General features: G+C 44.1%; 2 protein-coding genes across 3 annotated transcripts; one reads left to right on the forward strand and one right to left on the reverse strand.

The window, feature by feature from the left end:
- Positions 1-545: 545 nt before the first annotated feature.
- On the reverse strand, positions 546-7,381 carry LOC121075357 (2-epi-5-epi-valiolone synthase-like). The gene is made up of 5 exons (XM_040568495.1): positions 6,550-7,381; positions 4,531-5,164; positions 3,101-3,334; positions 2,169-2,421; positions 546-1,502 (listed from the first exon to the last, which is right to left on the reverse strand). The coding sequence occupies exons 1-5, from the start codon at positions 6,756-6,758 to the stop codon at positions 1,402-1,404; spliced, it is 1,431 nt and encodes a 476-aa protein (XP_040424429.1). The 5' UTR covers positions 6,759-7,381; the 3' UTR covers positions 546-1,401.
- Positions 7,382-7,507: 126 nt separating this feature from the next.
- Positions 7,508-42,735, forward strand: LOC121075355. Of its 2 annotated transcripts, XM_040568480.1 has the most exons (12): positions 7,508-7,613; positions 8,904-9,167; positions 13,645-13,804; positions 15,519-15,610; positions 16,625-16,857; positions 23,527-23,763; positions 25,132-25,209; positions 26,456-26,672; positions 31,261-31,469; positions 31,991-32,063; positions 36,145-36,262; positions 42,067-42,735. In XM_040568480.1, exons 2-12 carry the CDS (start codon positions 9,152-9,154, stop codon positions 42,260-42,262), a joined length of 1,629 nt encoding a protein of 542 aa, XP_040424414.1. In that variant the 5' UTR covers positions 7,508-7,613; positions 8,904-9,151; the 3' UTR covers positions 42,263-42,735. The 2 variants fall into 2 exon arrangements, with proteins under 2 accessions (XP_040424414.1, XP_040424415.1); XM_040568481.1 differs by lacking the exons at positions 7,508-7,613; positions 8,904-9,167 and adding an exon at positions 11,138-11,283.
- The last annotated feature ends 28,361 nt before the right edge of the window (positions 42,736-71,096 follow it).

Raw genomic sequence — 71,096 nt, forward strand, 5'->3', positions numbered from 1 at the left:
CAACGTCACTGGGAGCCTTTGGAGAAGGGTGGGAAGGCTTTCCACAAACTTCTAGGCCCACGTTCTCCAGGCTCAAGAGGAAAAGAGATTCATCGTACGTCTATTCCTCACTCCAGTGTCTTGAGCACATGTACATACAAAGACACGCGTGCTGTGGTTAGCAATGGAATAATTATTTTTAAAGTTTCCCAGTTTTAATAGCTTTTATTACTTCAGCAAAACAGAACCCAGCACATCAGCACAAACCGGTATGATACAAGAAAACAAAAAAAAATAATGCTGTAAATAATTCAAAGGCAGTTTGTTGACTGTGATTCCTTTGATTCAGCCTCCAGGGAGAAGGACGACATTGCCTTTACGTTTTTTCAGTCACCATCTGATATCTAACCTGTCCTGTGCCTGTCAGGATCCCAAGAGGTGTCACTGAGGCAGCAGGAGGTGACGAAATGGCTGTGAGCCCCCTGGTTTCTCCATTTCCCAGCTGACCTCACCGACCTGGAAGCCCTGAGGTGGGGAGGGAGCAGCCCAGCAACGGGAGACTCCTGGAAGCCCGCCCTGAAGGGGAGCCCAGGGCTTTCTGCTGCTCCAGCCTGAAGCTCAACCTGGTTCACAGGCAACGCTTGGTGCAAATGGTACCATTTTTGTCACACCAGCGGTTTGTAGGGGATGTGCAGTAAAGCCACTGCTGTAGATTTCAGCAGCACGATGAGGCCTGACAGCACATCAGGGCGATTGTAAGGGCTGCCAAGGGACAGAGCCAGTCCTGTGTCACAGCAGGGCCATCTGCTGGTCTGGGACGGCCTGAGGTGGCCTGCTGCTGCCGTTCCCCTGTGCTGAGAGCAAAGGCCGATAGCTGTTTATTTTTCTTGCTAATTTGAATGAACTGAGAATGCGAGAAGTACTCAGGGTGCCAAAACCAACGAGGGAGATATCCCTCTGAAATATTTTATATAGCGTGGAGATTTTATGAGGTGATATCAAGATGCTTCTTCCCTGTGGTCTGTAGGCTGTACGCCTGTCGACCTGAGGGGTCCAACGAGCAACGATGGGAAAATGCTGTGCAGGACCGTGGAGACGGATGAACCAGGTGAGTGAACAAACACCGCCCACCTCCCACCTAAGGAGACGTGAGCTCGCTAACACCTACAGCGGATGGTTTCGCTGCTGAGTGGTCCCTGTGTGAGCACAGTGCTGCTCTAACGAATTCACTTCCAGCTAGAGCAACCAAAAGAGGTAAATTGGGTCAGACACCAGTGTTGTTCTTGCTCCCTGCAGCTCTGGAGTTTTCATGGGTGCGCAGGTGCTGCTGTGTTTATTCTGTTTAAATTCAGTCCTGCCCGCTCATTTATGATGTCGAGCAGCTCCACACACGGGCAGGACCTCGGCCAGGCCTCACGGCTCTCAGAGGGCAGCCAGCCCTTCCTCCAGTGCCGTCCTGCAGTCCCTGACCCACAGCTCGTACGCTCTTTCCAGGGTCTCCTCGCTGGTGTCATTGAAAATGTCTGTAAAATAAGACCCGCAGTTAGCTGGGCATCCAGGGAAGTTTTTCACAGCTGATTCACTAGGGGGAGAGCAGCTCCTCCAAACAGTTTGCAAGAGCCTGACTTCTTGTGAGTGCTTAGAGACTGAAGCTTAATGGAAAGAGTCTGGATATTGATGTAAGAGAGGGCAACCTCGTCCCGTGTATTGCTTCTGGTTTAGTGGTTTTGTTATTTTGTTGTTTTTAATGTCTTATAGGTAAGAATATTTCACCCAAGACACTGGACAGTTATTATTTAGTTTTCCAGTATCAGTTCTAGGCACACTAAATCCCTTTTCCAAAGGACTATTTAAGAACTATTCTTAAGTATAATGAAGGAATTATTTTTCTCTTCCGACCCTGTTGCTATGTCTGCCCCAGCACTGCATTTAGACCGTCAGTTTGTGAACATGTCTGCCATGTGCACCGGGCAGTCACACAATGCACGGGGTCTCGGTCCTTAACCGAGCTCAGGTGGCTGCATGCTGGCGGAGGGCCCTGCCTCTCTGCAGGCTTGTTGAGAAGTTAAGAGAGGCGTAATGAGCAGCAGAGCCTCAGGACACGCTCTCCAGCATGTCACCGTGCCGGGATGCCTGCTACCCCATGTGTCGCCACCCCGGGGTGTCCCTGGTGCTCCTCGCCGCCGTACCTGCCATGCCGAGGCCGGTGGGCAGCGGCATGCGAGGCAGCCCCCCGCTGTGCTTCAGGCGCTCCTTCAGGGCCTTCTTGATGAGGGCCCAGCTGCAGCCGCTGTGCCAGATGGGCAGCTCCAGGCCCCGCATGCACTGGATGATCTGCTCCTTCTCGCCGGCGCTGAGGAGCCCCCGCGCATGGGCCACGTATGTCATGAAGGCCATGTCTATGTTCACGGCTTCGCCGTGCATCAGCGACGGCAAAACCCTCTGAAACAGAGCAAGGGTGGGTGGGGGAAAAGGATTGGGTTGCCAAATAGGAAACTGGTTGTTATTTTTCTAAAAGTACTTGTGACAATTAACATTCAGCTCCGTGGTAGAAGTACACGTATGCTGGATCTTAGCATCTTGTGATTTATGGGTCGCAGGGGGTGGTCTCTTTCACAAATGATTAATGGCATACAAAATGGCCCATAGGGATCTAGGTTCTAATTCTACTCCCATTCAAATCGCTGATGAAGAGCAAAATAGGATGGAGAGGAGAGCTCTGAATTTTGCCTAAGATCTGGTCCTCCCCCTTCAGTCCTCAGCAGCAATTTTCCCCCAGTGATACAGGCTGTGGTCTCCATGCCTTTACATTGTTACAGTTTGAGCTGGTGACTTCCAGTGGCTCCACTGAAATCTGGTCACCTCTGTGCTTTGGTAATTGCCCAGCAAGAAGCTGCAACAATTTTCTGAATAGGAAACACGGATGAGGGTGTGGGGGAAATGGGGCAGGGGAAGGCATCTCTTTAGCCACCGGGACCAGGTTGAGTGCATTGGGTGCTCTGGGGTAGCTTGCATTCACTTCAGCTCAACTCTTTTTGCACAAAGTTTTCATGTTGCTATTTGAGCACCTCTTTTATTTATTTATTAAACAAGGCATTGCAGTCTAAAGTCTGTCACTCACCATTTCCAGTTCTGGGCTTATAAGGTGACCAAAATCCACCAGTCTGTCCAGGTCGTCCTCCCAGAGGTTGGGAGCCAGCTCTTCCAGCATGGTTTCGATGGCAATCCTGGTGGTCTGCAGTGCAGCATCGCCGTGGTCAGCAGGGCCACTGCAAGACTGGAACTTGGTGTCCAGCAGGTATTTCCCGTGGCTCTTGAGCAGGTCAAAGAGCCCTTTGTGTTTCATGAGTGCCATCTAGGATAAAGAACCGAAGAGGTAATTAAAGATAGCTATGTGATTCCTGTATTTGCTGCTGAAAATTGAACATTTTGATAGAGTGGACTATAGTGCTGTGTTGCGTGCTAGCAGGAGTACCTGCATGTTTGAAACAAGGGCAAATTCTACCTGTACAACCTGAAACAGTATTTCTATAGCCACAGTTCCTGCCAGCATGCATATGGGACTGTGGGAACAGGGAGGATATGCTGGTTTGGTGAATATTCAGCAGGTCTCTATGAATGTGTCACAGTGGTGTCATGTGCGTTTTTGGCTATGGTAAGTGGAGATGTTTGCAAAAAGGGTGTGGAAATGGTAAAATGTCAGAGTTGTGTGGCAGCACTGCTGGGCAAGTTCGCTTGCTCCTGCACAACCTCGAGGTGGTTCCAGCTGGCTGGTGGACATCCCCGGGTCAACTCTTATCTAATTCTTGCAATTGCTCTTTGGGGAAGAGAAATTGGGAAAGTACTGCAATACAGAGAATATGAGGGTTCAGAAGGGGTTTCATGGTTACAAGTATGTGATCTTTCACCCTCTGACTCTGGCATTAGACCCATCCTGCAGTGGGAAGCAGCGGCTAGTGGGTTTCTCGGTGCCTGCCAGAAACTTCCAGATATCCTGGGGACTTCCCACTGTGCAAGCACTGAAAAAACTACTGATGAACTCATATTTAATACACTTGAATAGCTTGAACTCTACTTTATCAGAAGTTTTCAAAGCTCTTCAAGCACAGAACCATTTACCATGCACTTCCCAGGTAATTTTAGAAGTAGATTTTGTCTCGCAGGAGATTGATTGACCACACTTGACATACCCCCCGAGGTAGGTGCAAATGATCTTGCAGATTATTAATCCCCAGTATAATGAGCCTGGAATTGTCTGCCAGCAGCTCTTGTAAGTGTGCTACAGATCTTTCTCTTCCTTCCGTGGTTGTGCATCTGTGTCTGGCCTTGAGTTGCGGTGTTTACTCTGCAGAGTTAGCACGAGGCACTGTGTGTGTGTAAGGGATATTCTAACAAATTTGGCAGCTGTAAAAACTTACGTGTAGGCTCAATGACAGTTACAAGTCCCCATGCAGCCTCAGTGACCCACCCTTGTGTCCATAGTGCTGTGGATGCTGATGGACACCTTACCAATACTTCAGGTTTAAAAACTGCAGTTGCAAAAGCTCTTACCTTTAAAATTTCGCCAAGGCCGTTGGAGATGTGTCGCCGAGGGATGCTCTGAATGAAGGACCTGTCCAGGAAACTAGCTACGGGGGGAGTGTAGCCCCCGAGCTTGTTCTTGCACTGGAGGAAATTCACCCCGTTCTTTGCTCCCACGCTGGCATCAACGTAGGAGAGGAGGGTGGTTGGGACGCGAATGTAAGGCGTGCGTCTCCTGTAGAGGGACGCAGCCAGTCCCACGATGTCCAGGCAGACGCCGCCTCCGATGGCAATGATGGGCTCTGTTCGCCTGTCGATGCTGAAGTTCTGCACTTCTTGCAGGATGTTCAAGACCAGGTCCATGGATTTCGTTTCTTCGGTGGTCGGCAGGGCGAGGATTTTGTGCTGAACCTCATTCTCTTCAAAGTACTGCCTGACTTTGGAGCCATAAAGTTCATCAACGACTTCATCTATGACAATGAAGCGCCTCAGCCTCTTTTTGCCGCTAGTGGCTAGCTCGAGCTGCTGGGGGTCAGTGATGTGACCCCAGAGGAGAGTGGTGTTAGAGGGATCCAGAATATCGTACGTTTCTACCACTTTGTAGCAAAAATAGATGGGAGCTTCGATTGTCCAGGAAATCCCACTTTTGGAGACACATTCACCTCTGGAGGGGATCGGAAAACATTGGTTTGAAATCATTATCCTCCTCTTTTGTACTCTGCACATCTGGACCAGTTTAAGGAGGTGGCCGGGGTGGGGAACATGTGGTGTCTGTGCCTGTGTGCTGCAAAGGTGTGGGGCTGCCAACTTCTAGCCCTTAGAAGGGCTAAAGAAATAAACCATTTCCCCTCCAGTTTACATACTTGTCAAAGCAACAGAAAACCCCAGACCAATAATTTCAGTTTCCCAGAAGGTAGTGGTTAGCAATTCTCAAATTTTTCAAAGAGTTCATGAAGGAATCATCCTCTCCCTTGTAGATTTGCTGATAAGAGTTGATTTATTCCTGCCTATCTCCCCCCATACACGTGCAGAACTCCAAACAAAATATTATCTCCTATATATCTGTAAGAGTGGGTCAACGTATCTCAGAATAAATATGATAGAAATAGGAAACACACCCTGGTAGGGACAGAAAGGGACTTAAGAGTTGGGAAAGATTTCCATACTGGAGTTTTAATGGAAAAAAAAGGCCATGAAATTAACACGTAGTATCTATCGATACCAGTGAAGAACATAGCCCTGCAACCTAGTTATTACTTCTGCTGCTGGGAAGAGGGAGCCAGGGAAAAAACAAGAGGGTTTTTAGTTTGTTGTGAATCCAGAAAGGACGTGGAAAGGAAAAGGAGGAAAAAAAAAAGGACAGAATGAAACCGCAAAGTGTATTTTATATGAGACCTCATCTTAAGCTGCAGTTGGATAAAAATTGAAAGTTTCTGTGAATATTTGGTTTGTTTTTTGAATGAGTTGATGGCTCATTGGATAATCATGTTTCTCTACATGCCCAATTTCTTTCCACATGCCTGACCTTCTCCTTAGAGGTCTAACAGGTGTGTGTCTGCTTTCTTTGACACTAAATTGCCTCTAAATCTGGCCCTAACTTGAAGTGTTAAAGAAAAATAGTGAAGATTTTTACCTTCCAAAAAGTTTCTTCTGGGCTTTTAAAATGCAGTGTTACTAAAAGCATCATCATGCACATTTTAATGCAGCAAACATATACATAAATGCTGTAATTTCACAGCATGTGCAACCATCTCCAGTACATGACCCTTAAGAGACAGCCTTCAGGACCACGTAAGTTGTTCAGTAGATTTAAGAACCTTTCCATCTACAGAAGTTTAGGCTTCAGATAAAACGGCCTCAGTAACTGAGCCAGTTCATGCCAAGAATGGCACTTGTTTTGAAGCCCTTTCCATACTGGCATGCGCTTAGTGATGGATTTCAGCTGCGGTGGCTCACAGAGGGTTTGTCTGTCTGAAACGCGTCCCACAAGGGTGACAGCGCTCTTTGGCTAGCCGGAGCCAAACGAGCAACACGGGCTCCTATACTTACATTTTGGCTTCAGAGAGAGTTATCTTGTCCTCACAGTCGGAAAGGGCTTCTCCTTTCTTGATCCTGCACCACGTGCTCTTGACTCGCACCAGCTGGAAGTCCGTGTGCCGGGGCTCCTCGGACACGGCGGCCGGGGGCACGGGAGCAAAGCGCTCTTCTGACACCGGCATGTTTCCAGAAAGGAAAATCTCCTCGTGAAGAGAGCTCATGGAGCTGGGTGCCTTTGAGGCGCTTTTTAAAGTCTCCAGGTGACCAGGTGTTGGAAGGGGAGGTGGCGAGGAGACCAGTTACAAAACTGAGGTTATCTAATGGGGATGCAGGCTAGGGGTGGTAGGAGCGTTTGAAGACATGTGCGGGCACCGGGCTGGGCTTGTATAATCAGCTAGTTTTATAATGCCTAAGAAGTACAATAGGAGTGCATGAATTAACACCCAACATGATGCCCTACAGCAAATTTAAAGTTATGAAAACAATTTCTGTGGTTCTCAGTGCTGTTCAGGAACTTCCTTTGTTGCACAGACCTCAGGCTGGGGCTCTGACCTGCTTTTATGGCAGCGCAATGGGAGCAGGAGCACGGGGACAGGTTCAGCACTGGCCGATCTGGGCTCACATTCCCAGTATTGCATTGAGAAATGGAATGATTCTTTTTGTTGCTTTCAGATTTTATCATAGGTTTAAAAAAATAATCAGCAAGTGTTTGTCCCCCGAAGGGCTGTTTGGCTGGGGGGTGAGCTGAGTCTTGATTAGTTTGCCCAGCTTTCCGTGGGTCTATAAATGCCAAAGTTTCCCTACAAAGGAGCCATTTCAAAATCAGCAATGTGGACTAGGTACCAGGATCTGTTCTCTTCCTTGTGATCTCACGGGTGGGCTCAGCCCACCACACCAAATTCTCCCTTGACGTGGCTCTCTGCGCCACGCATGGGGGAAGATCTTCCTTTGGTTTCACCAGCAGGGCCTGAAGGTACAAACCCATCCCTGCCTTCTCCTTCGCCATTTCTCTGAAAGCTGCCCTTGTTCAGAACAAAGATCAAGATAACTGAAAACAGGCATAAAAGCAGAGATTGGTAAAAGTTGCTCCACAAGAGACAAGTGCTAGCATTCAAGGCTTAGTTGTAGCCAAACCCATCTAGGAACCTAGATTTATCTCAGATTTCATTTTGGGAAAAAGCTACAGGAATAAACTCCTCTAAAGCCACGCAGTGCTGCCCTGGGAGGGCAGTAATGCCTAACATCCAGCTCTCGCTGCTGGCTCCGTCTCCAGATGGCAAAGTGCTTTCCGCAGGACAGGCTGTTATCCCCATTGTACAGAGGAGGAGATGGAGTCACCAAAAGAGGAGCAACTTGCCCAAAGTCACCTCCAAAGCTAGTGGAGAGAGGCTTAGGTGGCATATTAAAGCTCTTAGCCTGTTCACCAAATACTCATCTGAAATTTTAACTCCCAATCCAAACACAGTTTGCATTGTTTTCCACGGGGGCCACAGGTCTAATACAGCTGGCTGTTTACTAACTTACAAACTGGAATAATCTTAGGTATGCAGTGAGTTCGGTCGTCAGCTTGTTTGTTTTGATTAATAGCAATCTACTGAGTGTTGGGACTTTGTTTGCTTTTCTTTTACTCTTTTGTGCTGGCGTTTACTTATTTTCCATTTATACTTTCCCATTCTATTTTGGGGGCAGCAAAATGTCTCGTATTGCACAAATATGGATGAACTGACTTTCCAATGCCCATCTGTTTGTCACGGCCAAAGACTGCCACATCCTCGAGCAGCAGCTTGCCAGCAGGACGGACTTGGACACGGGTTGTGGTTCTCCAGGCAGGACATGCACGGCCACAGACGTGGGCTGTGCTGCCCTCGCTTGGTGCTCTTCTGGAAAGCATTCCTGATCCCACAGTGCTACAGCCACCCAGAGAGATGGCACCAGAGCTGTCATCATCTACCCATCGGGGGCTACCGGAGCTGTCAGATACCTTGGAGGTTCCCACCAGGTTCTCCTGATGCCTCCTCCAGCCTCCCCCCACCAGCACTTCTCTGGGAGATTTCTGGGGGTCCCTCAGCCCATGCAGGGACCTGGCCTTGGAGCTTGGCCCAGGAGCACTGTGTGCTGTGTGGGGCAACCTCATGTCCGTGGGCCACTTTTAAATAAGCTGGGCTTCAAAGTCCTGGGGCTCCACACCTGATGGCTCAGCCGGGACGTGTCTTCTGTGCTATGTAACCAGGAGGTTACGAAATTGCGGAGTAGCTCCTTGAGAGCCAGCAGCTTCCCAAGGTCCGGATGTGAATATTGCTCTTACATAAAGTGCAGGCACCGAAAGTTTTTTTTTTTTTTTTCCCTCCCCCCATTTCTCATGTCAGACACTGTTGGATCTCACCGCTGCCCGCACCCTGGGCGGGGGCCAGCAGCAGCAGCTGGCACGAGCACAGCCCCAGCCCGGGGCCACCCTCCCCGCGCAGCCTCTCCCTGGGCTGGGGCTGTGCCTGGCCCTCGTGTGCCACACTGCATCGTGCTGAGAAGCGGGACCCCTCGCCAGACGCCCGAGCACCGCAGTGCTACAGCCAGCAACCCCGCGGCAGCATCCTCTGGGTCGGGGACGAGAGGCATCATGCATTATCCTGCAGGTAACCTCCCCTGAGTGAGTAATTTCGGATGCTTGTTTTACACAAGTTTTTTCTGCAGCCTTAGCCTCTGAGCTTGCTGTGATAGCTGTGTATGCCTGGCGTGGCACACACAGCGAGAGGCTTGCTGTCTCTTTTGGCTGTTTTCTAAAATCAACAACCGCGCGTGGGAATCTGGGCTGCTCTGAACGCAGAGACTTTGTTCTCTTTGTTCCCGGATCTGAAGCCCATTGAAGCTGTCAGAAGGCTCCCCTCAGTGCCTCGGGCTTTGGAGCCGACTGTCAGCGTGTACCACTGCCCACACAGCACCCTTCGTTGTATATGAAAATAAAGGGATGCTTTGCGTGTCCTCTGCTGGTGGCACCAGAGCCTCCCTGCTGCGAGGTGCTCAGCTTGTCCACCTCTTTTCTAGTGCTGGAGCCCGTAGAAAATGTGTCAGCTGGTGTGGGTTTCCTTGCCTTCCCCTCGAGTTCAGCCAGAGTTTAGCACCTTGGCTCCTGCTCCTGCAGCCTCCCTGCACCGGCTGCTTCCTCTCCCTCCTCCTCCTCCTGCTCCACCCCAAAGCCGCCACCTCGCCCCGTGCCATCACTGCAGGTTTTGTGCTGAGACCAAGCTGATAAATCCAGCTGATGCTGGATGGCTCCGCTCAGGACCGTCAATTAAATGGGCAGACATTTGGGTCCGGTCCATGCTGCCTGCCCTGCCTGGGCTACAGCATCTCTGAGGTGTGTTCACACACTAAGACAAAGTGGTGAGCATCGTGCTAAGCTATTGCTGATGCCTGAGGGGCTTTGGTAAATATGACAGCTGGAGCTGGTTGGGAAGATTTGATTAGACTTCTGATTCCAAGGTTTCATGAGATTTCCTAGTGTTTAGTGCTAAGCGTCTCCTGCCAAAGTGCTCGGCTCCCGAGGTGGTCGGTGGAGCAGCTTCGGTGCTCTGCCCTGGGGGGGAGCTTTGGAAGCCAATGCTGGGGCTCCAGAATTGATCTAGAGACTGGAAGGTGACGTGAGGATGGCCCCAAATGGGAAATAAAGGCTCAGTCCCACATCTGTGGATGTGGCATCTTTGCTTTGTTTTTGCCAAATCCATTCTGACTTTTTGTTTGTTTCTCTCCGTGCCTTCTTCTGGACAGCCCCCTGCAAACAGCACCACGTCCTCCCCTTTCCTGGCTGAGCTCCCCCCGCCCAAAAAAATGACATCTAAACCCATGTTCAATGCCACTTGTGAAGTAGCAGGATTTTCTTTTCTTTCCCATATGCGTGAAAAAGATGATGCTCAATTAGATGGGAAGGGGAAAGCCACGTCTGTTCATAGACAGAGCCGTGGGGAGGCAACCAGGCAACACGATTTAGTGCTTAGGGTGGTTCAGCTGCTTTCCTAGGGTTGTGCAAAACCATGCACTGAAGACGAAGGGCTTTTCCCAGAGTTACACAGGGGAAAAAAAAAAAAAAAGTAGTTGCATAAATTTTCCTTCAGCTTAGTGCTCAGAGCCCTGAGTGCAGCCTGGCCGAAACTGGCAGGCAGCCCCGGCCTCTGCTCTGACTTGTCGGACCCTTGCATAAAGGAAGGCAATTCTGACCTCTGCCGTTGGCCCAAAGCATCATCTGGGCTGTAAAAAAAAAAAAAAGCAAAAAACCCAACCACAGCCATCGCTTCTTGAAACGATTGTATAATCCCCGATGTGGAGTTGATTTTGGCATGCACCGCGTGTTCCCTCTCTCTGCTAGCATGTCCTGGCACTCGCCGGGGGTGTTATAACACAGGTTACAAAACAGCCGGAGGTATCTCTTCCTCCCCTCGCCGAGTGGCAGGGCATCCTTGTCTGTTACTCAACCAGGAGTAGAACATGTTTATTACTAAAATCCAACATGGATTATAAACATGCTTTTTTTTTTTTTTTTTTTTTTGCCGCCCCCCCGCTACATTAGCAAAAAGCCTGGGAGTGCTTGGCAGGGCGGATGATGGAGAAGGCAGCTTCCGGCATCTGGCATCCCGCAGGCACACGGTGCGAGCCCCAGAGGCTGGGGAAGTGGTGGAAACGTTACCAAAAGGCGCGGCGCTGTCGGACGACACGTAGCTGGGCTGAGGGCTCTGCTGAAGTCAACGAGCTAGCAAGGTCTGGGAAGGGCTGGTTATTTCTGTGCTCATGGTTATAAAAATGCTGAAAGAGGTGTGAGCTGCCCCTGATGGTGAGATACCAGCGTGAGCTGTAAGGCAGGGGCTGCAGTATCTATCCTAAATCTGCCTTCTCTCTGCGTCAGGCTGGGCTACCAGCAGGGGCGCGGTGCCGTCTATATGACCTCCAAGTCTGCTCCGTTCTGGCAATTCCCATGTAAAAGGAGCATGTATTTTGTGTTCTTTGTCTCCTTTCATGTTGCTTCTGATTTGGGTAATGAAAATGGGTGCAATTGTCCCAGAAGGCAACAGCGTTGTCACCTTAGTAGCTACAGAAAGCTGAGATAGCTCTGAGAAACAGACCTTTGGGGAGGTTTAGACCTTTCCCTGTTCCCAAAGACTTGATTTTATTCACATGGTGCATCTTAATACCAGGGGAAGAAGCAGTTCCCAGCGGCTGGAAGCCCTGGTGCTCATTTGGTGTGGGGCTGTCTGCTGACCTTACCTTCAGCTTGGTGTACAGAGGGCCTGTAGAAGAAGGCACCCAAAGTGCTCACCTCCATAACGAGAGGATATGGAGCTGCCCCATATATCCGTCTCGGACTTACTCCCCAAAACACTCTGCCAGAGGAGACAGTAAAAAAAGAATAAAAGGCACCCTTCTGTTATGCTGCCTCTTGGCTAGAAGCTAACACCAGATCATCAGCAAGGCTGGGTTAGGCCACCAGTCAGCAGCAGTGTTGATGAGTGGCATTTTGAGCAGATAGGAAAGAAATGGAAAAGAGAGAAGTCAGAGGCATATATCTATCTCCATTTTGGAGTCTGATCCTTTAATGATCTGATTAAAAGCAGTTCCTAAAATCTGCAGTTGCATTTGCCTTTGTGCAGCGTTTCACAACAGTGGGCTGTGGGGGTTACGGACGTGAGGGGATGCTCTGATGTCCCCTGTGGCTTCACACTGGGGCTCTGCCAGGAGGTCGTGGGGTGGCTGTGTGCCTTGTGCCATGTCCCACCAAAACCCATCCAGGGACAGGGACACGGTGCCTGCAGCAGCAGCCCCGCATGGTCAGAGCTTTGCTCCACAGCTGCTGGGCTAGCCCGGGCCAGTCCTCCAGAGGAAACATGTCCTTGGTTGTGACTCTTCGGCACTTAGTTTTCAAGCAGCTTTTTTTTTTTTTTTTTTTTTTTTTTTTTTTTTTTTAATCATGGGGAATAAAATCGCGCCTGGGGCTGCCTGCTCCACCCCGGTGTGCTCACCGCCTGCTAGCCTTGTGTCTCCGATCTGCCCTAGCTGGTGCTTTCATAACCAGCATGTGCTCTTGCAGTTGAGGGCTGGGAGAGGTTTTCTGACCCACATCTCGCTCTGTGTGGCTGCAGCTCACCAGGACCCGTCGTTGCCTTGCTGCCACATGCTGCCATGGGTTTTCTGGGGTCTCAGGGCCACGGGCAGCATTGCATTTGTCCCTACATCAGGCTGGTCTTGATCCTGGAGATGTTTCCCCAGGCTTTGAAATGCTGATATGTTGTTGTGTGGTACGTAATTGTTCCTCTCTATCTGAATAATTAACTTTTGGCAGGGTGTGAAAAGATGCTGTTGGGTTCAAGCATCGTTAGCTGTCTGTGCCATGAGAAACGAAGGTTCAGGGTGTGGTGTGCCCGCCACGAGCTGCTGTGGAAGGTTGAAGGCAAGAGGGTTAAGAGGTTGCTTTCCTGCCAGGGTGTTTCCTACATCACCTACATAAAATAATTTGTTGTAGAGTATCTTGATTTCACGCCATTATGGATTGGGCACTAGAAACTTTTGTTTGGGTATTTGTCAGTTCGTCTGCCATAGGACAGGTGTAATTTTATTTTGGGCATGAGCACCACAGGTTGTTCTTCAGATCCCGTGCACAGCAGGCGCGGGCACCCCCTTGGCACGCGGGAGCGGCGCTCCCTCCTTCCTGCCAAGCTGGAGGTGCCCTGGCCTGGCAGGTGCTGGTGCTTCTGCAAGGGCAGTCTGAGAAGTGCCACGAGTTCTCCAAGAAAAACATAACCTGGAGGAGCTGGTTTCATGTGCAGCTGTTCCCTGTTCGACGTTTGTCTCAGTGCCTCAGAAATGAAAAACTTGTGTTTTTGAAATACTTGTTTCCTCTCAGAAGAGGATCAGCAGTGGGGACAAAGGGGAGAATGCAGAAGAGAGAAATGAATTAGAAGTATTTATGTTTTCTCAGTTTGAAAAAATCCCATGATTGTTTTCATATTCCCTCAAAAACCTGTATTTGCATGAAAAAAAAAAAAAAGCATTGGGGGGGGATGTCTAAATTTCTGCTTATTTGAAAAGTTATGAAATCATTGCTCTATTTTTCTTTTCCCATTTCAGAAACACCAGCTGGGCTCATTGCTGAGAACCTTCTCAAAGCCCAAGAAATAGCCCTCAATGACTCTCGTGTTCCCGCACGGCTCAAGAATTACTTACAGAAAGCTCTTGATGTTGCCGTTGGGCTAGACACTTACCCGGATGCGATGGCAGCTTCAAAGAGGTACGGATCCCTTCTGAAACCTCGTGCTTTTCTCCTGTGATCGCACGGACGCGTTCCTAGCCCGCCTGCTCAGGATGTGCCACATTGTGGGGGACGGAGGAAGGCAGAGGAGTGAGAGCTGCCGGCACCTAAATATATATATATATATACTGGTGCACACACGGGCGTGTGTGTCTGAGGGCACCCAAGGCCTGGAGGAGAGGAGGTGTGAACAAAAAGTCTAGCTCTACATTTTGTGAGGTGTTTCACCAGACGAGTGCTAACTGTGGCGACGTCTGTGTTGCACCGAATTCTTGGGAAAATAAGCAAGCCAGCCTCCACACGGGGCTGGCTGGAAATCTCGGAGATTGAACCCCTGGGTCGAACCGGTGCTGGGATAAAAGGATGAAGGAAACCTGCATCAGGACCTCTGGATCCACCCTATAAAAACGGCCTTTAAATGCAGCTTTTATCTCCAAGTGCTCAACAAACATTAATTAATCTGCTAACTAAATTACTCTGGTAACTAAGCTAATTAATTAAACTAATTTAAGGTATCATTAATTCAGAAGTCCAACTGATACCCTCATTATTCTTTTTTTTTTTTTTTTGTTACAGTATATTACCCAGCCTTGTGGGGTCTGCTAAACAATCCCCATTTATCAGTGTACATTTTGATATGTGGAAAAAGCCAGTTCTGTCTCAAATTGACAATGTGTAAACTGTTCCAGGCTGTGGAGTACGGGGAGGCTGAGCATTCGTTCTGTTGCTGAAATAATAGCTGATAGTTGTTTGACTTACGCTTGCTGTATGATAATAGCTATACATTATCTTATTAAAGTTGTTAAAGCATTTGTGAGGGGCAGAAAAGAGGTTATATGAAATGTTCTACTCTTTAAGTCTTGGATTATCTGAATGTGGCTGACACGGGTTATGAATTCTTTCTCATTTTACTGGTGAGTGGTGGGGGGAGAAGAGGGAGAGCAAAAAAAAAGCTCAAACGACTCTAAATTCCGGCCTGCAGAACTATCACCAGCCATTTCTGGTGGTTACTTTCTTCGGATACGGTGATCTAATCTGTCTGGAGGCTATGGACTTCTTCCAGTCATCTATTTATTTCCCCCTGTAATAAGCAACATCTCACTTCAGCCAGACTTGTCTCAGGCTTGGGTGCTGTGAAATAGCATCTGGAGGTACCATGCTTTTCTTGGCAGTTTGGGAGGAAAGAGGTTTTTTTTTTTTATTTTTGTCTTGCAGAAAATTCAAGATTTTCATCTCTAGCCCCATTCTGCAATGAACACTTCTTTGTCGTTGTTGGAAAAAAAACACAAAACCAAACAAAAAACAGCCAGGGAAGCTGGAGCTGTTTACTCTGAAACAGCAAATGGACTCCTGCTTTGGACCAACTGGAAATGGAAAGATTTGTGTGTGAACAGTGGGGAACACTCGTCCTTGGCCCCACAGCCTCTTCTTGCCAAGCCCCTGTGGCTGGTGCATCTGCCAGCACCAAGATGGGCCCAGGAGCTGGGGGCCATGGCCAGGCTGCTTTTGCTTATTGCTAATCCAGGGGCTCCTAGGATTGTAATTCAGTGATATTTATGATGCCTCTGGGCTGATTTTTATGTTCATGCACAGGGATACTTTTTCCAGGACTTTCCTCTTTGTTGCTGTTTTTTCTGTGAGATATTCAGATTTTGGTTGTCCCCATAATGTTGAAATTTCTTCCTTTTTCCAGAAAAATGTCACCTGGCCATGACTCAGGGGATGCCGGAGGAACCAAAACTGGAGCTGGGCTGCAGCAAGAGCACACTTCTAGCTGTTTGAATGGCAAGTTGGTCAAACAAAATGATAAAATTGCGCTGGATTGTTGTAAATGAGGTTCATCATACGCTAGTCCGTCTTAGTGGGGATAGGATGAATGCTGTGGAAATACTCAGAAGATGTGCAAAATTATTTTAAAAGAGAGATGGGATCTTCTTGCATGAATTCTCATTTTGCATGAATTTTGTACTTCCCCATCCCATGCCTTTGTGCCTGTGCACACATGCTCACGCACACGGTTGTGTGTACTTTGTGTTCTTTGTCCCTCTAATTCATGGTACTGGCCCCATCCCTTACAGAGCAGCAACGAAATCCTTCTCTTCACTGCAGGAAGGGGGAAACTGTGTGGGTTATGTTTTGGTGCTGCCTGGTAGGGGTTACGTGCTTTAGCAATGGAGGTGGTCTGCGGCCAAGCACTGTACCTTTTTAAGTAGCAATACTTAGCCCTGGATTCCAATATAAAGCTTATTATACTAAATCTATTCCTAGATTCATTCTTCCCAGATGTTCCCATCTTTTGAGTAATATATCATCGCAGTGAAGTACTCTTATAATGTATTACACTAATACATTGTTCGAAGGACACCACTGATGATAAATTTCTTAAATGATGGTGCTGTCTAGGGATAATGACTCTAAGAGCAAATGCAAGGTAATGTAGTGATTTTTTTAAACCAGGTTCCAGAAAGAATATGGAGACATCTTAAAGCCATTTTCATATGGGGGGAATGTTAAAATATGCAATATTTCAAGCACTATTTAACAAGCACTTGAACAATAGCAGCATTGATGATAAAGGTTCTACATTTCAAACCAGTCCCTCTATTCTGTTGTCTTTTAGCTGGATTTTAGATGAAATTTTGTCAGATTCTGTTGTTAAACCCTTATTTGAAAGTGTTTTAAGGTGTGATTTTTTTTTTTTTAATGATCACTTAAAAGGTACATCTAATTTTCATTGTGAACAAAGTACAGTCTTTCTTATGGATTTATTTTTAAATTTTTGTTCTTGTCTTTTAACAGGCCAAATTTTTGAGATGTTTATTCATATGATCAGAGCCAGGAAGATTTTATTAATTGGCAAGCTTAAAGGTTACAGTATCCTTGCTGTCGCAGAAGAATTGCCAGATGATGGCAAAATCTTTGCATGTGCAGAAGTGCCGTATCTCGGAGTGAACAGCCAAGAAGCATTTGATTATTCCTCAGATGGCAAAAAGATAAGCATGCGAGTAGGACCGATAGCTGACACTTTGGAGGTAAAGTCACTTGGAAGGGGAGTCTGGGAGCTCTTGTTCAGAGCAGATTAAAGAGTTTTGGGCAGATAGAGTCTGTCCTATTTCCTGCCCACAAAATGCTGGATGGTGACCCTAGTTTGCTCGCAAATATGTGAACACACTCTTGTACAGTAGTTAATTCTTATTCATGATAATTTGTGATGGGACAGCTCTGTCACACAAAATAGCTATTTTCCTTCTTAACTAAAATACTGAAGCTTTTTTATCAGAGGAATCATGAGCTCTAAATTTAGGTCAGTACGCTACAAAGGCAGAGTTTTACTGGACTTGGGGAGTTTTTGGATGAGGGTCTCTAATTCCAAACATAGCAAGCTGCCTGGATGTATCTGTGCCATGCAGGACCTGCCTTGGGAAGGACAGATTTCTCCCGATGTCCACAAGAATTGGAAAAGCTCTGCAGAAGTCTGCAGTTCACCCACAGCCTGGCACTGTTTTGCCCCATTGGCAATACTGCAGGGAATTAGACTCTGGGCTTTTCACTTCCAGAGCAATGTGATCAGCTTCAGATGTGCAAACACATCAGCTAAATTTGTTTCATTCTGACCAGCAATTTTGTCCCAAGAACAAGAGAAGCTTATGGTTGCCAGCAGCTAGAGGAGTTTCATGTTTAATTCCGGTTTATGGATGTCCATGATACTGCTGCAGGTCCAGCATGCTAAGAGGAGATGCCCATGCCAGGTTCATTAAACGCGTAGTCTTTCTATTATTAATGCAAACCAATTTGATCCAATTCCATCTTCAATCTGGAAGTGTCAGTGTGAGCTCGATTGTAATTTTGTTTGCATTAACAGGTACCATATTTGTTTCTAAAATGAAATGGCCAGGAGCTTTCTAAACTCTGGCTTCCATGACCTCCAAGTTTGGTAAGAAAGAAACAAAGAGCTGTGCCAAGTATATGAATAAACGAAACGTTACAGATCACCTGCAATGTGCAGCATTTAAAATCCCAGCTCCCTGCAGTGGGTGTGAAATTAATTGAATTGCTGTTGCTCTCTAGTGCCCATTCTGTGCAACTGACTTACTGTGACTGAATTAAAATATCTAGAGGCAGACAGAGTACATGCTGTGTAGAGATTAAAGAAGGGAGCAAAGACGTGAAAATTAAATCCTTAACACAGAATGTCGCAATTGATTTTATATCCTCGGATTGCAAAGCGAAGGCACATCCTGACCCCAGTTCTGCAGGTACTCGGGGCTTGGAATAGCTCTTGGAGCTGAAGGGAATGGAGATGCTCGTGTTCAGTGGGTGAGACACCTGCACTGGGGGCAGGTCTCTGTGGCAGGATTTCTGCACTGGCCTCTGAGCTGTGTTGCTCGACCTGACAGGTATTTTGCTTGGGACACTCAGGACTGTCATACTGGGCCTCTGGCTCTCTGGCCACAATGACTGTAAATGATGAAGGGACACATTTGGTGGCCTCTCTGGTGCCCTGGCATGCTTGGGTCACTGGGGTTTGCCCAGCTGGAGCAGGGCCAGCCTTATGGGAGCGCATGGAAGAAGCTCAGGCTGTGAACAAGTGCACTGCCTTTTCTCTCCTAGAGAAGACCAGCTCAGGCTGGAGACCCAGTAGGCTTCCTGCATTTCCATGTGGGCATGCTGAAATGCAGGGGGATGAGTCTGTCAGGTGGGAGATGGGCTGGGGCTAGCACAGCTGAGCTCTTCCAGCTCAGCTTCATGGAGGAGGTGGAAAATAACCATATATCTGTCCCTCGTTGTCTGCAAGCAGGCTGGTGTAGAGCAGAGATGGGTAAGGGTTGCTGAAGAGCACGGTGAGATTTTCTGCTTTTCCTCAAATCTTTGCAACAGCGCAGGCTCCTGGGAGCAGAGTATTTGCCTTGTCACACCGGTGATTTTAAGGCACAAAAATGTGCCTCAGGCAGTGGGGTCATTGTGGCACCCCTGTGGCTCTGGCTCCTCCACCCACCACTGTGGATCTTCAGGGCTGTGAGTTAGGGGAGAGCAGTGCGAGCAGGCCACAGGTGCACCCTGACCAGGGTTTCTGAAGCCTCTCACAGCTCCTCTGCATTAATGTGCAGGGCTGGCCAATTTCCCTGTCTCTTGTCCCAGATCAGAGCCAGCTGCAAAACATCTGGGATTTTGGGCAGCCAAAGGAAGCCAAATACCAGAGAGGAGCTGCAGAGCTCAGATACAGAATGGGGTTCGTTTGGTACCTAAGGACATGATGGAAAAAAAAAAAACCTTTCCTGAGTGTGGGGGAGGCATTGCACAAGCTAAGAGAGGTCCCTGCCAAAGGATGTAGCTCACGCACTCCATGGCACATGTCTCTGTGCCCAAAGACCACAGTAATCTTGACATCATCTTTTGAAATATGGAGTTGAGGGGAGCCTCTCCTTGGGTCCAGACTCTGATACAGGTGCTTTCAGGGGGCATTAGCTACCTTTTGAACGTGTGCTGGGCCACAGCGTTTAAAATCCTTTCCAAACAAGCTCCTTAAATCTGAAGTCTGTTGTGCTGTGCCTGAGTAACACGCCTTGCCCTGCATCAGCTGTTAGCAACAGGCCTGATCCTGCACCAAGTGCTTCCTCTAATTCCCAGAGGACTTTGAACAATGGATGCAGGCCTGAGACCACAGGGAATGTAAACTACCAGGAAATTATTCCCATCCGTGATTTCGATCCTTCCATTTTAAAATAAAAAACACAACGCAAAAAATAACACTGTGTTTGCAGCGGATTCTGCTGATTGCGGGTCATTGTGTAAGCATGCTGGGGGTTTCTTTTTTCTTTTTTCCCTCCTTTCACCAGACAGAATAGGTGAAGAGGTTGAGCTGCAGATCTCATTTCTCCTGTTTTGCTGCTTGTGAAGTCTGCCAACAGAATCCACCTTGACAAAGTCAAGGACTCTGCGTTTAATGTTGAACTGAGTGAATAAATTATGCATGAAATTGTGTCGGAGTCTCTAGTGTGCAGAATTGCTCCTTTTGATATGAAAGGTTAATTCAGAAAGGAGTCCAAAATAGCTGGAAATTGTGGGGATAAGTGGATAGTATTCACTGTTGTGAGCTGTTATTACTAGAAATTGCATTCCCTCTCTAGCTTCCCTAGAGATTTAGCTTTGCCGGTGAATATAAACTGTACTCAATAGAATAGCGTTTAGGAGTAACAAGAGTGTATGTCCACATACAGTAAAATATTCTAATGGTGTTTTAAAAGGAAGCTGTACTTTTTCATGTATTCTGTGTACCCTAAGGATGGATTGCTATTACATTTAGGTCAAGAACAAGGCATAGGGAAGGTAATAAGTTTTGAGTACATCTTTATTACAAATACGCTGACTGTATGATCCATTTCAAAGAAACTGGACAGTCTTTTTTTTTTTTTTCTGATTGAGTTTGTATATGCCTTATGAGAGAGTGTTGCCTCTGATCAGGACTGCAATCAGGTTTTCTTTGAGCTCTGGCAGAAGATTCATTCATGTTTTTATTCAGGATGTCCTCTCCCTGGTCTTTTGCTGTAACTATCAGCAGTGTTGCTGTGTCCTCCTTGCTTTTGGGACATCTCTGCCATGCAATGCAGTGCTACAAGGTTGTTTTGTTGTTGATGTTGTTTTTTTTCCAACCAAAAAGGATGTTAATGACTCACTGCAAGCAAAAGCATCAATTTTAGCCAAGTTTGCTCTGCGTTAAGAACTTCTCATTGCCATCTGTTACTGCCTATGATGCCTCTGTAGCAAGGAGCAGGGATTGCACTGTAAACATTCAGGAAATTAGTTTCAGCAGGATATTTTGCAAGCAGATTATTTCCTTCTGGATCTCAGCTTTCCTCACAGTTGGAGACCTTTGGGCTCTGCCTCTCTCCTAGCAAAGGACAGGCATCTCTAACGTGCTGTGAGGTCCCAGGTAGGGCCAGGCCCAGTCTGCTCAGTCACACGGGGAAGAAGAGGGTGGGCAGTCCCTCGTAAACCCCCTCATCCATTTTTCAGAGGGATGGCAGTGAGCTCTCCTGCTCTCTGGTCATCTCTGCTGGTATTTCCAGCAGTGAGCTCTGCAGCCAGAGCTGTCGGTAGGGTGGCTTCTTCCCTTTTTTCACTCTTTTCCTTGGTGCAGCAGAGGGTGCAGGCAATGAGGCATGCCTCCTGTGGAAACATGAAGCTCGAATGATGGCAGTATGGACTCCAAGGGAGTGATTCAGGCATTCCTTATAGGTGCCTAGTACTGCTTCAGCTACCCCTAAGACATCTGACTTTTCTATACGCAGTTGGGGAATATGAAGTAGGATCTGTGGGGAGCTAAAATAGACCTATTTGCCTACATTTAGACACCTAAATCCCACCGCCAGACTATCACAGCTCCTAGCAATGTCTTGTGAAGCTCTGCAAAGCACAAGGGAAGTAAGCAGGGTAGGAGCCTTCAAAGGGCTTGACAGAGCAATGAAAGGTGCCCAAGTGACCCTCGTGGCTGGCCATTCCTTACTTGATGGACTGGCCAAAGAGAAACACCTTCCAGACGGTGCCCTTGCACACACGGGCAGTGCAAGGACAGCACAGGCTCGTGCTGGGTGCACGCAGAGCACAGGCACCCTCCTGGGCTGAAAGCCGGGAAGCTGAAAGGTGGTTCTCTGTATTAGATTAGATTAGATTAGATTAGAAGTTAGATAAGAAGGAGATAAGCTGTCAGCAGGTAGATGGTACGGAAAGAGGGCTGAAACGAGAAGTCCAACTAATAATATCCAAAGAGCTGCACAACTCCATATGGACCTAATGAAGTTGATGCATAAAAGCGAGATTCTTTTTCATTAGGGAGCCATACCACAGAGCAGCAGTAACATATGTTCGGAGATGGCCACATCTGCTTCTGAATATCTGCCCCCTATCTCCTCCGCCCAGGAAGGTTACAAGTCAGAAAGTAGTGATAAGTCATGGTAATTGCTTGGCTTTGGCTTTGGCTCTTCTCTCTGGAGAACGAGACCTCTAATCTCTCTTCCTGACGGACTCCTCCTCCTCGCATCCATCTTCTGACCCTTCCTGAAGTAGCTACATGGGGCCGACTGGGTGAATTGCAGCAACTTGGTATAAGATGCTCTTCCCCAGCAGCAAAAATGTTCCTGCTGCTTTCTGCCAGCACAGCCCAAGAGGGAACAAGGGCAAAATATTCTTACCAGTCATGAGATGAAAAGATGAATCCTAGGAAATCAGGTGTCCCGGCTTTTGCTACATTTATTATAAACCAGCGTATATATGGCCTTAAGGCATTCTTTCAACATACTGTTGTAGCAAAAAATGTCCTAAATATGGACTCATGAATGCTTTTGGCAGAGCTTCTGTGCTATCAAGCATCTGCAGTTAAGCGTGTCTATCCAGGATCTCAGGCAGGCTTAATTTCTTAACCACCAGCAAGCCCACAATGACACCAGTTTGCACAATAGAATAACTCACAGCTTGACTGATCCAATTCCTGCTATTTCCTCGTCTGAATGATGTGCTCTCTGCTTCAGAAAGGCTCCTGAAATCTCTGTTTGGGAGCCATCAGCCTCACTCCTGAAAGCAAATTAGTTTTTCATATATTCCGTTGCCATTTGTTATTGATGCTTTCTCTCATACATCTCAGGGGATCGCTCATCACTCATTGTGCACAATGTCTCCAAACACAAAAGGGAAATCTGGACGCAAGAAGTGCTGTTAAAAGTTGTGGTAGAAACAGTGAGTTCTGGAAAACATAATTGTTTCTCTTTTCACTTGAAATGCCAAGACTTGAAAGCATTTATGCTTGCCTGAGATAGGTGGATGAGCCGTTGTTTCATTGCAACGCACACAGATGCAGTTAAATAGTCCCAGATGGAATCTGAAATATTCCATAGCAGCCTCTTGGGCAGCGAGTGCATTAACTGCCACAGGAGAAGGCTGTAAAGGCTCCCATCTGGTCATCCATCAACACTTTTATACATTATCATCAGCAGCCTGCTTGGAGGGAAGGTGTGCCACATTTCTGAAAATCCAATTAGATGATAGCAGCCAGTTCTCTTTTATCCACTGTTGCTGAGCCATCCAAAGCATTTTTTTAGATTAAAGAAACATAATTTTCCTTCACAGGAGCTGTGCTGCTTTATCTCTATCGTGACCCATTCTTTTATGTGCTTTATAATTCTGTTATTAATTGGGATTTCAACCATTCGCCTGCTACTGAAGTGGGACTTGCCAGTCTGCAATTCCCAGGATCAGCCTTCTGCCTCTTTTCCCCAAAGGCTGTTACAATTGCCACTCTTTGGTTTGTTGATAGTTACTCGTGTGAGAAGAGAGAGCTCATTGCAGCAGTTCGGCTGCCGCAGGGTTTGATGCGAGTCCTCTCCCTTGCCTTGATGGTTCGATCCCCTTTGACTCTGGATGTGCAGGTGTTTCTGCTGTGCCTCCCAGCACCACAGGCTGTGATGAGCAGTCCTCTTTTGTATCCCGATTGTCTTTGAGAGGTTCAGAGGTTTGGGCACCAGGGTTGCTGAAGAATTGTTTGCGAAGCATGGAAAACTCTCAACATCTCCAGAAGTAATTCTAGCTATGTTATTTTAAAAGAGCAGGGTTCGTCTGATTTGAGTTCTTATATAAAGGACATTTTAATGGCAGGGCTTTCAAACTGCAGGTAAATAATTAGTGTTTTCTCCAATATCATTTTTTCCCAGGCATTACATGCTGAGGATGAGCACTTTGATATGGTCTTTATTGATGCTGATCAAAGGAGTGCTGTTAACTACTACAGCTTTGTCATGGATAACCACTTGCTGAGAATGGATGGAGTGATCTGTGTAGAGAATACACTCATGAAAGGACAAGTCTACCTGGAGAACATATCTGAGGAAAATGTACTAGCTGTCAGAAAATTAAATACAGTGATTAATTCAGATCCTCGTGTTGAGCAGGTTAGTGCAATGCAATTGGTTAAGGTACCTGTGTTACCGTATCTGTGGGTTTTGCAACGTGCTCTTCAAAATGTTTCTTTTGTTGGTGCTATTATCCAAGGGACCTAAAAAGAACTCAAGTTTTATTATAATTCACCTTACTTGATCTCTCTATGTGAGCTTCTATGTTCAGCAAAGGTCCCTACTCTCTGTCTACATCATCAACGGTGTTAAAGGCGAGATAAAAGTGGAGCACTTAGGTGTGAATAATCAGCTCTACGGCACAACCAAGGAACCGCCACTGCTGTAAAGCCTTTGGGGGCTGTAGGGCACCACCAGCACAACAAGAGTCAACAAAGTCCTACTCCAGCAGGAGACAGAGTTCTTGTAGTAGGATGCATAAACAATATGCTGTGGTTTTCAAGATGAAACCAGACAACTAGACAAGGCTTTGCCTGCAAAGCTTGCTCTCGTGTCTCAGCTGTGTTGGGCTGCCAGAGGGCCTGCTGTGGCTGGGAGGGAGCCAGCGAGGATGGCCGGATCTCTGCCTGCCTGTGCCACTGGATCAGTCCCACACTGGGACAGTTGAGGTCTGCCACTGCCCTCTTAGGATGTGGCACAGGGGCTTGGGGCTTGTGCCCAGGGGATTTTGCTATGTGCCTCATAGGCTCGAGGTCCTTGTCCATCTGCAGGTCAGACAGCCTCTAGAGGCACCTCCTGTGCTCCTCCATTTACTCTATCCTCAACACAGCTGTCAGTACCAAGAGCAACAACTTTTTTTTTTTTTTTTTTTGGAAGAGGGAAAGACTGACAATGACTTTCCATGCCCTGAATATTACCGTCAGCTATTTAATGCATGTAAATAGCCCATTGTTTCCGTATCTAATATTTTAATGGTTTGACATTGGCATTGAACCTCCAGCACTGAGTGAATCTTTCACTGAAGTGTGATGATGGTATCAAGAGGCAGGTGACAAAACTCACTGAAATTCACCTAGAGGTGCAGGAAAGATGTTCCAGAGAGTGCTAAGGAACACCAAAGTGTAGCTGTTATGGTTTGCTGAGCTCCAAGAATGAGACTAGAATATCTGCCTGACAGCATTAGCTAGGCAGTGGAAACCCAGAAACCTCAGCAGCTGGCACTGATTTAGAAAATGGAGAGACAAAATTGCATTTTTTTCCTGGCATTTGTGGAAGCCAGGAATTTGGAAGAAGAATGTGAGCAAATATGGATGCCTGACATATTTGGGTTGGAAGGAATTTCAGCTAAAGAATAGAGCAGGAGAAAAACTACCGTGGCCTGAGGAAGGAAGGTCTCTCCTTAACAGCAGTGGAATTTGGGTGAAGTACAAAGCAGTTGAGAACTGTGTGTATGCATTATGTTTGCAGATAATTTTACCTGTGCAAAATGGACTGAGCATCATTCGAAGGAGCCCTGCACCTCCAGATGCAGTGATTGAAACAAAGGTGTGTATTTTCTTTCTGTGAATATCTCTGGGAAAAAAATTTGGCTCTGCAGATGACAATGAAGTAGAAAACCATGTTCAGGTTTTGGTGGTGAGGGCCCAAACTCATGCTCTGCATGCCTTTGGTGCCATGCAGCATGGAGTTACCAGCTTAGGGCGTGACAGGGGTGAGCTGCACTAGTGCAGGGCTACACTAAAGCTATGAAACACCTATTCCTAGCAAAGTCTGTTGGGGCAGCCACACTGATGCTGTGCTAACCACGTGTGCTGCTTGCCTGGTGTCTGTGCCTGCTGCTCTCCAGTCCTTCCTATTGCAGGAGAGTGTGGGCAGATGCAGCTGGGGCCACCACAAGGCAACGTGGTGTTTTTGAAGTAGCTTTTTTGTCCAAAGGCAGCACATGATGCCCTCCCATGCTCTATTTTCATGGCCTTAGATTTAGCCTCTCCTGTGGAAAAGATGGTGATTTTATCTTTTCTGTAGGAACTCCATTTTATGTAGTGGGCATCATCCAGCTATAACGAAATTCCCACCTGGAATTGTAACGGCCCAGTTCTGCAAAGCCAGACTCAAACGTCTTGATTATTTTGCAGTTTGAGTGCTCCCAAATCTACATCCACTGGTAATTCCTGGCATTTCAAATCCAATATTTTAAACATCTTGTATTTTCCATTTTAATTCCAGTCAGGGGGAAATGATGTATGGCAGCTGATCAGATGACAGCTTGGTTTAAGTTATTGGCTGATATCTTTATTTGCGCACCAGCCTTGTGAGGATATTTTGACTGCACTCCACTTGAGCCAAATCCTGCCTTTGGAAACTTGTCTTAGCCTCCTTCATCCTAGAGGCAGCTGAATCTGAGGGCAGGATTTGGCTCTGGGGGTGAAATAGCTGGAAGACTTAACCGGTTATCTTCTGAGAGGTCGTACCTCACCCACCTCCCATGGGAAGCCAGGTCAGGAAGTACTGTGCCCTACTCTCGTGTACATGGAGTGGTTGGTGCATCTCCCCAGACCCTAGCCCTCCTGCTCCATTGCCTAGCACCTTAGTGCTCCTGTTCAGACTAATATCAGTGGGGATAAGGACGTGTTTTGGCTTGAATTAGTTAGGTTTTTGCATTAAATAATGGGTCAAGAAGACATGGATCCCTGTGCATGCTCCCACCTCATCCTCGCAGGCAGAGCCTGTCACAGCTGTTCTGCTACTGAGCTTTGCACCTTGCTGTGAAATGTGTGTGTCTTTGTTTTAGAAAGAAGTGTTGAGGGACGACATCTTCTGGGGTTATAACAAGCGCCGCATCCTTGACCGGCTGCGTCTGGATGACAAGGTGGCCTACGTCACTGGTGGAGGGCAGGGAATTGGGAGAGCCTTTGCTCACGCGCTGGGCGAAGCTGGTGCCAAAGTAGCTGTTGTGGACCTGGTCCTTGAGAAGGCAGAAGCAGTGGCACATGAGCTCAGCCTCAAAGGTAAGCACGAGCCTAACCACCGTGGAAGAACAGGATAAAGTTACTGTCAGCATAAGCCTCTTAGTGTGCCCTCAAATTGAGGCAGTCCTTTTTGAAAACCTCCGTCCACGGTTCTTTCAAACATGCATATGGGGTCAGATATAGGAACAAAATACTAGTAGACATAATAACTAAAATCCCAAATAAGAGGTAAAATCCTCTGCAAGCCACTTCTATTTTAGCAGTAAAGACACAAAAAGTAACATAAAATTGAATTTCCCCCTAGAGTCATGCTAAACTGCAATTGTAAAGAGGAGAAAGAAAACTGGAAGTATAATTTTAATGAGAAAAGAAAGGAAGTGTTACTCATTTTATAATTCCTTTTGTGATATTACAGCCAACCCTTCTTCAAAGTTCAGTACTTCATTGCCTCTAAGGATGGAGCTGTACCGAGGAAATGTTCATAGTCCCATATGGATGCAGACACCAGAATTTGTGTCCACTCTGGTTTCAGGAAGGGATTGATCACCACCGGATGATCTGCCCGCTGAAACCTGCAGTCTCCACTCTGCTTTAGCCAATGTAAAACTTCTTTCATAAATGGAAACACTCATAAATGGAAACATATTTGTGCAAAGTGTGTTTGCACCATCGGAAACCATATTTTCCAGCAGAACCAGCCCCTGCAAGTGTATTTCATCTGTATTTCCATCGTTCTGCCTCTAACAGCTTCCTGGGGAAGGGGCAAGGAATGGTTCATTCCTGGTTTTGTACCATCCTGAGCCTCTCAGAGAACCTTTTAAACAAAAAGTCCCAGTCTGTACACTGCCAGCTCTGGTAAGCAAAAGACACGTTACACTGAGTATCAGTGCAGTGGTTAAAGCTCTGATTGCTGATCTGATCCCTAATAATGACCCAGAATAGAGAGTCTCCAGCTCCTATTACAAATTCTTGAGTCATCCGGTACCTCCTTCCCTGAAGCTTTTCATTTTCTTATGCACTGAAGCCATATGGTCTTGGCACACAATAGCTGTGCCTTACAACTTAACTTGCCTTTTGGATATTTTTTTACAGTTAGATCCTGCATATCAAGTAGAGCTATTCAGAAAGAAATGGGATACTTGATAGAGCCATGAGAATTTGGAAGCCAGTGGTCTGTTTGAAAATGAACTTAACTTTTCTCCAGGGTGTTTTCAGTAGGAGTTTGATCATCCATCCTTCAATGGCTGTCCTATCTCTCTGCTCCTTCGCTGGTGGGTTGCAAGCCCAGAGAAGGCAGCAGTGGTGGTAGGGTTACAAAATGCAGTCAGAGGGGTCATGAGGCATTGCAAATATTCTTGCAGTCTAAAGTAAAGAAAATCTCACTTCTCAGTCTTTACACGTCTTCATCCTTCGAGGTCAAATATTTTGTCGACTTGACCAGTGCAGCTGCTCAGGGCACATCTATTCCATCTCATGACATTTTTTGAGGTTTCAAATTTACTGTCTTTCCTTGTTGGAAGAAAACCCAAACTTTGTAATGCTTTTGTGAAAGGGAATTATATCCAAATGCCCATTTTTGGAAAGGATCTGAAAAGGTCAGATTTTCAATCTCTTTCTCTCCAGAGGTAACTAGAGAGTCTAGCCTGGACCTCAAAGCTTTCCCTTGAAAACTTCTGTTGAAATCAATATGTTTCCATGAAACATTTTGGCTTCAAAGAAGTAACGTACTCTGTTGGAAATAAATTTTGACAAAAAGGTTCAGCTAGCTTTACTCTCAGAAAATTCACGAGTAAATTAAAGCAATCATTGTAGTATTAATACATATTTTTCCTCCGATAATAAGCACAAAGGAGCTGTGATTTTTCTCCCCCCTCTCTGGTTGTGGATCTCTTACTCCAAGGTGGAAACACAGTACCCCAAGTCATTCCCATACAGATACTTCTTCAAAACATTTTACTTAGTTTTCTTAAACCCACTTTGCTTCTTATACCAAGGAGCCCTTTGCTGTCTTCTGGGAAGGTGCCATCACTTCATGATGGGTTTTAAACATCAGAAACCCTGTGATCTCAGTTTTAGCTTTGTTAGACAGCTCGGGATTATCTCCCTTGGCTACAGGGGTCTTTGTTTTTACATCCTGAGTGAATACCTTTTTCAACAGTTGCTAATGGATCTTGACAGAAGAACCAAAAATGATGAAACGTAACCAAAAAATCCTAAGGGTTACCTTCCACTGCATACCCATCTGTCTTCAGGGGGAATGACTGCCTCTACCTTAAGGGAAGAATTAGTCTGATGGGATTTTTAAAATGTGCATTTTCACTGTAAACTATGCAAATGCCTTGCCCACAATGTCACTTCTGATCTTCTTGTATATATGCAATGTTTTACTTCCATTTATACTGAGAGACCACAGACGGAGCCCCATGGCAATGGGGCTGCATGCACATCACCTACAGAGGGGCAGCTCAGAGAGATTCGGCACATTGGTGCCTCTCCAGCACTGACCCATGGGGCGCCTCTCCTGCCCCTTTCATTCCAGCACTACCTCCAGCATCATCACAAAACCAAACTGAAGCCTGAAGAGGTACATGGGTACTGTCATGCATGTAGCAGCAGGGTCCTGCCTTGCGTTTCTTACTTCTGGTTAGTTCTACAAATTTAAAACTATTTTCCCATAGTTTATATAATTAATTAATTTATTTTAACAGATGGCCTGGGGGGACAGTGGAGAGAAAGGGACTTATTTTCCCTCTCTCAGAGTGCAGAGATACCAGCTGAATTGATTAAGGTCAAGTGTGGGACTCTGTTTTGAAGTGAGCGTGCCTTCACTGCTTCTTCTCTAGACACTCACACATGGCACCTTTTGTCCTGTTTTTATGAACTATCATATACGATGACGCCATAAATCGGGTGAGAGTTGGAGGGCAGGTGAAGAGCCTCATTCTGTTACCATTAGTTACACGCTTGCACCCATTTTGTCTGTAAATTGAATAAGAAAGATTGCAGCAGCTCCAAGTGTGTTGCATGTCTCAATAACAATTAGAAGGAGCAATGGGGGCTGTCTGGCTATTCTTATTCTTTCCGCATATTTAGTATAAATCCTGTGGTAAAACAAGAGGGCTTGTCTTGCGGCAGAACATGCATTCATTTTCATAGGGGGCTGCCTTGTGGGTCTGTCCTTTTCTCCTCCATGGAAAGCGAGGGGAGATCATCACTGGGCTTTTATTGTTTTGCCTTGCTTTTCCAAAAGTCTCCATCTCAAGACTTCATTTGGGAGCCTTCTGTTCTCCTAGGAAAGGTTTAAGGGTGTTTTTTGAGGAGGTGCATCCACTTCCACCCTAGCTGTGCAGGTGGATGGTGCAGCAGCATCCATAGTCCTTTGGAAACAGGTTTCTGAGTGTGCTCACAAGGTCAGTACCAGGTGAAGTGTCACCTGGGAGTTTAGATACAACTCAGAGGCTGGGCTATGGATATGGTATCGATCAAATGGTCACAATCAGCACTGCATATGGTGAGCCAGCCCTTCCCCTCTGCAATAAAAATCCCTCTTTTTCTTTCCCTTTCTAGGGAGACCTGCTTGTAGCACACAACCTTTCTCCAGTCCAGTGGAGAACATAGCAGTAGCAGCTGTAACTTCCTGCCCGTGCTCTGTTTGCTTGCCGACTGCTCACCCAACATCCAGCCCTAGCGGCTGCTCCCTCCCTGTAAAGTTCACCATAGGGCTTACAGGTGTAGCCTTGTTTGACTTTCAGGTTGGGAATAATCCCGTTGGCTTCAGGTGCCTTGGTACACTGTTTTTTGCTTATTAATAAGGGCATTTAAAGCTGATTTTGATATTAAATTAAATGAAGCTAATTACAAGTCAGCACCGGAACAATAGTCAATATCTGTATTCTTCTAGGAAAAAAAAAAGCACAACTTTTGCATAGTTCTGATCCAGTAAATCTTTTCACTTTCGAATGTTTGTGTTACTCTGGCAGTGCGATTTGCAGCAAATAAGGGCAGGCACCGTGACCACCATACCCATGCACCTGCAGGTATTCCCAGTGAGCTCCTGCCTAAAACTGGCTTGGTTTTGTACTTCATCTAGAGAGCACTTTGGGGAAAAATTAGTTTGCTTCCTGTAGTACCTGATGTCTGGCATAAAAAAAAATCTGCATTTGAGCAAATGAAGGAATACTTTGCTTTTCTTGTTTTGGAGCTGTTGCCAGCCATCAGTGAGCGATGCTCTTTACAGTCCCCAGCACCCGCGAACCGCTGGAATTGCTCACGCTCTGGGAAGCTGCAGTTGAGTGTTTGGACAGAAGATGGTGCAGTGTTCAAAGCTTCGTCCTGCTGGAGTGTCAAACTCCGCTTTCACACCTCGGTTTTATGTGAGCTACCAACAAGCAAACCTCGCACTAGTTAGCAACTTAAAAAAAAAAAAATATATATATATATATATATATATTGCAATAACACACAATTTGCTCCAGTTTGTGGAGCAGTGAATTAAGGTGGCACATATATATGATATGTATATATATATATTACACATGCATATCTACATGAATTAATAAATAATCAAAAATATATTCTTTTTTTGTTGAATTCCCACACTGACTTCATCACCCTTATTTTAATTCAGGGATTAAAAGCATTGCCCTTGCAGCAGATGTAAGCAAACCCAAGGATGTGCAAAGGATTGTTGATGTGATTGTGGCTCGATGGGGCACAGTTGACATTGCATGCAACAATGCTGGAATCAACATGAACTCTGCAAGTGAAGATACTTCACTAGAAGAATGGGACAAAACTTTTAATGTTAATTTACGAGGGTTATTTTTGTGCTGCCAGGTGAGTATGAAATGCTGTTCAGGTTTGTTTTGCAAGTGGGCAATGATTTTCATAATATTTACTTTAACAAGTACCACTTTTTAAAAAATATATATTTTTATTTTTACTAATTATCACAATAAAATTGATCCTAATTTCCATGGGGTTACTGAAAGATTGGTTTTATGTCAATTAAAGACTTCGGTCAATATTTTCAAAAGCAGGTGGTAATTTACTAGCTGTCCAAGCTCAGGCATTTTTGGAGGGTGATTATTTGACATTTCCTGAAAAGCAGAAGGCTTTGGGGGGCCGTTCCCAACATCAGTGATTTTTAAAAAATATTGCAAAAGCAAGGAGGGTCTGAAATGGCAAGGGGATTTTTCCTGCATCAGCCATTTTTATACCAATTTTTTATATCAAGTGCTTAAAAAAAAGTGTTAGCACATAAACTCTTCTGAAAAGTGAAGACTAATTTATTATCATGTCATTATTAGCACAATCACAAAAAGGGTCACTGGTCTTTCCTTTAATTTCTGTCACAGGCTGCAGGCCGCATTATGCTGAATCAAGGATATGGGAAGATAATTAACACAGCATCTATGGCAAGTTTAATAGGTGAGTGATGAGAGCTAACAGTTGTGCTTCAGAATCCATATTTTAATTACTACCGATGCTATTTGAATCAATTAAACCTGTATTGGGAAGGAGTAAATCACTGACATTTTGTATTAGAGGAAATGTACTACAAAATTTTTATTGATATCATTTTTCAACATTTATCTGTCCTCTATGTTTTAGAGCACTTATTACTTTTTATAGAAGAGGCGGAGTCACCTCTGAGCCTGATGCACTGATGGCATGGGAGAGGTGCTGATGCCCTCCCCAGTAATTTTGGGAAAACGCATTTGAGTGTGGGAATCAGTGCCCCAGCGTTGTTTACAAGCCACCCAAAAATTTTTGTGCTGCTCTTCACCCTGGTACCTGCGGTTATATTTCATTATTGTTGCCAACAGGTGTCTCCACCGACGCTGCTGAATCAGCAGTGTCGTCAAAAGCGCCAATAAACCATTGTAACATATGGAATGAAATCCCTACTGCTGAGCTAATCTGGAAGGCAGTTACATGCTGGTGAACTGAGGCCCATGTAACAAAAATTGATCAATTACACAAATTAAGCATAGCCCTTTAGGAATTTATTTTATTGGTCTGGACATCTGTTGCAGTATTGTCCAAATCCAAAAATCAAATGGTGCCTTGGGCTGCCAAGTTAGGCAAGAAAATCTAGTAGCTATAAAAGTACAACTGAAAACCCCTGTATTAATATCATGTCCATCTGCTGAATGTTACATAAATATGCAGTCTTTTTATTTTCCTTGGGAATAACATTTATTTTTACTGTGCCCAGTTTGACATTCTGTGACATTCTGTTCAGTTTATTGCATAGTAACTTTAAATGTTTCTTCAAAAATGCATTTATAATGTTGTTGTTAATTTTTTTTTCAAGTGTCTGTAGCAGCTGTTTTACTTATGCTTAAACACAGGCACCATCACTTCGCCCCAGCTTTGTAGAATAACAAAACCTCCCAAACAAAAGTAGTTTTGAAAAGATTGCAGAGTTAAACTTCATACCCCTATGAAGCACAACCCCGAGCGTAGCCTGGAAGGGACTTTGCAAATTCCATTTACTTATCCCTGAAAGTTAGTGCGTGTGGACACGGGTAGGCCAGAAGTTAAGAGACGAAGGGATGTGTTTACCTTCTGAACCTGTTTGAATCTTGGCATGGAAAAAATCTAGTAGTTATAAAACTACAACTGAAAACCACGATGTTCATATCATGTCCATCTGCTGAATGTTAAATAAATATGTTGGTTGGTTGGTTATTTAAGTATGTTGGCCAACTGGCATAGTAAGAAATGTTTCTAGAAATAGTTAGGGGATATTTTTTTTTTTTTGTAGGTTGAGTCCTTCCTGAGAGATAGAGAAAAATAAGGAGAGTCTTAGCAGGGTAGGGAGGTTTTTGTTTGTGATTTTTTCCAGATACACTGCTTAGAATCAGTTTTAATTAATTGAAGATAGGCTGCATACATTTTGCGTATGTGCATTTTGATTCTGGTATTTGACTGGAATTATTCCAGACGTATGCTTCAGCAGCAGTGATGAGGCTGCTGCGGCTCTGCCATTTGTACAGGTGTAACCACGCTCTCTAATTTTTACAGTGAATATCTTTAGTAAGTGGTCTGTTCTCTCTGTGTGCACCTCTCATTAACATTACACTGCTGCTTCAAGGTCAGGCTAGAAGCCTTGCGCACCGAACAAGGTCGCAAAAACATTGTGTCAGGTGTTTAAAATGTAGTGCAGCTGATGTTTGCAGCATTTTTATCTGCTTTCCTCCCATCGCCTCCATGTGAAACACAAGTGAGCGTCCTCCCTTCATACAGGCCGTACAAACTTATTTATTTATTGATTGATTTTTTTGGTGTCACTGCTGGAGGAATGGCTTTCTCATAAGCTGTTTTGCGTGGGTTTGGAGGGTTGAAGATTTGCTGGTCTTTAAGAGAGCACCCAAAAGGGCAGCTTGGGGAAGGGAGAAGGAGGAGGTGCAGGTGCTCAGCGAGGCGGTGGTACTTGAGCTCTTATAACCTGAGCCAAGAATCTCCAGAGGGGGATATTTCATCTTCTTGGTTACCTTCCTTAGCCATTTGTACAAAGACGAAAGAACTGAAATGAAGAAACTCTTAAAACCTCTGACTTGAGCAGCCACCCCGAGTCAGAAAGCGGATTCTGGTATCTCCCAGCAATGTGCTGCTCTCGCCCACGTGGGCAGGAGGTGCAAAGAAGGTGCCAAAACTCCTATCCTGTTAGCAAACACCAAATGATTTATCACAGACAGACGTGTTTGGAAAGTTTAGCAAAGAACTGCTATTGGGAGGTTGTGAGGTTAACTGCCAAAGTTGTACCTAACTTGGAGCTGATGCACAGCAATTAATCAAGAAATTAGGTTCCACTCTTGTTTGAGAGCCCCCACGGAGCGCTGTGTCTGTGGGGCAGCAGGCACACACAGAGTGCAACACGGTTCTGCTGGTAGAAATGGGAATTGTTTGGTGTGGAACAAAAAATCGGTGCCGGGTAAATGCTGGCAGAGGGGGCCAGTGTGTGAAATGCTCTTTGCAGCGTAATTCTAAAAAGGCCTAATTCGAAGCAAACTTTCAGCACATGCAGAAAATAATAATATATATTTATTGTTGCCCCAGTCTGGTATGTTCTTCAAATCTATTCACAGATATCTATGTTCAAGGCCCGGGTGCTTATTCACATGCTCAGTAATGTACAGCAGGGCTCTCCACCCTTTCAGAGCTGGGATACCTCAGTTTGGTACTGTCTTCTTTACACCCTGCAAATTGACACACTTGAAAACAATAGTTTCAGACAGCAAGAGCAATTGTGGATGTATGGCGATAACACGGACGGTGGTGGTCTGGAAGTGATACACCAGTTTAACTTCACAGGTTGGGACCAACCCAATGCCAACTGCTATACCTTATGGGGGCAGTGTCACCCAGGGTGCAGTGCCACCCACCCCCCCATGCTACAATTGCTTGTTTTGTGGTTTCAGGTGCTCAGCACTGGTTTTTCCCCACTGTCCCTCCAAGAAGTGCCTTATTGATGTCCGGTTCCAGCACGGTGCTAATTACGGATCAGTTTTTTGCACCAAATTTGCTTAAAAAGATCATGCCTGCACCCAGGTCAGAGAAAAGTCCAGAGAGAGACGTTGTGTGGGTGTAAATCCCAACAACCGGGCTGATTCGGGTTGACTCTGGTGGGTTTAAGGCACTTTACACCCACCAGGGATTTGCCCTTAAGTAGCTTTCCTGGGAGCACTGCAAGCGTGAGAGCTCGCGGAGGGGCAGAGCCACCCGAGCACGCAGCACTAGCAAGCCTGCACATTGTAATTAGCAAGCCGATCATTTTCCCTCTGTGACTGACATGTGACATCTCTGAAACATTTTCAAAAGCTTCAGATTTTGAAAGTGGTGGGTGTTTGGAATTTTTGGGACGCACCTGGGCTCACATCCACACAAACACTGATTAGATAATGTGATGTGTTTGCTTCAGACTATGGATAATTTAAAAATTAAGGAGAATAATTTGTTCCAGGAAGCTATATATAATATAGTATGTTATATAAAATCGATTATGCATACCTATTATATTATATTGCATTATTTTATATTAGTATTACAATGTATGGTTATTTTACATAAAATGTACCTATGTGTATAATATACAAATATTATATATGCTACGTTATAATATAACAATGCAATGTTACATATTATTATATATGATTATTTATCTTTCTTGTAAATAGTCAAATACTTGCATATGTATGTTTAACATCTTGCTTTTAGCTTTGCCCAGACAGGGAACATTTAAAGTGTTTTTTTTTTTTTTTTCTTCTTTTCTTTTTTTCTCCATTTCTTCCAGTACCCCAGCTGCCGAGGTAAAAATGCGAGGTGGCTAAATAGAAATTTAGAGGTTTTTTGGTGTGGCTAAATTGTTGTCGCTCCCCGCCTAGTGTCAGGGAAAACAGCAAATAGTTCATCTCAGTGCAGGGAAGTAGTGTAGTGCTTAAACTTCCCCGCACGTATTAAATTGTGGAGAATAAATATTTTCCTATTTCTGACTCCCTTCCAGTTCCGCACCCACAGAAGCAGTTGGCGTACAATGCCTCGAAAGCTGGGGTCGTAAAATTAACACAGACGTTAGGAACTGAATGGATTGACAGAGGAGTAAAAGTCAACTGCATTTCCCCGTAAGTAAAATGTAGTCTCATTTTGAAAGTACAAAGAGAATGAAATGTTCTAAAAAGCTCAAATGAGCAGTATCTTGGAAAATAAAGTTTCTAATTAGCAGGTGGATTGCATCCCTTTTTATGTTGTCTTTTCCTTAACAAAGGTTTAAATACTTAGAACCAAGCCTGCTCTGTTGCTGTGTATACTCAGGGATTTAAGAAGAGGTTTTAGCATTTGATAATAGGTTTTCCAATAATGTGAAGGGTAGTTTTTAGCGTTTCTCTTCCAGATGAAATATTTCCTTAGTCTGTCCAAGCCTTCTGCGGTTAAAGAAAAGGCTTTTGACACTTAATAGACAATACTTCTTTCCCCTTTTTACTTGAGACAAATATATAGGCACTTTAAAAGCCACATTGTAGTGCTGTAATTGAGATAGCGTTCAGCTCTGACAGTTACAGGAGGCCAGGTGTAATTTTGTAAATATATATATATATACTTATTACAAATTATATTTTCCTCACTTTTGGAGGCTTAAAGCTGCATGTTTTATTTTATGGTATTTATTCCCAGAGCAAAGTTTTCTTGCCACTTTTTCTCTCCCTGTTTCTCACACACATGCCCAACACAGTCATTTTATTAAACAATTAACAGTGCATGATAGCGCTAAGCAGAAACCCAAGTGGATGGCGCTAATTGGAAGCGGTCAAATTCTGTAGACCATTGAAGTCAATCAGAGTAAGTAAGAAGGGCAGGATTTTAACCCAGGAGTTAAATTGTAATAATGAAGATATAATGTACGTCAAATTAGGAAAAACAAATTACATATTTTAATCCACAAAGTGGAATAAAAAAAAAAATCACAGAGCTCAATGGCAAGTGCCTGTGTTTTTACTGTCGGTTTGCTCTCCACTTCCTTGTGCTAGCTGTCTTCCTTATGATTATTTATTACTAATTATAGCAGTGATTCTAGCCTTCACTGTATGTGATCCATGGATTCTTTAAACAGTGTCTTACTTTATAATAGGATTTTCCCCATGCCAATGCTAACAGCTCTGCAATAGTGTTCTCACAACTGGGTCTGGTGAATTTACACTGGCTTTTAGGAGCCAGGGGAGATGAACAGAATTAGGGAAGCCCAGCAGGACCTGGCAGAAACCGTGCCTGCAAATGCACAGGTAATCTTTACCAACAGAGATGGGATAGTATTTCATATTCACTGTGATCATGAGTGAGAAGGCTCTTAGAGGAGGAATTACCCGTTTTTAAGGGGTTTACATAAATTTAAAAAGTATCCGCCAAATGATCAAAATTCATTGCTTTGTGTAAGTTGGAAACCTACACTTGTATTTGAAGAAGTTATGTTTTTGGAGACAGTTGTCAGTGCATGGGGGAAAAACAGTCTCGCTTTTCTTTCTCTACTTTTTTAAGCCAAAATGAGGTTGCATTTTTACCACCTGTACCTGTCTTAAACTCCCACTCTGAGGTCAAAATCCTGTAATAGGAAGTGGGATTTTTCTTTGCATTGCAATAGCCAGGAACAGCGCACAAAGGACAAAGGTTTCTGCTGTGGTTAAGGTCCCCTGCTCAGCACACAGCAGCTCTCTCCAATGCAGCTGGGACCTGGACTGAAATGCTCTCAAACCCCAGCAGTGTTTTCTTCCCATCACTTCAAAGCTTTGGTTGTGCCCCTCCTGTCCAGCTGCTCAGGTAGCTCTGGGTCATGATTTAGCATGGTTTGTATCGCTCAGATCCTCCTCACCAAACACAAAATCTGCAGGTGCTTCTGCCTATATGAGGAAAGAGCCTGTGTTTCAGCACAGGTTTGCATCCATCCTCAGACCCACAGACCCTACCAGACTTGTGCCTCTGACTCTGGCACGGCGGCATCTTCAGGTCACTTGAGCGTTGTACTCGACACCCAGCAACAGCCTCAATGCATCAGTGCATCTGTCAAGGCCACTGGAGTACTTTGCTGGGTTGAAAAATGTCCCAAATGCACAAGTCTTTCTGAGCATAGATGTCCAGTTTAGTGTGTAGCTTTTTGAGGGCTACGAGGAGCACAAGTGGTAGACAGAAAGCATGACAGTACCCCGGATAATCTCTGGAGAAGTAAAATAAGTAGGTGTGCCCTTAAGTCCCTTGCTCTTCTTACATTCAGTTTCTTTAATGCTTTAAGGCATTCCCAGCATACCTCTGTCTGAAACTCCAAACACTCCAGGCTGGCCTTAAACATTATTTCACCATGCAAACCTTTTGGCCTTTTTTCCTTCTTCCTATCTGGTCACTTTTTATCAACTGAATTTCTTAATGAGTGCATAAAACTTATGCAGACCAATGCATAAAAGTTATCAATGCATAAAATGTTATGGCAGAGTCCTCAGCATAATTTATAGCATTTATAAAATTGAAGATCCAGCCTTCTCTTGCTGGCCGGCAAGTCTCTAGTCCGTGAGGAGAAAGAGGCTGAGGCTCCTCAGATGCTTTGGTTGACATTGCCCATTGCTCCAGGCAGAGCATCATGGTGCTCAGCCTTTCTGCCACCATCTCCAGCAATTGCCTTGTAGCCTGTTGCAGAGCTGGTGCCACGCAAAATAAAAGTGCTGGACGCTTATCAAAAGGGACGTGGAGACTGGGCCACAGAGTGGACATAAGGGTGAAAAGGGAGCTTTACAGCACCGACAGGCGACGTGCCCAGCTGCCCACAGAGTGTGCTTTAGTTCCCTTCCTGGTCCCTGCAGACATTTTGTATGAGTTGGGTGTGATGGAGCAGAGGACTTTTGAAGACCTCTGGTTTTTGACATGGAGCGTTGGAACACCTCATTTTGCAGCCACCGTGCTGAATCAGTGGCCATTGTCTGAGCTGAATGCTTTTAGTCGGGGGTCAGAAAGCAGGTAGGGCAGGATCACCCTGGGTTTGGGGTCCTCCCCATCACGGGAAGGAAAGGCAGGAGAACTAGCACCCCAGCATCACCTCAAGGCGTCCCAATTAAGCAGCATTACCATCCCCATTAAGCAGCAGTCCTTGCTGGTAAGTATCTTTGGACTTAAATCTAATTCCTTGGGAGATGTCCCAATTAAGTGGATCTCTTGATTAAACACTTCCTGATTAAGTGGAGTGTACTTAACTCATTCAAATTAATAACTCATCTGAAAGAAATCAAGTTACACACAGATGGAATCTTTTTTTGCTCTCATTTGGGGATTGAAGGCGCGTAACAATTCCAGTTAAGTATCTGGTAAGTGATATTTTTCCTAATGCGTCTCTCGAAGTGGAAATGTTTGAGGCAATTGTTTCTTTTTCTTTTTTTTTTTTTCTTAACGTTTCAAATTGTCCTGTGTATCAATAATGAAATATTGATGCTCATGTCTAATGTTAAGGAACCAGCAGTTTGATATTACATTGACATGCAACAGAAAGTACTGATAGGCTCAGCACTGCATATGAGATGAGGTAGGGAATTAATGCATTGGCAGTTGTCTTTGCTGGAACTGGTTAGAAGCCAACTAAAATCTGCCTAAAAGGGTTCGACAACATTAAATTGCCCAACTTGGCACCAAAGCTTTCCCAGAAGATGTGTAGTATCAATGACATGCCTAATATTTATAGTGCCATCAGTATGTGTGTTTGCAACTTTAAGTTTTGTGCTATATTTTTTCTCATTTATGTAACAAAAATTTGTAATGAAGTTTTGTTACACTTCAAAATTTTTGCTGCTTGAAGTCAACGTAAGGAAAGGTCAAACAAGAGGTGCAATCCTGTGATTTTCAGGTTGCAACAATGAGACCAAAGATAGTTTTCCCAAACATTGAAAAATACCCTCTTTTTAGTGAAATCTGTTGTGCTGGAGGAATGTGCATCATATTTCCCAATCTGCATCCCCTTTTAAAAATATTAATAAATTAATATATATATATATATATATAAATAATAAAAACATAAGGATTTTGTTCTGATCTCTGATAGTGTAAAGCCAGAATGATTATGCTGATGATTTTGTAAGCACAGAGAGAGGCACGTAAGGGAAAGGAGTGCAACATATTCCACATCTGCTGCTGAAAGCATGTTTCTCTCTGAAGAAAAGCAGTACTCGAGGAGTTTGGGTGAGCGAGGGGGGAGACCTGGAAGTGTGCTTAGGGGAAATAAGTGAACTATCAGCAGCCCTATACTGGAATGTGTTTGATTTTATTACACTGCCAGAGCTTAACCAAGCTGTGCTGCTCGGTGTTTCTGAACTGCTCTGGTGTTTATTGACAATTATAATAAAAAATAAAAATAAAAAATAAAGCTCATATTTAAATCCTGCCCGATTAGTGAAAACAGAAACATTTCGGGGAAAGTCTGAATTAGTTCCACTTTGTAACAGAGTAAATAGAAGATTTCAGACTTCATTTAAAACAAAAGGTAAATCTCATACCCAGAATCCAGTGTGTCTCAAAAAATTATTTCCTTGGAAGTATAAATTGGGATGCCAATGAAGTTTCAGAACAAAACGGGTATTTTTATACTTTGTTCATTTCATATTTATCACTAGCTTGTTTGCTAATTTTCATTTGCAAGAGGCAATTCTTCCAGCTAACTGGCTGCCTCAATGGGCCACTGATTTCTTTGAAGTGACAGTCTGTAAATATGCATAAAAAAGAGATGCAATTAGCGTGTGTGTGGTTCAGTGCAGCCTGATTTCATTGGCAAGTTTACCCACAGTGTTGATAAGCTACATTATCTAGAAAATTGGCCGCTGAAAAACAGCACCTCTGATTGCCAGCAAAGGTTCCAGATAACAGGGTGCTGAAGAGAAATATAATTGAGGTTGAATATGTTAACCAAGGTGTCACATGCTCCTTAGAAGCGCTAATTTATCAGCATGTTGGAATTTTTATTAACATTTGGAATGCATTTCTACCACACTAATGAAGTGGAATTGGCAGTTCAGGTTTTAGTTATTGTCATTTCTGAGAAGTTAAATGTAATTTCTCGTTAGACACAGTTATGTAAATATATTTGTTCAGGGGCTGAAAAAATTATACATTTCACAAAATACAAATATGTTGTTAAGGAGGAGTATGACAAATCAGTCGCAGTTAAAGTCATAAAAGCCAGCCAAATGTTCGCCCTGCATTGTGCTTTCCAGAGCATCACTCATTTTTAGGGCACCTGGAGAAAATGAACTTAGCAGAGTTTTAATAAATGGTGTAGTCACTTATTAATGTAAGGCAGGCAAGACAGGTAAATGCGTTGTGCTTTGTCGGGGTATTTGTTTAAGGGGAATTGCTCTGTGCTGTGTCTCTCCTTTTTTGTGTGGAAAGAGTTTGGGACTGGGAAAGGTGCTGGCTTTTGTTTTTTGACGTATGGAAAGTCGGGCTGTTTTCAGTTTCTGGGCTGTATACAAACATGCCAAGCAACATTATGCTGCAAAAAGAGAAATCAGAAAAGGGACGGCAGTTCCCAAGAGTAGCAACAGACCTGACTTGAGGCAGTTCTGTTTCCAATGCCATGCTTGTTTTCTGTAAGAAAATGTAAATTGGAGATTATGATGAGTAACCTGAAAGTTAGAGGGTAACATTATTAGGCAAGAGGACAGTGTGTGTGTTCTCATTCTAAAATAAATTCTCTAGGCCTGCCCAGCAGTTGTGAAAGACAGTAGGTAAGAAGTGTTACCGAAGTTTGCATGATGACCTTCAGTTGATGCAGAGGAGGCGCAGCTTGCGGCTCTTCTTCACGCCACTCCATAGCCTTCCTTCTGTTTTAACACCTCGAACACATGAGTGCTGCCTTTCCTCTCAGTCAGACCCATCCATAAACCTGTGCCGTGTGTGCTTTTTGCAGGGGCATCGTGGACACGGCGCTCATCCGCTCCGAGGCCCTGCAGCCACTGGTGCAGCGCTGGCTGGCAGACATCCCCGCAGGAAGGCTGGCTCGGGGGACGGACCTGCAGGCCGCCGTCGTCTTTTTGGCCTCTGAAGCCTCCGACTACATGACGGGCCACAACCTGGTCATCGAAGGGGGCCAGAGCCTGTGGTGAGGGGTCCTCCAACCGCCCTTCTTGGGAACACTGTTCGCTTTGCAGAGTAAGTAACAGAGATTGGGATAGTCCCAGCTTGGGCCTCTGTAGATAAGTAGCCAGCTAATATGAAATGCTTGTTTTCTTCTTTGGGGTGTTGCTTTGGAGACTCATATAATGGGGAAAACAAACAAAACACCACACACACACACAAAACCCAACAACTTAATTTTCACCATTTTCATGTTTTCCACTACGCTATCATATTTCTGTTATATTAGCATTTAATGATATAAAGGCATCTTTACTGCAGTGAGATTTGGCTATTATTTAGTTTAACAGTGGGTATTTTTAAAGCAATCAATATTAGCTGATCTGCGCAGTTTATTGTTCGTAGGCTATTTTTTGTATTCAAGTTGTTCCAGTGACATCTGTGAATGGTGAAAAACAGTTGGATGTAGTGTTAAAAAAATAAATTAGTTCGTTGCATTTGAACCTGAATGTTGCCATTTTATATTTACTGGTGTTCTTAGTTTTTGACAGTGTTTTTATACAAACACCCACATAAATGCCCCTAAAAGAAAAGCAGTGCATTTAATGGAGAATCATGGTTGGCAATTATAATGGCTCTAATCCAAAGACCATTGAGGTAAGTGGGGGGCTGCTCATATGCTTTAAACGCATGTATAAGTGTTGATACAACTGCCTCTACGTTCTCCTTGATAGGCAGATGTAAGCAAAGGTCTTCCAAATTATTTTCCCCCTGTAAAATTCTGAACAAAATTCCTGGGTGTAAATCAGGGCCAGCTCCAGCGGTACTGAAGCAGTCATGCTGGCTGAAGAGCTCATCTCAGCAAGACCACTGGGTTCATGGCTTATAGGCAATAAAATGTGGCACAATAACAACACTGGTGATAACGCTCTGAATTTATACAGACTTCCATCCTGAGGGCCTTTAAGCATAACCTTAGGAGAATTTACGGGAAGGAATTCACTTGCAAATCCTCATGTCATTTGTTTTGCATTTGGCAGCTCTTTGTTACCATAACATAAATAATTGTGGATGAATGTCATTACTTTGATTAAGTGCTACAAGTCCATACATTGGCTAGCCATTATTGTGGTGAATTGCTATAATGGCTTCAGACTTGACATTCACCGCCACATTGTAAGGTATGCATCTCGCTGACGTACTATCATCGTTATCGTGGATAAAGTGCAAGAAGATACTTGTCTTCATTAAATTTTCTATTAGACCATTGATAATTAATACATATCTCATGTTTCATCTTGAGTCGTTTTTCTGGGGAGTGTTGCTGTTAAGCGACTCACGGCTAGAGCTTTTTGGCTTGAAATCCCTGCCTTGTGTGAATGATCTAATTTATTGACAATGCTCTGCAAACTCACAAGCTTAAGGAGAGCTCAATTTTGGATAAATCTTCAAGAAAAACAATTAAGGATTTAAATGTTTTATTATTTTTCTGGGCTCACACAACCTTTCCTCTCTCAGCTCCCACACTTGCATCATTTTGTGTCATGCTCTGGAGGGCTTGGTGCAGTTCTCACATCCCTCTGGCTGGCTTTTCACCCAGAGGTTAATGTGCAAACATTGGTGAACTCATCAGGAGCTCTTCCAAGGGATCCTAGAGGGGCTTGTATACTATCGCTTGGACTGCTGGTGAGCAGTTTGTTGCAGCTCCTACCTAAAGTGTAAAATAACAAACTTAAGCTAATTTGAAACACGAACTACAGTTGGCACTGTAACTAACCAATGTTCTGGCTTTCTTGGTAGAAAGACAAAGGGCTCCGCAGGCTGCTGGGGTTGAATTCCCTTTCCCTGTCTGGGATGGTTGAAGGTTAGCACCAAAAGGCACTGGCAGGGTATTGCGGGAAGCTGGAGCCTGTTGCCCTGGTGCCGGGTGTTTTTGGGAAGATTTGCAGTCGGCAAGGGTCATGCTGTGACTTTTGCAAGCTCCAAATTAACTTTAAAAACAAGACCCAGACAGACAAAAAAACCTAACCCAGACTTAAAAAAATTATATCAAAGTGATCTCCTAACTAAGCAGCCCTCACTGTTTGGACTAGAGCTTGTCTCACGTCAATCTGTTTACCCCCAGGCTCTGCCTTTGAAGGGCGAGCGAGGTGAGTTTATCTCCATGCAGGCTGATGTGGGGCTTGGACCCTGTCTGGGGATGCTGCTGCACATCCACGCCAGCCCTGGCTCTGCCCCTCGTTGCCCCAGTGGGGCTGGGGGGAGAGGCCAGGTCTCGGCAGTTGCTTGCTGTGCTCATCGGCTGTCGCCCTGCAGTATAGGATGGGCCCAAGACGAAACAGCCCACAGTGCCAAGTCCCCAGGGCGATGGGCAAACACCAGACAGTGCTTTAGGTTTGCACGGCATCCTCTGATCGGCCAAAGGAATGAATCCTGGAGGGAGAGCAAGGGTCAGGAGGGACGTACCTCTCCTCTCGCATGTGCTGGGCTGGCCTGGCCTGCGTGCTGCTGAGGATGGGCACCCACCTCTTTTCTGCACCCATGCCATACAGGGTCTCCAACAACGGCATTGTGGCTCCTTGTGATCTCACATGTAATTTCTGGGGGGGAAAAACTGGTTTCCATTCAAAGGCAGTGGTGATGGTGCCGTGGTGCTTCTGTCTGGCAGGACCAAGCTTCCCATCTGAGCTGTGATCCACCCGTGCCGTGCTGCGCACTGGGTGCAGGATTGCAGCAACTGCAGAGGGGGAGACTTGCTGCTCCGGCCATGGGGTGTCTTCTGCCAACACAGCCCCACGGCGGGTGGGAGCCACAATTTCCCCTTATAAAGAAAACCAGGTGCTCAAGAGTGATGGCAAGCCCCTTTTTCCCTGTTTGCACTGAAACCCTGGGGGAAGGAGGGGAAAACCACCAAACCCCTTGTGAAAGAAGGCATCTCCGCGGGGGATGCTGGCAGGTAAGGATGCCAAATGGCACCGCCAGCACTGAGCGAGGGCAGGAGCGGGCACTCAGCCTCGGCGGTGGCAGAGCCGCGTTGGGCAGCGCCGTTCCCGGCGGCACCTCTAGGAGGAAACCTCAACCTGCGTTGTGTCGGCAGGAGCCGGGCTTCCCGCAGCTGCTGCTCAACTTTCCTGCTGGAGCTAAGTTCGCACTTTTGATATTTCGAAGTTCTTTTTTTTTTTAAACATTTATGTAGAACACCACATAATTGCAGAAAAGATAATAGTCACATACCCTAGGGCTTGGTGTACACTTATGTTAAAAGAACAGCTTTTATTGGCAACTAAAGTAATAACCTTTCCATGTCAAATTGCTTTAAATTAAACTTAAAAAAAAATGCTGGCTGATACCCACACTTAGTAATTGTCAAACATTAGCATAATGTGGAATACTAAAGCTGCCTAAATCTTGGGTTTAAAAATAATTATTTACTTAGGTAAATTCTCTATTCTAAAGCATAATATTAGATTTTTTTAAAACAGTCTCCTCAATGTATAGTTAAAATGCAGACTTAAGCTTGACATGGAAGTGGGACTGAATGTTATTGTGGCCTCTGCGAGGAAAAAGGGGGGATTTTATGTTTAGCTCATCCATCCATCACTGGTTGCCCTGAAAGAAATGTGTTAAGGTGACACCTCCGAAGGCATAAAGGTGCTGCAGGTGACTTTTGGTGACCCAGGACCAGTGACCCAGCACACCTGCTGATCGGAGCCCCCACAGCCCTGAAGCACTCACACATACGTTTCACGTGCTGGAGGACATCTGGGAGACGGGTGTCTCAAGCATGTGTGCACGCAAAGCCAAGGGCAGCAGGTCAGTAACGTGTTTCATACAGGTGCGTTTTACTTATCTGTTTCAGCACATAACTGGAGCGAATGCAGGGGGACCACTCAAATTTCCGGTGCGGAGAGGGAGAGGAACCTGCGAGATGTTAGATGCAGCTCTTGGGGCTCTCTGTTGCATGTGGAGGAATCTGGACTTTCCAGATGCATTGGGGATTCACGTCCTAGTGGTTTGGGTGGCCCAAAGTCTGAAGTGCCCAGCTGAGGACGTCCATCCATCTGCCAGGGCTTCCTTGTGCTGGCACCTGGCCCCCTCCCCAGCACACTGCCCATTTGGCACTGGGAGTCCACCAGTTCTTCCTAGGAACCATGCCAACATTTTGCTGGAAGTCCAGCAAAGCCCCTTCTGGGAACACTGTCTTAAAGAAATCAGCAATTCCCTTAGAGGAAAATGTTTTGTGGCAAATTCCTGCTCACCTTCAGCTAGCAAGGTAGAAAGGTATTGCATTTCCCACTCTTAAAGCAAGCAAGAAATTCTGGGAGGCTTCTGCTGCCTTTGCTGCCAGCAAAAGAGGAGCAGAAGGGAGAGGTAGCACCTGGGAACAATAGGTTTGTGACCTTCAAGAAAGAGAGTTAGACTGTGGTAGGGAGGGGAAACACAAGGAGCTGAGGAAAAAAAAAAATAATAAGAAAAGCTAGATATCTCTCCCAGCCTTGCCTAATACCATATGTGTTTTGTACTGTGCTTATAAATCTGACTATGTATTAATTTCCACTCTGTTTTAACTCTTTGAAGCAGGGAAAGAGAATACATGCCCGTCCTCGGAGAAGCAGCCTTACAGCATTTGCTTTTTCAGCAGAACAGGTTGAAATTCTTCAAAACTCTCAGATCACAGTGAGTGTTTGCTGCTGGACTTTTGCCTGCCTTGCCTCCTTTCTCCATTCGGCGCCTCTTTCCTGGCACTCCAGAGCCCTCCCTTCCCCACCTGCCTGACCCCTTCCTCTTGCTCTCCTGCCAGTGCTGCTCTTGTCACCCCATCACACAAGGGCAGAAGAAGAGTGGAGAGGGACCAAGCAGAGCATATTGCAGTACATGTGGGCTGCCCAGAAATATCTCGCATTACCAAGGCCTAGATTTAGCCTTTGTTTAATTGCCCCCCGATGACAGGGACATGAGGACAACTTGAGGGTGCCTGTCACGTGCTGTATCACAGCCCATGAAGCCTGTGGTGCCAGGACTTCACCGACAAAAAAAAGTGGGAAGAGTGAGTTCCTCGGTGAGTACAAGTAACTCCCACCTCAATGCCTTTCTCATTTGAATATCTCAGTATGTTCTTGGATCCAGGGGTGGCCTGACAATGTATCCAGGCATAAGGGGAGGCTATAGATCCCATTCCCACTTTTGCTACTGTCCTTTCCCAAACCTGGGCTCCGTGAGGACTAATTCAGCCCATGCTGGCTTGGGTGGTGGGGATAATACACCCTCCCCTGGAGGAGGTCCTTCAGGACACAGCCCCACGCTGGCAGCTGCAAGCTCTTTCTGCCATGCTCTGTTTGCTTCCCCTTCGCCATCGCTGCATGCTGCGTACAGACACAGTTGGTATCTTTAGGAAGCCTCATTAATTCACAAGATACATATTTTTTGTTTGACAGTTTGTAACAGCTTCTTAAATGTGTAAACTAGCATTTTCAGATTTGTATTAAAATACCGACAAATAGATGTGTTTCAATAGGCTGCTTCCTATGTCCAGACAGACTACTGACACTACCTTACATGTACATTTGTTGCATAAATGATATGTTAACGCATGAGAGAAGCCATTCATTTGAAACTGTTCAGAATGATTAAGAGCTTTAATTACAGCCCTGATTAAAACAAGGCTTTTGGTAAATAGCAAAATGGCAAATACTACGCTATTTCATTACAAACCTCTCTCGATGACAGCGTGGTTTGTCTCTGTTGCTTTTCATATTGTCATATCACTCATCCAGTTCTGAAGTTCAAAACCCACCTAAGAAATGGTAGCAGGCTTTTCTTCAATGCTTACCTGCTGAATTAGGTGCTGAACACGTCGAGTTACTTCTAATATGTTGCACAATGCACACGCTGTTACAGATGAATCAGTTGTGGGACTGAGCTCGCTACCATATATTACTTTTTCCAGATCTCAGATAGATGTACTCACCATCTTGCATGAAACCATACTAATGCTCTTCGGCAGGATTTCTCAAGGCAGAGCGATAATCTGGGAGATCAGTTTTCTCCCCTTTTACAGGGACTATTGCCTCTGGTGGCAGAAATGTTGGTTATATTTAGAGCCTCCAAGCAGCACCATACAGAACACAAGCTCCAAAGAACTTCAGCATCTTTCTGCCCAAGCATTTCACATGCTCCTTAATCTTCTACATAAACTTTATCTTTACTTCTGACTTTAAACAGACCTTTCACTGTAGAAATGTTGGGAAGTTTCTCCTGAGTGATAGAATGGCTTGAGTAGGTCACAAATGCTGGGAAGTCATCCTCTCTTCTCTCCTCTGGTACTTTCTCGAGTTAGTCTAGTGGTCCTGAATGAAGAAGCAAATCTTCTCTCTCCTGAAGCTCCTCATAAATGTGCTTGCAGTTAATATGAGTCCTTTTATATTCTCTCCCTTCAAATTCTTTGGATTAAAACAAATACCGTCTGGTTCTTTTAGCTCTTTTGATTATATATTCAGAACTATTGTGTATCCTGGAAAATGAGTTCTTTTCAGTTTTCACTTTTCTTGACAACAAGCTGAAAATTTTCCCCAAATGAAAATTTTCTGCAAAAGTCTTGGTTTGTTCCAAGACCCATTTTTCAAATAAGTAACGTTTTGATGAAAAAATGCCAACCTGTTCTACTTAACAACTGTTCGTAGAACTGACGAGAGAAAAACAAGGAATTGGAGAAAAAAATTACAGAGTATTTTATGTAGAGTTAATCTTTGAATATTCCTGTTGTTTCAGTAACAGACAAGATGTTGGTACGAGTAGATGAATATTTAAACATTAGAGTTGACACTGACTTATCTTCTCGATAGCATATTGATCGCATTCTTTCTATAGAGATTATTATGGACTTCCCATAGAGTCTGTAAGCATCTTAATGAAGTCACAGGCTGGATGTTTCTGTGAGTTTTTCTTTAGAGGTTAGTTATACAGACAATATATGCACGGAACAAGACCCCTACAAATACATCTCCAATGTAAATCTGGTCCACATTTCTGTCTTTTTATTGCCACTACCACGTATGATAAGGCAGAAAGGCTGGCGTTGTGATGCAGCCTTAGCTGGGTATCTGTTACTCATTGCATTTAAAATGACCGTTAGCTTTTCTCTTTACCAAAGCATCTGGAAGCAGATTTAGGTTGTCCCTCATATTGCAAGCGGAGTTTTTCAGACATTAATATTATGCTTGGAAGTGGGAAACTCCACAGCCCTTCCCATGGACACCTGCAAATCTGTGTCCGTGCCCTCAGCGGCTCGGAAGGGTGCAGTGTCTGTGACGTGTCCTAGCGCAGCCGGGGGACCACAGCCGAGGAGCCGGGCACTGCTGCTGACACCAGGTGAGAGGATGACTTCCAGCTGGCTGTCACTGCTCCGAAACGTAATGGTGTTAGAAGTATGCCGCTTGGATTAATACAGGATCTGTGTTATGTTAGTGGCACCAAATGAATTTTGCAGTAGATGGAGATGTATGGAAAGAGAGGTTTTAAAATGAAAAACATATTTAGCACAGTAGAATATATGTTAGTGTCTTTCCATAAAACTTAGAAAAAAAAATGAACTGTACTAGGAGGGAAAAACACAAGTACATAATAAATTATGACTCAGAGCAAAACTCTCTTCAACTTTAAAGGGAAGGCAGGATTTAATTTTCACTATAGGTATTAAGAAATGCCTCTCACTGACATGAGGATGGGAGGTGAAGAATGCTGATCTGTGGGACGGTGAACACTTGCTAATTCTGTTCAGATTTAAACTGGACAGTAGGTTTGGAGTTATTCTTATAAATAGCTGCTTTTTGCAAATCTTGCAAACTCATACGTGTGCTCCAAGCTCCTAAAAATTTCCAAAGAACAAATTGTTGGCCTCTCTGTTCTCAGCCTACAATTCTCTCTGCACATCTGGAGGAAGAGTGTCATACAGACAAGATGCCTCCTTCTGCAGGTTGTTCAGGACAACAACAACTTTGTGGAGTTGTATTTTTGCAGGGAAGGTGCACCCTTCTAGGTTGGAGGTGTCAGTTCACAGAGGGGTGGGCATCCCTTCTCCCCATCAGTGTTCTGGGGAACAAGTGGGTGTTTTTTGCATTTTTTTGGGAAGCTAGGTAGTGTGGACTTCTGTGGCATGCAAAAATCTCTCTTTGCTGATATCTCACTCTGAACACCACCACAAAGTGATATTGGAAATGACCTGTTCCCCTGGGCATGTGTATGCTTCTCTGAGAGTGAGCTTCAGGCAATAGCAGAGACTTTGTGTCATGGTCTTGCTCTAAATATAGTTAGCCAAATTGTCTTGCTTGGTCAGGTTCCATACGGACCTTTCTTAGGTTTCAATCCACGTAGGTTTACCCCTAATTTGGGCTCCAGCCGTGAATGAACCCTAAATTTGGAGTCAAACTGGAGATGTATGAAAAAATTTTTGACAATGCAAGGACCTGAAATTTGGATGATGCCAGAATAAATGCATATATTGATCCAGGGTTGTTTTAAATTAAACTGTGTTCGCTTAAAATATTCATGAACTGTAAAGGGTCAGTTAAAAGCTTCAAACTGTGAGATTTATAGCAGGCTTATCAAAGCAGATGCGTTTTGCATCATTTCTAACTTATGACTGGTGAGAAGTTTAGATTTTTTTTTATAAATACATATACATTTTCTCTAGCAAATGTGTGTGTATATTTATATATATATAATTTTTTTTTCAAATGCATCCCCATATGCACCCTCATTCTCAGAACATTTTGCTTTTACTCTCCCTGCGTTTCAGTAACTTGCCTCAGCTGTGCACCGTGTTGCCTTCCAAATGCAATGCATCATAAATTCATGATGGTTTGCCAAGCAAAAGAGGGCACTGAGCTTCTTTATGAAGAGGGTATTTTTGCAAACCGGACCTCATCTATATCCCAGTGGAATTTTCTGATTCTTCCATGTAACTCCTTGTACAAAACTTTTAGGGAGTTATAGATCAGACATCAAAAACAGTAATTAAAGTCCAACTTACTCTTCTTCAATATCTGTCTATCCTTTTCATTAGGGAGCAGAAGCATACCTTTCCTTTCCTCTAACAGTCAGATCCAAGCAGTCAGTTTAATGATCAGCCATCAGTGCTTCTGCTTCTCATATTTCCAAACCTTCTTGGTTGGATGCTGTTGCTTATAATGCTGTGTGTGTGTACCATTAAGGTGTCCATCATGTAAGTCCTATATATGTAGCTGGGTACTCACAAATATTTGCATATATACAAGTGCAAAAGCAGTCACCAGGTGAACAGCTCAGTTTTCTGCTTGGAGCAAAGATGCTGGCAGTGGTGATGGGCATTGAAACCGTGTTGACACCTGATTACTGCAAGTAGTTGCAAGGGACTGGGAAATTCTGAAACGTCTACAGTAAACCTCTTTTCTTTTAGAAACGTAAGTTTTTATTCAATCATATTTTGAAAGCTCAAAGATGTGAAATAAACCTCTAGGGGCTTTTATGTAGTACCGAAAATCAAGTCCAGTTTGATTTTGGTTTTCATACCAGCTCTGGTTTACCACAGTATCCACTCGACACATGTCCTGCTCCCATGTAGTCTGCTCTGATCAGACTACTGACCACCACCTGCAACTAAGTAGAGCAATAAATGCAAGAAAGAAGAGCTATTGTCCTGGCAAACATATCTCTTTCTCTCTCTCTCTTTTTTTTTTTTTTTTTTTTTTTTTGAGTGCTGGTAGGGCTTCTCTGCGATGAAAGTAACCACACTTCAGATGCTTTGTCTGGTTTTGAGTCTGTGGAGTTTCCTGAGATGTCTGGATAGAGGAGAAACCTACCCGTGGCCAAGTGGTGAACCTTGTTCCTGGTTCCACTGCAGTGCCTTACAGAGGCAATCCACCCTGGGAAAGCAATGCAGGCTTGTTAGACCTGACCTCTCTCATAGAAAGGGTTTGGCTGTAAGGAATCACTTACAAATCTCTAAAACCTGCTTTTAACTTTAGGAACAGGGCTAGGAACCCTCTGTGCAATGCATCATTACAATATTATCTGCATTGGTCTCAGAAGGAGGCATGTGATGCTTTCTGAAGAGCCCGGGTCTCCCTGCTTCAGGAGCCAAGTGAGCCTTTATCACCAGCGGATGAGAGCTCACGCAGAGTATAGCTGCATTTCATTAGTCTGCGGCCTCTGCTTTAATGTCCACTGGAGCACAAAAGCTCCTGGAGCTCTTGCTGGGACAAGGAGCCTTTGCAGAGGTCTGGCTCTTCACTGCAGTTTAAGCCTTAGAGGGGTAATTATGCTACAACTGACTCACAAGCAAGAGAAATCTTGTAGGCTTTCAGCTGTCTTTAATTTTGCATTAGACAAAAAGTGATAAAGAACTTGTTTTCTATAATCTATGGATTTAACTTTGAATAGCAGGTGGTAAATGTTCCAACAAATATGTATATATATCTCAAATCTGTGAGTGCCCAAATATTTACATCTTCAGCCAAACAAAGGCTGGAGACTCACGTTGCCTGAGGGGAAGATTGTTTTAGAGAAACAGGTTGAAAGGAAATCAAGAACGAGAATTACAAATTTTCTTCCAGAGATGAGTGGTTGTGTTAGGGAGGATCTATCACGTTCCTGATAGATCGCTGGCTTAGAGAGAGAAGCCGGCTTGTAAAAAGGCATGTCCCGTTGTCTTTCGAGCATTGGTCTTGTTTCTTCGAGTACTGTGCACATTTGAAGTCTGCACAAGGAGCACGCCAAAAGTAGTCAAAGTTTGTACTGGCTTTCCCAGCATAGGCTGTCAATCTGGATATATGGCAAGGGTACATGATCTATAGCTGATGTATGGATCTGTATTAGATGGCAAAAAGGGTGAGTTTGTCAGTTTTCCATTGTTAGGGTGGGAATCAGTAGGAACATCAGTGGATTGATGGTGGTCCAAGAGCCCCAGAAGTCTGGGAACACCAGTTGTAATGTAAAACCCAGCAACAGGGAGATATGGGCTTTTTGCTTTCCACACTGGTCTGCCTCTTCAAAATCTAAGACTGGCTAAAATCACGATTGCTCTGTTTTTACCAGGTGGCTGTTAAGCAGATCTGTAACTTCTCTGGACAGTGACGTTTGTATATGACCAGTCCGTTCTTGAATCTTGCAAGGGAGTAGGCTTCAGGGACTTGCTGTTACACCTAAACAAACTGGAAAAGTATGAATAACTACCAGTTACTAATTTCCAATCTTTTTATGTTCCCCTAGTGTTCTGAGTCAGGAAGACCAGAAGGTCCTAGTTGACCTCTGTTACCTGCTTCTCTGCTGTGCCCTTTTCTTTAAGGTAAGTGATCCCAGTCATTTCCAGCTCTTCACATAAGGGTTTTTCCAGAGCTTTAATTATTCTGTCAACATCTTATGAACTACTTCAGAGTATTACTGGTTTGCTAACCCGTAACACAACAGTTCTGGTCCATACTTTTGGTCTATAGTTCACCAGGTTTTGTGGTTTCTTCTCCTAAAGACTGTGCAACAAATGTAGGTGGTGAACTCCAGTTGGTTTTACGGGACCCCAGCAGTGTAAAACAGCTGGGTATTTTCCCTCTGAAAAACTCCCTGTTTTTCAGATAGTGTTGCATGTTTTTGTTGCTAGATTATTCTTAGAGCGGGACAAAAATTTGTTAGTGCAAAAGTGGGAAGTGTTAGACTGAGAGTAAAATATTTGTGAATATTTTTTTTGAGTGTCAGGAAAAATACCTTCACTACAAAAGATGCAGGGGATATGGGCTGTCTTTGACCTTGGTTTGTGGGCTATTTGCAATGGAGCCAGATGTGAACTGCACCATCTAATCTGCGACAAAACCTGGGCGAGCACTGGGTAAGTGGCAAGACAAACAGGTACACTTTGCTAAACTTTTGATATATTGATATATGCTGAAGCCTGAGGTTTTGCATGGGTATGTGGCAATGGTCATGAGCTACAGTGGATTGTGATGTGGTTTTTTTTTTTCACAAACTTCTATTATAGTACAGAGACTTCCTCATATTTAGATCAAACTTTCCATGACAATATGCAAGCTTCATTTTCATCCTCCAGATCCTTCCCTTGCTTTCATGCTTGCAAGAATAGTTATGGCTAGAGTTCCATGTTACCTACCCTCATTCCAAGCAGGAATAACTGAGACAACTGCATTGATAACTGGTGCTTCCTGACTGGTATAGCTGAGGTGATGAGGAACATAATAGAGGTCCAGATATAAAAGCAGCAGTTGGCACCAGATACAAATAAACCCAGGACATCATATTGTGCCTGTGTCACATGGGCAGGATTCTGAGTAGTTGGTAGAAAGAAAGAGTAGATGGAAAAAATGAAATTATTAACTGTTGTACATACCTGAAATACAGCAAGTAGAATGTAATGGTGAAGTTAAAGGGACATTTAAATTTTTTTTTTTTTGAATTAGATTCTGATGTATTTGTAGCTTCATGAAAAGAAAGATAAAAACATTCTGGAATTCAGCTTTTCAGTTTGCTATATTTTACCATATGATTGAATTTAAATGTATTGGTGTATTGGATATGTTTTTCCATTTAAAAAGCTCTTGTAAATGAACTATTTATTTACATGAAAGAAAAGGATTCCCAGAGCAGCCCACGGCACTTCTCCCTCCAAGCCTGCCTTGAAAGAAGGTTGCCATTTCATATTTGGCTCCAGCTTTCAATGTTCTCAAAATTAAAAAATGTATTCTTAAAACTAAGTAAAACATAGATATCAGTATTTCTGGCTGAATGAATGAGCACTTCCCCTGAATAGACCTATTTGAATGGCTACTCAATGTTTTGTTAGGAAAGTATATTAAAAAGTCGAAACAGCCTGCTGAATGAAGGTGAGGGACAGAAACAAAATATAAAATGTGTCATCTGAAAAAAAAAGAGCCCCTTATCCAAGAAGATCTTGGTAAAACTTTAAATGGGAAAGTGACACTCATCAAATGATTTCTATATCATCTGCACTGAATAATTTACTTTTGGGTGAGATTCACTAACATCATTGCAGAGGAAGTGTAATTGAAAATTATGAAAGCTATATCTTTATTGTGTATTACAGCACATGCCTTAGATATGGCGTTATGTCTGCCACAGCGGGAAGTGTTTTTCAGAAAAAGTAAAATCTCTGGGGCAGATTCTGCGTGGTGTAAATCAGCGTTACTCCACTGAGAGCGTCCTACATTGAGCAAGCCTCTGCCTGTATGCCCAGAGACCCGTATCTCTGTAATCACCTAGACAAATTACTGATTCACCTCGGGGAAGGTGTATCTGGGTAGAGCTAAGCAAGGGCTCTGCTATTTTGTTTGTAATGGACAGCTCCAATGTGATTTTAAATTTCCAGTCTTCAGCTCCAAGTTTATATAAATATATATTTTCTCCAAGTGCAGTTTAAGTAAGTCTTGTCAGTGATGGCTACACAATGTCACAGGTCCCTGTGGCACTGCGTACGTCCTCGATCCAAGCAGACTGTTATTTGAGGTCTTGACCAGGCTCTGGCTTTGATAGCACAGACCCTTCAGCTTCAAAAGGTGCTTCAGAAATAGGAGTCTGAGTAAGGGCTGGCCTGAATACAGAACTGGTATCTAAATCGATGGAGCTGTGCTAGCTAAGGACTTACTAAATGTCTTTTACAGTATACATGACAAGTCCTAAGTACTTTTTTAATTCCTCCAAGAGTCTCTGAATGGCTCAGGCTCCAGCCCCAGGTGATTTACCCATCCCTTGACAAGGGCTGGCACACAGGGACAAAGCTGCCATAGGGCACTTACATGAACTATGAGCAAAGGGATTTAGGGTGGCTACGTGCCAGGCTCACGGGGGTGACCTCCAGCTGGGCAGAGCCCCGGTGCCCCAGAACGGCCGCCTGCCCCTCCAAGCTCAGCCGCTTCCCAGATGACTTGTGCTGGTGGAGAAAGCCTGCCCAAAGTAGAACACCGTGAGTGACATTAGCATTCAGAGAGCATCTGTTCAGCCATCCCCAGTTAGCGTGTGACTGTCAAACCGAGACACACGTCTCTTCCCAATCCAACTCCTTAACCCCTGCTTTGCCTGCCTCGCTGCCACATCTCCCAGGGCCATTTCTCGCAGGAGAGGCAGGTCAATGCTGTGCTCGGCGGTAGGCACGTGAATTAATTATGAAGGCCTGACTACCTTATTAGTGAGCATCTTGCTTGCCATTGCAAAGACAGTGTGCACGAACCCCCTATGGACAGTGCTTTGATGTACCATATACATGCCTTCCTGGCCATATGCCCTATCCTGTTCACGGGCATGGTTTTGCTCTACTGGAAGGAGATGTGAAAATGTTGGCAGCCTCGATAGCGAGGAGGTATTAACCATCATAAATGGAAATGTGTGAGGGTGGTGTAAGGAGCTGGACCCTGGGAGCTTCAGATTTCTTCCTGATCTCTTCAGGTGAACCCAGGATAAAGAAAGGCAGGCAACTACTCTTGTAGTCCTTGTGAAGACCAGGTTGCAGAATGGCACACCAGAATTTCCAGGATTTACCAGCATTTTTTCAAAAAGGGAAATGGTGCAAAGCATTTTTTATGTGGGCTTCCACATCTCCTTATTGCAACTTTCATTTCCATCGCTGACAGAAAGTTTAATCTGCCCTCCCTTCCCAGTGTGTATATGTAGATGTTGTGTAGAATTTGAATATTAATTGACATTTGCATAGTACTTTGGAGCTCTTTGCACAGTGATTGACTCTTTGGAAGAAAGGACAGTATTTTCGTTACTTTGAGAGGTTGACAGAGAAGACTCCCTTTGTTGGCTCTGTGTCAGACATATCTCTGGAGTTTTTATCATTAAATTGTCAACATTTGCCAAGAGATACCACACAGTAACCACAAGTTTTGTTGTGCTACTTGCTAGGGAGTGCTGGTTCCCCTGTGGAGCTCAGTGCAGGACCAGGATCTGGGACATCAACCCACAGAAACCCTTGGCCTTTAATCTCCTTTTGATGGCAGTCATTGCCAGTCCTTTGAGATGTGTTATCACCCCAGTTCCCATCATCACATCATGAGCTTCATCTCCAGGGCTAGCAAGGATGTTCAATTAGCGGCCAGCCTTGAGGTAGCAGTATTGAATCGAAACTCCCAGGGCTGCAGATTTGACTATCCTTGTGTGACCTTGGGCAAACAGCTTAATCTCTCTGTTCACACAGCCATCTGCATCCCATCCAGATGTGTGGGGAGGTCCTGGCACAATTGTGCCCTGATCTTGTTTTAAGCTCTTGCAGTGCAACTGTAACACAAATGTCAATACTTACAAGGATGCATTGCATGCTTTGCTTCTCTTTGAAAGGCAAAGGATTTTGAACTTTCTATGAATTCATTTATTTATTTGCACAGAATGATTTTAAATCATTTGCTACTTAAAACTTTGCAAGCAATTAAGGGAGTTTGCTCAACAATGACAAATTGTTATTTTCTAAGACTTGTGAAAATGTGTGTGCTTATATTCCAGTTCCTGGGCTGTTAAAAAACATGTTCTCATAGGTGTTTTAACTGTAATGCATTTTCAGATACCATTTATAAATGTCCAGTGGACAGAATTTTATTATTATTATTTTTAATTTCCTTCATCTGATCTAGGTCTTTGATAAATACTACAGACAAACTGAGTGCTGTAGGATCAATCTTGACAGTTCTTCAATAAAAGGCTGTGTGGTTCTTCGTCAGTGTCTTCCTTTCAGTGACAGCTGCTTTGTTCTTTTTCAGTCAGATTTTCTAGTTAACACATCAAAAGTGTATCTGTGTACACGCAGTACTGAGAAAACAGTTCAAAGAGGCAGGAGATTCACTTTTAACTCTTCGCTGCATCTCCCTGCACTTGTCACAGAAGATAGCTTATATAGAAAGCTTCAAACAAGGTGAGGAGTTCACCAAGGAGCACTGTGAAGTACAGCACATGTGGATTAGTCTTAAAACACAAATTGGTCAGTCAATCCACTTACCATCCCAAATTAGTTTTCTTTCTAGCCAAGCCATTAAGCGTTAAGAAGTTTTCAGGTTTAGGCAGCAAAAGCCTCACATCGGACACAGATAAAGCCATATGTTTGATCAAGCACTGAGGTTTCATCTGATGATTCTTGCTGTGGTGTCAATACCTTAAAACTAATTAAATTGAGTTCAGTGTTCAGTTTAAACTCATTTCTTTGGAGGGTTGCCATCAGCTTCTCAACCAAGGTAAATAGTAAGGACAAGCAATTGCTTTGCATATCTCTTCTCTCATCTATTGTGGCTGGAAACTTATTTCTGACTACATTTTTAATTGCCTGTGTTTTACCCACCAGCTCAGCAACACAGCGCACATCTTGGAACACTTTCTGTTACTTTACGGCTATTAAGCATTGCTCAGGTAAGGAGCCAAATCAGCAGAGTAAAGTGCTAACTCAGGAGAGCATATTCCAAGCATCATATCCTAGTCTGAGCAAGGTTTTAAACCTGTGCTAAGATCCAGTAATGTTACATCTTACAGGAAGGTCTATTTTTGAAGAGCTGTCTCCTGAATAAGACCGAGGAAAAAGGCTGTGATTAGCAGTGATGAAAGCATTCTCCAGGATTTCTATCAGCCTATTTAAACTGCAACAGCCACAGTTTCAATCTGTTGCTTGCATCCTCAGGTGGCCTTGGCCAACTGGAGAGCCTGTTTGGATTTGGGGCTGTGGCCCTCAGGCGTCAGTGGAGGGATCGCCTAGCCTGTTGAGGGAGGAGTCATTCCCTCACCACGAAGCCCCCTTCAAGCCCATCTGATGGACTTGCTGTACTCTGACTCTCCCATTTGGAGGCAGTTGGTGACAACGGTGACAAGTGAGGGACCCACTTCGAAGCTTCATCGTCATAGATAGGAATCAGGCACAGCTCCTGCCTGCCCCAGCTCAAGAGCTTGGGAGCTTTTCCTTTCTCTTTTTATTGTTCCCTTCGTTGCTGTTAATTTCCCTCTGTTTCACTTGTGTTTTAATTACACAGCAGCTTGGGGCACCCGCACACCTCCAGAACCAAAAGTGGCGCTTTGTGTCTTACATGAGAGGATGTGCTCACACATCGGTGGGAAGCAAGCGGAGATCTCATCGTCCCCAGCAGTGCCAGGACGTAGGGAGGTGAGCCATGACCCTATCCTCCCTCACCCTGTTCTGCTCCCCTTACATGTGCAATCTGTGCCTGCAGGTAGGGGCTACAGCATCTGGCGATGAAATTTCCTGTGCTATCCAGACCCTGCCTGTGAAGTTTTAAGTCATTAAAGGCCCACAGGAGATGTGTGTGCTCAGCTATGGCTGTGTTCTCCTTAGCTCAGCACTACCCATCAGCTCTCACTGACACGTCCTCTGTGTGACTCCTGCAGATAATGGAGACCAGAAACAAGCATCTTCCTGGAACGATCCCCACCAGACAAGCTCTCTTCAGGCTGCCCTCGCTGTACCCTCCCACGGTATGTACAGGCCCAGACACGAGGCGACAAAGCATGTGGGAAGTCAACATCAAAGCCAGTGCTTGTTGCGGAGCCTTCCTCGGGCCCTGTCATCTCAGGAGTGGGCTGGATAGCCTGGTGCCAAAATTACTGTGTTTCCACAGAGCAGAATTTATACAGTCTGGAGATTTTGTGTAGCAGGCCTGGTAGAAACCATCAAAGGGAGAAACAGCTGGTTACAGGAACAGATAAGGAGGTATGTGCCACAGAATGAGGATTCTTCCAGGCAAATGAAGACAGGCTGGTGATTTATGTGTAGTGGAAATTAGTTATCATTAAAACAGATGGGTTGGAGGAATGAGAAGGGAAGCTCAGTCACAGGAGTCCTGGGAGGTGGTGAACAAGTCCACAAGGCTCATACCCCAGGAGAAACACAAAGCTATGCTGGGCTCCTCTTGGAAGAAAGGAAGCACAAGCCAGGTGCAGAATGAGGCCTCTGGGCCTGAGAATGTCCACTTGCTCTGCAAACACCAGTGAATGAAGCACCACCACAGAGCGAGTGCTTCTATCCCCGTTTCTGGTGGGACATAGAGCTGTAAATGAGGAGGCACCACTGGAGGTTCTGGAAAACAGAGTTGGTCATGTCTGGAAGTTTGTATGGAGATACTTTGGTTACAGAGGAAGAGTAATGCAGTGAAAATGAGTATAATTTAAGATGAGGTAAAGAGAGCACAAATAAATGGAAGCCTCTGGTACACAGGACTGCATTAAAGTGATAATTTCTAACTTAATGTTTCTGGAATATATTCCAGTAGGTGGCTAATAATTATTTTTTGCAAAAATAGGCTTCTCCCTCTCTATACATCACCAAATGTTACATGAAATTTGTCTATAGCCAACAAAATAAAAAGTACTGCGAATATGATTTAGGGTGGAAAATTAGGCACCAAACAGGTGTTAAAATTATTTTAATATTTAAAAACACCCATCAGAATACTTGGGGGAGCTGGATCTATGTTTCTGTACATTTTTTGCATAGGAAGATATCTTTGCAGCTAGCTGGTGAAGCTTGCTGCACCACAGCTTTCACCTCCACCCTTGCTTCTCCTCCCTCATTCTGCTCTGGCTCAGATGTAAAATCTTCTGTGTTGGCCACATTTTAGACAAATTTCTAAATCCTTTTTCCACACCGGAAAACATCAGCAAGAGTAGTCCTGCTATGTTCAGTGGTCCTCTGCCATCAGCTGGCGTTAGCAAAAGTGAGCAAGGGATCTGGAAAAATATTTTTTATATACTGTCAGCCAGGTAGAAAGGTGGCAAAAGGAGTGCATTAAAAATTCTGCATTTATTTGTCAATATCAAAGTGTGCACTGTCAGTAACCTCTGGCTTACATTGTTTTATCATGTCAATATTTCATAGCATCATAATGCTATTATACGGCTGACTAATGGGAATGGCTATTAGCAGTGTTGATGTAGTTTGAAAATAGCAATCCATATTTTATGGACCAGAAAGAGACCAAGCCTTTACCTTAGACCTTAGCAAGCGTAAAAAGGGAGATAATGTAAATGAAATTTACCTTCTCATTTCCATCTTCCCCCAATTAGTTCATAATTCACATATTGTCTATCTGCTTTCATGCCTTGAATGCACTTATACAAATTAAAATATCCTGAGGAGGTCTGTTGAAAAGTCATCGTTTTCTAGCTTGAGGTAACACAGCCAGCTCTGCTCTGCCCAGCCTGAGAACCTTACTAAATCACATCTGTTATTTGTACTATAGGTGAGGCAGTATTTTGAATGATTTACCACAGTTAGCAGCTAAGTATACAGACCATTGGTGCAGGGAAGAATAGGGGACTGTGACTTCCCAAGATCTCAGATGCTGACCATAATATCTGTGACTACAGCCACGTTTGGTACAGATGGAAGAGTTTAACTGTGAGTGCAAGTGACCCAGATCCTACCAATGGTCCTGATCCACAAAATATTTTGCTCGGGCCCTTGCCCCAGCACCCACCTACTCTGAAATCCATGGCTGCATGCACTGATGAGCACTGCTGGGCCCTGTAAAATCCTCCTGCAGTGGTTGGTACTTCATTATCTCCATGGACACTAGCTTAATGGTATTGGCCATGTTTCCCTGCTTGAGTATCTAAATACATTAAATATTTTGGTGCCTAGTAGAGCACGCAGCTCTGCTTGAAGTTCCAGTTCCTCTTACCTAAAAAGGTGCTCCCCCTTACTTTAGAGGCCAGCAGGAGACAGACACAATGCTGAGCTTTGCTGTTCTGAATCTGTGCAGGCTTCTAACACATTCTGTGGAGGGGCCAAGAAAAAAACTATTAGGCTGTAATCGTCAATCTTCTACACCAACCCGCTCTAGACCTTTGTGAAGTTAAGTCTATGACATTAAAGAGAGAAGTGAAATGAAAATTGCAAATGGCCTGTGAATAGCCTGACTCTCAAAAGCTGCCATAATGTACAGTTTTACACATGCCGACTAAATATACTTTAACAGTAACCTAATGGTGGAGCTAGAAATTAAATAGATTGGGTGTTAATTAGGTATTGGTTAATGCTATTATTTCACTTCATTATTCCATATTGCACTTGAAAAGTGGAATCTACCCTTGTGCTGCGAGGCTGAAGTTCCCCCAGGCAGAGCAGACCTGGAGAAGACCCCATACATGTATCACTTACACCCTCCTGAAGCACTCAGTGTTGGGGCATAAGCTCATTTACTTGGTGAGAACAGCTGGAATAACACATCTGAACTTTGCTACTTCAATGATTAGCAGCTTGATATTAGTGCATTATGAACTTCTTTCTACAAAAAAAAAAAAAAAAGAAAGAAAGAAAAAAAATAGAAAACCTCCCCAAGCTAGAAGATGATTACTAAAGTTTTAGAAAAGGCAAAGTATTTCATCAGGTCATTCCATTAAAATGTTTTACAGTTTTTACCTTGGTCTTTATTGTCCATATTACACAATGTGTGTTATTTACAAAAAAAAAAAAAAAAAAACCCACTGTCCACACAGTGGTGGGCAGCAACTTGCCCTTAAACTAAGTATTAATGAACAAGTATAAAAACTTCCTGAAAAGAGAAGGATTTGGAAACCCAGTGGTCAGCCTGCCGAGTCCTAGAGAGCGAGATGTGTTGTCAAAGCTGCTTTAGTGTTACAGACATGATGTCAATGCTCCTCATGAACGTAGTGGGCTGTCAGTGCGGCAGTAGGCTTGCTGGGAAGAGGCAGTGAGAGGTAAAATAGCTTAGATTAGTGAAAACTAAACTTATCAAAAAGTCTCTTGAAACTTCTATGTCACTTACATTTACCTTTGGATCGAGGCACTAACTGCACATGGCATATCCTTTCAGTACAATCATGGATGGTCTGGTAATGGATGAGAGTTATACTACGTTTTTCCAACAGTTTATTGTAGACTGAAAAGGCGAGGAATGTAAAAGTTAACCAGGCTTTCCCTGGGACCAAAAAAAGAGAAACATCTAACTTATTTAACTCAGCATTAAAGGTGCTCAAAAATGACATAATTGTCTCATGGGATTTTGCAAAAAATACATTTTTTTTGGTCCTGGAATCTGGTATTTTTATTTTGCTGGTTATGATCAAAACTTTGGTTTTGTTGTAGTCATGTCATGTTTAAAAGCCTCCACTTTCAAAAACAGTCGGCATGCCTTCACCTGTCCCTTGGGACATTTTATTAGCTCCTGATTCACAGTGAGCCCAAGCCTTTGCTCTCTGGCAATCAGTTCTCTTGGGCAGCCACCCAAAGAGAGCAACTAAAACCAGCAATCATTTTCTGAAATTCAGAGCAATGTGCAATTTGTACCATCAGCTGTGCTAGTGTGGATTTAGCATTCCTCTTCATCTTTGAGGCGCCTGCATGGAAGTGCTGACTCTCCCCATGAAAAAGCACGGGGGTCGAGCACGAGTGGACAGGACTCTACAAGTTCAGTGGTGTAATTTTTTACCCCTCTCGGTTCTTACCCAATCTGAACAATTGCAGATGTAGGCTCACAGGACAGGAAAACCAGATTATTTTCTTGACTTTTTTTTTAGTCCCACTAATTTGTTCCATAAAATTTATCTATCGTCTTCCTAAACTTAACCAAACCATCCTTGCATACTTTAAAGAAAAGCAGGACAAATGAAATGCTTCTTCCTTGCTCATGTTCTTTACATGTCTTAAAATAGATATTTCCAGCTCTTTCTGCTCTAATTATGTGCAATGATCTCTCTCTCCACCCCCTATATTTCTTTTGGTGATGTCAGGCGGCGATGGGTTTGGTCAGCATTCTCTTTTATCTGTTCCAAACTAGCGATGCTCTATTAGTGGGACTCTATGGCTTTTCTTTCCTCCTGACTAACTGGGTTGGAGTGTTTCAGGAAAACTGTCTTAGTCATTGAGTGAATTTTAAAAGCATATGATTTAATCTACAGAATTTGAATGGAAATATTTTAGTGCAATGTTTTCACTTTTCTGGTGGTTAAAAGGAAATGGAAAATGTTAGCTTGGAGAACAGAGTGCAAATCGAGCATTTGTACAACACAGACAAATTATTACCACCTCAGTTCAGTGAAACAAGAAATCATAAGGGTTTTTTTTTGTTTGGTTGGGTTTTTTTTAGGAAATTGTAAATACGAATTTGTAATCCAATACATATTGGCCTTGGTTTCTTCAAAATACATAGTTTCCAAATCTGAATTTAAATATTTATGCAGTAGCATATATTCCTGTTATAGCTAATATGTGTAATATATTTATCTTTCAAGGCAGCAATATTTTTTGACTTAACTTTGACTTTTAAGTTTAAATATGTGGATAGGAAGTGGTGCTATCTAGAAGCTGTTGTCACTTATTTCTAAGGACAAATCAAGATATAATTCACACTGCTCTTTTAAGAGGGAGCATTTCTTTTATTTCTGTGCTCCAGCTGATCAAGCAGATTGTGATTGTTTATTGTCATTTTTCATTTTTCTTCCTTGGATTAGACACATTTCTGTACACACCTTCCAAAACAAGGAGGTGAATTTCCACAGCTAGTGGAACTGCTGGTCAAAAGTCTAATGATAAATTACACTTTTTCCTGTAAAAATCCAGGATAAGATTTTCATACACGTGAAAGCTGTCTTGCCTCATTCTCACACTTTAAAGGGCATGTGATGGGTATATATTTGGAAGAGCACGAGAGGGATTTAGCGTAACTGAAACTTTTGTCCATATCTCTGAGTAGGTGGAAACATCTGTTTTTGTAGGACATTTTTGATAGATCCCTGACATATTCTTGTATGTATTCTGTACCCAGGCAGTTATAGCCATTGACTCCTGCCAAAGAAGTGATGCTGAGACCCTTTCAGTTGTTGCTGTCTGGGTTTCCAATGTTTTGGCATTGAATTTTCTTTTTATCAGACAGAATCCCTAGATACAGTAAGTTTTGCTTTATCACCCTAGTGCTTGAGGAATGACTTTTCTGCTAGGGAGGCCTTTCCCCTGTCAGTTTTTCTTCCTCCATCTTTCACCCTGTTGTGTAGCAAAAGTAGGTAGCAATGGGTTAATTTCCTTCTGCCCATAGAGGCATCTTTTGCCTGCATTTGTTTCTTAGTCAATGAGTCCAAGGTGCTGCAGCCATCAGCTCTCTGCCTGGGAAAGGGATGGATCCATGCTTCGGCAGGTGAGGAGCTTTGCTCGCTCCCTGCCAGGAGGAACGTGAGACGACTTGCTGGGTGTATAGGGAAGGAATCATGCTAGATAACACCCTGTCTTGGGAATCAATATTGTCTTATTTTGGGGAATAATAATGCTGTTTTTCTCCTGCCCTGTTGAGGAGGCTTGAGCCAACTCTGCGAAACACCACAAACAAGTTGTAAAAAGAGAGATGTGCCTCCAAAATTGATCCTTGGCTTGATCCTCCCAATAGCAGAATCCATATAAAGTCTAATTTTCAGAGGTGCTGGTGCTGGTTTTCACAGAACTTTTGGGTGTGCAAACCCATCAATTATTTCAAAGAGAATTTCATGTGCTGGAGACTCTGCAGCCAGACTGGTGGTCTGAATCAACTCCTCTCACAATGCTGCACCTCCTTTGCTCTATCCTGAGCTCTTCATCCAGGAGGACAGCAGTGGAAGAGTCCTCCCTTCCCCCTCCCCTAAAAGGAAAGTCTCTCATGCACCAGCATTGCAACAGAAGTATTATTCTGTCAATACAACGGCCCTGGGGATGTCAGTGGGAAAAGTTAAAAAATCTGAAGTCAAGAGAAAAGCCTGATACAGTTGCTCTGACTTTGCATACACTTTGAATGAGCCATCACCGTGTCAATCAAGTGTCTAAAACTGAGCAATCTCACAATGTCAGTGCAAGATCTGTTCTAAAATCAATGGCAGAGTTCCTATTAATATTTGGAATTTCTATTTTCTTAGACTCTTAAAGCTATTTTCATATCTTTTGAATATTCAGCAATGCATGTGAGAAATATTGCTGCTCTTCAGCAGTCTTGTTTTCTGCATTAGAAGTTGTGTGACAGTAAAGTGTTTTTCATGAGCCTGCTTTCTGGCTCCTTTTTGTACAAGGATGCCTGGAAAAGATCTCTGATAAGCTCTGTGTACCTACGCTAAAAGTACAAAATGTTTCCTGTGCGGCGATGCTGTCTGTGGTTTCTAAAACTGCCACCACTGCTTCTTGCTTATTTAGGTCTAGCAGGAGAAGGGTCCAAGCAGCCTTAGAGATAAGATAATTTGCAAAAGCTTCAGTGGTGGTACAGCCAGATGTCTCCCTGCTCCTGCACAGACAACAGCCCAGACCTAAATGCCTGTGAGAACCCACCGCACAAACCCTACCACGAAGTCAGAATTATCTCCTGTAATTTTGTAAGCTACAGGGGGACTTATCAATGGTTTTAAAATCATTATGCAATGCCCCATTAAATCCCACCGTAGCTGAATTATCAGGTGGAAAATAAGAGACAGCAAGCACAGAATATCGTTCCTCGGCATAGGATAGCTGTCTACTGTACCAAGAGAGCAGGAGGCAAAGCAACACCGGGTTGCTGAAGATAATGCCGGCACATCAGCGCTAGGCAATAATGGAGAATGTATTCCTCATCCTTCTTCTCTCCCAGACAGCTAGAGGTGATATATCTTTTGGCACTGTCAGCCTAATCTAGGTCAGTCCTATTGTCAGGCTCCTCAAATAGTACCTGTCCACAGTTAAAATTTATGTTGGAAAAGCATTAATGCAAGCTTTTAATAAGATGAAGAATTTAACAGTATGCTGTTATCTGGAGATGATATATTTTATATACAGGAGACATATTTAATTAGCTTTGCAATAGTCAAACTGGCTCGTGCCGAGGCAGGCTCGGCTGTACCTCCACTCCTTCCCTCCTGTAATTAGAGGCAGCAAATGCAAAGCACATATTAACTTTTCTGGTGGCTGAGCTGCCTTGCGTATGCCTCCGTACAGAATGCTGCTCAAATATAAATTAGCCTTTGCAAAGCACACTTGGTGGATAAATAAAGGGGAGGAAATGGACTCCTTGAAGTTTTGATGTTAGGTACCAAAAGCGAGGGAGAAGGCCATGTGCATTCACGTGGTGCTGCACTGGCAAAGAAGGCCAATACAAGGCAATAGCGCTCACCCACACAAGGCGAGAGGTGCTTGTGGTGTAGATGTGACCACCTCCGTGCCCAGGAGGCAGAAGCTCTGATGTGCTGGGCAGGAGAGTTTGCAAATACTGATGGAGCCCCAGCTGAACGAAAGGTCTGAGCGTTAGGTCGCTCTGGCCAGGAGCCGTGGCCGGGAGCAGTGTGACTGTGAACAGTTCAGGTCCCGCTTGCATCAGAGCCCTGCAGGAAAACACACATTTCTGCTGTCTGCTTCCAGAGGCCCTGTGCAATGCAGTGACCAAGGACATCCTCAAAACCCTGTGAGCATTTCTGCTCTTCAAGTGCAGCGTGTGCAAAGGCTTTGCTCTTGGCTATGGCCCACCTGTGCACCAAAATGCAAGCCCCCAGGAGTAAGAAGGCTGCAGGGGTGAGCATGATGAGAAATCACACTGCACCTGGCTTCTGCTCCCTTATCTTCTCCTGCCCAGGAGGCAGTGGAAACTTCTTGTTAATCAGATGTTTCCCTGAGCCATATTAACCCCACTTGCTTAACTCGTGCACTGGGGGTTCTGCACCACCATGGGATTGTGTCTGGCAGCTGATGACCGAGAGGACATTGTGTTGGACCCCACGGCAGTGTGACGGGGAAGGTAGGCATGGCCCTGCCATCACCTGTGCCTTTGGGACAGCTTCCTGAAAAGACTTTAAACCCTCTGTGGGGGAGAACTTTGTTGTTTTAATGCCAAAATAATTTCTAAGGATTGGTAATAAACAGCAAGTCTGTTTCAGAGGAGTCACGTTCGTTAGTGCTTAAAAATGAAACATCTGTGAAAAGAAAAGTCAAGAGAATGCTTTAGTTTTCCCATAATAATGATACATCTGAGGTTCGATAGACAAACATGTTTTATAAATACAGTCTTTTAGGCTATTAACGCTCTTCTCCTGGCTGAAAAGATGCAAGAATTCACCATAACCTAACTAAATTTAAACAGTTTCTGTTTAAAACAAAACATAACAAAAAAACACAACAGTTCACTGTTAATAAGATGTTGAATAACAGGCATTTAAAGAAAGACATAACTATGATATTAACTAGATAAATGTAAAATACTCTGTGCATTTAAATGTGAATATCACATTAGGAGTAGAAAATTACAAAAATTTAAATACTGTAGGAGGTTGTTATGTAGGTAGTCTATAAAAAACAGGCAATTTGGAATTCCTCTAAAGAACATAAACCCTAGATAGAGCTGCTAGTTCCTTTGATAAAGACAGGTCTCAAGCTGAAGGTTTGATGTTTAAACCCCCAAAAGGTGTCTGAGCTATCTTTTTCTAAGGGATTATATAAGATAAAAGCTTGCACTGTAAGTCCCTATTTTAAGAAACAGAGTTGCTAGGAAGTTGCTAATACGAAAGGCTAATTGTGCATGCAATAAAAGCATAGCTTCATTCACAAAATAAAGTGCTAACATTTTGATATGGGTTGAAAATTTTCCGCTCAGGAGCTGCTGCAGGCTGTGTGTCGCTCAGGGCTGCTGCCTCATCCCCCCTGGGGCCGGGGCCGCTCCTGGTCTGGTTTTGGCACTGGGATGTCCCACGGGCATTGTGAAAGTACTGCTGCTGCTTATAACAATGTTGACGGACTAGAAGGGTGATATATCTTGGTTTTGTTCAGTTCAGTCTTCCCAAACTGTTTACATCTCTGTCATCTATTTGTTTTATTCTGTTCATCACGTTTTCTTAACCTTCCAACCTCCAGTCTCTCCCCAAGAAGTTTCTATCTGACTGCATTGCTGGCCCTTTGCTAGTTCTCTCTGGGATGTTTTTGCTTTTGGGGCTCAGGTTTCCAAGCTACAATGCAATTGCTCAGCCCTTCGCCATCACTGAAATGAGCTTTGCACCCCACAGAATTTGTTTTGTAGCTTAGAAGTGCTGCATTCCTTTCTGGTGGTGCCTACCTCTTTCCATGGAGTAAGAGCGCAAGCTTACGCTACTAATTTTAGCATTGCAATTAGTTGAATTTCTAGTTTGAACTTGATCTGGGCTTCCGTGGCTGAGTAAAAAGCTAGTGTGCAATCCTTTGGATTTGCTAATTTATGTGAGCTGGGTCTAGGAGGAGATGTGTACTTCAATGCAGGGTGAAGAAAAAAAAGAGTTGAGCATCTTTGGGTCAGTGGGAACCCCACACCCAGCCCCACTGCACAGCCTCATGACACAAGGCAGACACTTCTCCTTTCCTCTCCTCTTCCTGGCTGATGAATGTGTGTGGTGCCAGCCATGCAGTCCTGCCTTCCCATCCGTGGCGTTTCAAGGGTTCATTTTAATCATCGAGGTCTTGTATTCCTGGTGATGCAGCAATTTATCCTCGTGTGCAAGGGCTTGTATCAGAATTAGGAACTGGATGCTCAGCTGATGCAAATTGATATCACTTCATTAATGTGTCTGCCCTGGTACTATCCCTGTAGCTGGGTTGATTTACAGCAGCTGAAAATCAGGCCCCAGAGCTTCCTTTTATTTAAACTTTCTTGATCTGTAAAATAAAGTTGCGAATAAGATGATGGTGACAGAAGGGGATAGTCTGCTTTGTAGTACCTTGTTCACTAACATTATAAATGATATGGAAATTCAGTTGATGTTTTGCCTTTAAAATATTAGTTAAATCATTCTGTCAACACATATTTTTTAATACATATCCTCCCTGTCAGATTTTACACTTAATCTTGGAGCCTGTAGACAGCTCAAGAGCATCGCTTTCTGCGGCGACTCCTGCATCAAGGTCTCCTTTTCTGTTATACTCAGCTTGCATCTGTTTAAACACAAGATAGGAGATAAATGATAGTGCCAAGCTTAAACATACATCATCAGGACTCTGATGTGAGGCTGTGGAAATGGCAGGCCAGATGGTGTAACACAAAACTCAGACATCACAGTTTGTCATGCCGTGCTCCAGTCCACTGTACTAAAAATGGACTTCCCTGCACACTTAGTCAATCATCTCTCCAGTGACCAGGAAGCGGGGGTCAAAACAAGAGATGTCACGAAACAAAGGTCGTGGCCCTGCTCGGCAGCTGTTCAGCCCTCCAAAACTGGGCATCGTCCTTGCTAGCTACAGTGGAAGGAGGGCATTGCAGATGATATTACTGGGTCTAAAGAATCACGCTAAGAGTTAATAAAACTGAGCCTACTAGTGGAACAGGCAAGAATATAAAGACCCATCTGGAGGAATGTAATGTTAGGGAACTGTTTTCCTGGAGGACACCGGAGAGATCAATATATAAATAAGTTGCTGTGATGTTTGCTTTAGGGGAAGTACGTAAATGCCATGCAGAGAAAAAATTAGCAACTATATCACTGTATTTATTGGTGAGGCATTAATCAGAGTGAGGAAAGGGGTGGCAGCACTAACAGACACCAATTTCGATGAGTTTAGGTGTTAATTTTTATTTTTAATATACAAAAGCATGTGAAATGTAGCTACATACTTCTTGTTTACTTGCTGACCTTAAGATTATATTTAGAAAATGGTCTTAGTGATGAACAGGAGTTAAGATATAAAACTACTAGGAGTAATTTTGTATTGCACATTCATTAATAATTTGAATACTTGTATTCAGAGGATAATTCATCACCGTGTTGCTTCAGTTTTCTGTGTGTGTGCAGTCTCAGTGAAACACGCAGTAAGGATCCATTGCTCCGGTTGTGCAGCTGTGTAAATCCTGGGGTAACACAGCAGTGAGCCGAGCTTTCTGTTGCTAAAGGCAAGCTAGGAAAGGAAAAGAACCGAAGTTTGCATCAGCA

This window comes from Cygnus olor, chromosome 10 (genome assembly GCF_009769625.2).
Source record: "Cygnus olor isolate bCygOlo1 chromosome 10, bCygOlo1.pri.v2, whole genome shotgun sequence".
Taxonomy (NCBI): domain Eukaryota; kingdom Metazoa; phylum Chordata; class Aves; order Anseriformes; family Anatidae; genus Cygnus; species Cygnus olor.

What these genes read in the sequence shown, in the direction of transcription:
- LOC121075357 (XM_040568495.1), bottom strand. Translation starts at nt 6,758, where the DNA reads ATGAGCTCTCTTCACGAGGAGATTTTCCTTTCTGGAAACATGCCGGTG. An exon ending in GCCTTGGCGAAATTTTAAAG is followed by an intron (nt 3,335 to 4,530) that starts GTAAGAGCTTTT and finishes TCTTTATCCTAG; the next exon opens with ATGGCACTCATGAAACACAA. An exon ending in CACCGGCCTCGGCATGGCAG is followed by an intron (nt 1,503 to 2,168) that starts GTACGGCGGCGA and finishes CTTATTTTACAG; the next exon opens with ACATTTTCAATGACACCAGC.
- LOC121075355 (XM_040568480.1), top strand. An exon ending in ATGCAGTGATTGAAACAAAG is followed by an intron (nt 25,210 to 26,455) that starts GTGTGTATTTTC and finishes TCTTTGTTTTAG; the next exon opens with AAAGAAGTGTTGAGGGACGA. An exon ending in ACATGAGCTCAGCCTCAAAG is followed by an intron (nt 26,673 to 31,260) that starts GTAAGCACGAGC and finishes ATTTTAATTCAG; the next exon opens with GGATTAAAAGCATTGCCCTT.